The 72089-nt window shown below is 37.1% G+C and overlaps 3 protein-coding genes across 4 annotated transcripts; 1 reads left to right on the forward strand and 2 right to left on the reverse strand.

Moving 5' to 3' along the window:
* Window positions 1-25343: 25343 nt before the first annotated feature.
* Window positions 25344-48027, reverse strand: LOC105389810 (gloverin). 2 transcript variants are annotated; one of them, XM_048631438.1, is made up of 5 exons: window positions 47910-48027; window positions 47420-47531; window positions 46874-47059; window positions 45504-45643; window positions 25344-25360 (listed from the first exon to the last, which is right to left on the reverse strand). In XM_048631438.1, exons 1-4 carry the CDS (start codon window positions 47990-47992, stop codon window positions 45506-45508), a joined length of 519 nt encoding a protein of 172 aa, XP_048487395.1. In that variant the 5' UTR covers window positions 47993-48027; the 3' UTR covers window positions 25344-25360; window positions 45504-45505. The 2 variants fall into 2 exon arrangements, with proteins under 2 accessions (XP_048487395.1, XP_048487396.1); XM_048631439.1 differs by lacking the exon at window positions 25344-25360 and adding an exon at window positions 44399-44869 and having other exon boundaries at window positions 45625-45643.
* On the reverse strand, window positions 28981-37477 carry LOC105389827 (glycine-rich cell wall structural protein 1.8). Its single transcript, XM_038111311.2, has 2 exons — window positions 37428-37477; window positions 28981-30378 (listed from the first exon to the last, which is right to left on the reverse strand). The coding sequence occupies exons 1-2, from the start codon at window positions 37437-37439 to the stop codon at window positions 29158-29160; spliced, it is 1233 nt and encodes a 410-aa protein (XP_037967239.2). The 5' UTR covers window positions 37440-37477; the 3' UTR covers window positions 28981-29157.
* A 10138-nt stretch (window positions 48028-58165) lies between the features above and the next one.
* Window positions 58166-64132, forward strand: LOC105389803 (gloverin). The gene is made up of 6 exons (XM_048631436.1): window positions 58166-58296; window positions 58502-58596; window positions 59654-59774; window positions 60367-60449; window positions 61015-61117; window positions 63929-64132. Exons 2-6 carry the CDS (start codon window positions 58514-58516, stop codon window positions 64064-64066), a joined length of 528 nt encoding a protein of 175 aa, XP_048487393.1. The 5' UTR covers window positions 58166-58296; window positions 58502-58513; the 3' UTR covers window positions 64067-64132.
* The last annotated feature ends 7957 nt before the right edge of the window (window positions 64133-72089 follow it).

The following is a 72089-nucleotide window of genomic DNA, read 5'->3' on the forward strand; positions in this document are numbered from 1 at the left end:
CCCTTCTATGTCAATGAGCGCCTAACGAAACACAATCGCAGCTTATTTCGACAAGCCCGAGAAGCCGGGAGACTCCAGTCCTGGAGATTTACGTGGACTAAAAAAGGGCGTATATACACGAGAAAGGCCCAGGACACACCACGTCACTGGATTCGTACAGTCGATGATATTACTCGTGTATTTGGTGTCCCTTCAATGCCATAAAAATCTCATCAGGCTTAATTTATTTATTATTTTATGTGTCTATAATGTCATTTCAGTTTATCAGAATACTTTCTACTGTTCTTATAAATTTTGTAATCAAGTCGATCTTTTGTTTGGGCGCGCCCGGCAAGTTATATCCATTTCATTTAATTTGCTTTTTACGCATAGATACAGTAATTGGATTATAACTATAATACACGTTACAACCACTACACAGATGTCCCATTATGTAATACAATTGATATATGTACAATCACACATACTTCTATTTACAATACATGCATACACAAACCTAAACCTACTATGTACTATCCAAAATAAATATAAAGGCTTAATACTAGTTATTATTTATTACCTAATCGTACACTTAATGCTTACCGTTATCTATACAACATATACACCTACACAACTATACATACCTACCTACTCGTATCAGATGAATTTGTCACAAATTCACACAGTAAAATACTCGGATATTGATTTGACCGTTACCGTGAGTAAGTGCTTGGTATGCCTAACACATGAATGCTTAATGTTTTTCCATAAAAATGACAAATAAAGCTAAATTCCTTACTGTTGGACTGTTCAATGCGGGATCTTTAGGTACCGGTCATGACGAGCTCATAGCCACTGTGCTCCGCTATGACGTGGACATCATGGCCATTAATGAAACCTGGCTCCGTGAGGGGCAGGACGACCGTGCTCCCGTCATACCGGGCTACCGGTTGCGTCACACACCACGACCCCGAGGCCAGCGGGAACGAGGGGGGGGAGTAGGTTTTTATGTGAAAACTGGTGTGAAGGCACGATTCCGTACGCATCCCGCCGCGATAGGTATTGAACAAATGTGGCTAAGCTGTACAATCAATTCAATTAAAATACTTATCGGGACCGCCTATCGACCCCAGTGGCAGGACTGCAATGATTTTTTCGATGCGATGACTGATTCCATTACCTCGTTCGTAGGCTTTGACCGGACTATTTTACTAGGAGACTTTAATATAAATATTTTAAAAACTTCTATTAATGAGAATAAGGCGCGTCAATTTTATGATTTTTGTAATAGTGTAAGTCTTACCCAATTAGTTACTGAACCAACGCATTTTACCGACAGTAGCGAGACATTGATAGATGTTGTGTGCGCTGACACTGGACTCGGACAAGTGACTGTAGAACACATACCGGCTCTAGGAAAACATGCGTTTTTAACTGCTGTGCTCAATGTAAAAAAACCAAAACCAATACCTCAGTGGATTACGTACAGGCCTTTAAAAAATATTAATTTAAATCAATTTATTAGTGACTTAAACTCGATTCATTGGGAAAATATCAGGCATTTTAATGATGTCAACCGAATGGTATCTGAGTTCACTGAGTACGTCATCACTCTATTCGATCTACATGCTCCAGAGCGAACTGTTTGTGTGAAGACGTTCAGTTACCCCTGGATTACAGACAATGTTAAGTATATGATGAGCTTGAGAGATGCAGCATATAAAAGGTGTCGTGTCACAAGTTCTGAATCAAATAAAAAGCAATATAAGGACTTGAAAAGTTTAGTAACAGCCGCTATTCACAATGAAAAGCGGGCTTACTATCAGTCCAACATTAATAATAATATAAAAAACTCGGCTGCACTGTGGAAGAATTTAAAAAATACTGTTTTACGTAGTCACAAAAACACTGATCTCCCTGATTTTTTTAATGACCCCGATGAAATTAATAAACATTTTCTTAATCTTCCTGGTAACAATAATTTAAATTTAATTGATATAATTTACTTTGAGACAAATAAGCATGGACCATATACTTTCAAGATTGAACCAACAAATGAAGAAAGTGTTAGTAAAATTATAAAAAAATTAAGATCAAATGCACTTGGACATGACAGAATATCCCTTGATATGCTGATTCTTACACTGCCCCGTACTCTAGAAATTATTACGTACATAATAAACTACTCCATACATACGTCTACTTTTCCTGAACTTTGGAAAATAGCTTTATTAAATCCAATTCCGAAAAAAACAGACCCTACGGAATATAAAGATCTCAGACCTATCAGCCTCCTATCCACTCTGTCTAAGATTCTGGAGAAGATAGTACATTCACAAATGTCCAATTACCTGGAACTTAACAAAATTTTACCATCTGTCCAATCCGGGTTTCGTAAACGAAGAAGTACAACTACAGCCCTACTCGATGTGGTTGACAATATTCTGGACTCTCAAGACAAGGGTAAAGTTACTATCCTGACGCTGCTTGACTTTTCCCGCGCATTTGATACCATTAATGTCCCGCTACTGTTGGCTAAACTATCGTACTACGGTTTCGAGCCGAACACGGTGAAATGGTTCTATAGCTACCTAGACCAGCGATCGCAGATAGTGAAACTTAAAAAAATCGACGGTACTACTAGCTTTTCTGCGAGGTATCCTGTGACCAGGGGTGTTCCACAAGGATCCATATTGGGACCACTTCTGTTTATACTCTACGCTTGTGACATCACTGAGGTAGTGCAAAACTGTAGATTCCATATTTACGCTGACGACCTACAAATTTATCTGTCCGGGCCACCATCGGATACTGAGCACACATGTAGACTAATAAACGATGATTTGGAGCGGATCGCAGCCTGGTCAAGTAAAAATGCTCTGCACTTGAACCCAAATAAGAGCAAGTACATGGTTATTGGCACCAAAAAGCAGGTAAAGGATACTCTAGCTAAAGACCCTTGTATAACGTTGGACGGAACTATGGTTGAAAGAGTATTAGAAGCGCGTAACCTCGGTCTCAACTTTGACAGTAGCCTACGATTCGAAAAACACGTGATGGAAATGGTAAAAAATTGCTTTTACAGACTGAAAATTCTTTATAGGATTAGACAGTACATTGATGTAAGACTCCGTATACAGTTGTGCGAATCACTTATACTTTCTAAACTGAATTATGCTGACACTGTATACGGACCTTGCTTACTACGTAAAACAGAAAAGATCTTACAGAGGGTTCAGAACGCATGCGCAAGATACTGCTTCACGATTCCTCCTCGTTCACACGTCACACCGTTCTTGAACAAGGGAGGTCTTTTGAAAATTGCAGCGCGATGGAAGCTGCACCTAGCAACACTTCTCTTCGGTGTAGTGAAGCAGCAATCACCTGATTACCTCTATGACAAGCTGGACTGGGCTCGCAATCACCACTCCATTAGCACGAGAGCATCAGCATATCTCATGCTTACGCCCAAACACAAAACTGCTATGTATCGTCATTGCTTCCAATATCTTGCGAGTCATATCTTTAATAACATCCCACGGCCTATACGTGATCTGAAAACCATAAGCTCTTTTAAGATACGGTACAAACAATACCTACTACATCTACAAAAAACCAGTAATTAAACGGCAATTACCTCGAAGTTATTCACGACGCGCAGGGTGGGTCTTCCGTTAAGTAGGTATAACCGCTAACTCCCGGATTTGCTCATCCATGAACAAGTTGAAGCATCTTATTTACGTAGGCATATGTATTTATTATAAGTAATAAACCTGTAAACAAATAAAATATTATTATGTATTAACTAGGTATAGCACTATTTATTTTTATTTATTTAATCCCTCATAGCCCCGTAGTTTACACCATTTTACACTATACATACCGTACACAAGTCAGTTAAAGTGGCCGGTGTACCAATTAACTACCTACGCCATAACAGTTTGGTTATTATTACCTTATTAATCCGTGGTTTAATACACCTACAATAATGTATTGTGTAACTGAATGGTAATTTGTAATTATGTACTTTCTTACCTTTTATTTTTGCTTTTTTTCCATAAGTATGATGTTTATGTTGACTTTCCTTGGATATTTTTCCGTGTTCTGAATATTCTTTAGTCTGTTTCGGTGCGCGCGCGACGCGTGTGGTCGGCTGGGTGTCCCGTTCTTGCCTGAAAACGGGTTTCAGGGCGAACGCGCTCCGCCTCAATGTCGTCGCTCGCGCACTTATCACTTTGTTTCACTTGTGTTTGTAATTCTTTCGTTTTTTGGTTGTTTATTTAATGTTATTGTGCGTCACTATTAAAGAGGCCTCCACTGAAACACCAGCGCAGTGTCCTTGGCTGTGGCCAAGGGCGCTGCAATAGCTGAGTGGACGCCTTTTTGGCGGACAGCAAATTTATACGTAAGTTCTGTATTATTGTGTATATAATTAGGTATGATTGCTGTCATTGTCAAATAAAGTTTTATCTTTCTTTCTTTCATAATTAATTAATTAGCTTCAAGACACACAAGTTACATGATATTAATTGTTTAAATTCATTATATCTGATAAATGGTATAGTTTATTAGTTATTAATTAGTCTGATCAACGTCAAGGATCTGACTTTAGATAAAGCTGAGTCTGATCAACGTCAAGGGTCTGACTTTAGATTAAGTTAGTCTGATCAACGTCAAGGATCTGACTATAGATTAAGCTGAGTCTGATCAACGTCAAGGATCTGACTTTATATTACGTTAGTCTGATCTACTTCAAGGATCTGACTTTATGATAAGTAAATCTGATCAACGTCAAAGATCTGATTTTAGATTAAGTTAGTCTGATCAATGTCTAGGATCTATAAAATTATATATTGTGCTGGAACTATGATGTAACAAATATGTATGAGCCTCTAAATATAAAAAAAAATTTTACACATTATTGTAATATTTAAGAAATATTATAGATTTCATTTGCAATTAGTTGATGATAACGAGAGACTCGTTACGGTCTGATGGCCGAGCTGTTACAGTTCTTATAAAGATTCAAGGTTTTGGTCACAGTACAACTGTATAATTTATGATTAGACTTTATAGATTATATAATATTGTAAAATTAGTACCTCTAATACGATACTAGTATGTTATACTTATTTTAATTTATCGGTATATTCATCATTTTTATAAAAATGTATTATTTGATTAATGTTGTGACATTTTAAAATTATCAATGTGGCAATACTAGCCAGTCCCTCACAGAACGACTAACGGTTGAGAAAGTATAAAAGGGAGGACTGGCTGGTATCGCCCTCTTTCCTGCTTCGAATATTGTGAAAATAGGACGTCACTATGCCCGTTTGTGTACCGAAATACCTATAAGATTAAAGTGATTTAATTGTTTAAAAAGTGAAACGTATTTTCATTTATCAAACTCCTGAGTCGTTAAATACGTAACTGCAATATATTATTATAATGCAGGTAGCCTGTCCTCACAAGTCAACAAATATTAGGCTTACAGTTTAGTGTCCTACTAAATCTAGATTATCCTGAAATAGTTTGATAAAGTTTGCAGTAATAACCTACATAATAGCAATGTATTATTAATAGTTCATTTGAATATTTTCGTGAGCTGGACCGATAGGAATAATTAGGCAAGGTTTTCAACGTTAATTTACGTAGATATAGGAATAATTAAATAAATATAAATATGTGGGGATACTTCACACACGGCCATCCGACCCCAAGCTAGGCAGAACCTGTGTTATGGGTATCGGACAGCTGATATATCTACACAAATACATAGATAGATAGATACTAACTATAAATATCAACAACCAAGACCCGAGTACAAATACCTGTGTTTAAACAAATATCTGCCCCAGCCGGGAATCGAACCCGGGACCTTCGGCATAGCAGTCAGGGTCACTAACCACTACGCCATTCAGCCGTCCATTAAAACTTACTTATGTACTGCAGAAAAAATAACACTATTTATTTATTAACTACTTATATTATCTTACAGGTTAAACCTAACACAATAATAAAGAAAAATAACAAACACAACAAAAAACTTTCTTAAAAAGACACAAACAACTAAAAATAAAAAAACAATAAACTAATCAACACATAACATATGAAACATAACTTTTGCGAACTATATTTCAGAGAATATGGTCTTACAATGTAAGTTGCCCTGCTGTATATCGGGTAGATTGCACTCCCTTCGGTTAGTTCCCAGACAAATTTCCACCCTGGTATTATTAGTGATTCTGAAGGCACCAAATTTTAATTTAATAACAATTTTTTTTTTTAAATTCAGCCCCAAATTTTATTTATGCCATTCTAATTGATATTTTGAAAGTTTTACATCTCGAAATATTAATTTTGTGCCTTCAGAAGCGACATCATTGAATGTTTGTGTGCATGTGCTAGCTTACTTACAAAGCACCCGTTGCCTCCCATTCCTATTCATAGTATTCATACTATGTACATTGTATCCTCAGTCCCGTATAGACGTTGGTTTCTGCTACACCGACGAAACAATACGTTTTGTATGCAACAACGACCATTGAATGCATTCGCACGTTCGTTAATATTATTACACTCGCGAGCTAAGAAAAAGCTCCAGTGGTAAAAGCACCAAATTACTCCTAAACGGAAAAGACTAGCTTAATTACGCCGTCTGCAATATTGAAGTTCATTTAAAAGTGAATCAGAATATTAACAACTTAAAACGTAAATACCTTGTAAATACTCAATTTTTGTCGTTATTGAGAGTGGGTGTGATGCTATGTAGAGTGTATTATTGTATGGAAGACAAGCTAAACCAACCAAAACCAATTTATTTCGACGCTTCAGAGAGTTTGTCGTTAAATCGAGTGACGTTACATGGAGTTTACACTGTACTATTTATAAATTTTTTATTTCATCTACGAACGACAAAGATAAATTACGTTTGAAACGTAACGATTAGGTACTTCCGGTTAATTTAATTGAAATCTGGTTTAAACATTGTTTTGTAGCTTTGACTGAGTAAAGCTTTGACCGTATTGTACTATTCCATTGTGCTACGAGTATTCACAATACCTAGTGCTCGCAATGTAGTCTAGATTTCGAGACCATCAGTGTTTCACTGGGCGTACTAGGTAGCAGGCAGGTAGGACTATTACTGTGGTAACGATACTGACAAAGGTGTTTACATAATACACACACACATGCACTCACGCCTTGTACTAATGTACTCCCTTGCGGGGTAGGCAGATGTGCATTGCTGCACCCACTTTTCGCCAGAGTGTTATGTAAGTCCCAATGTAATAGGGGGCGGGCCTATTGCCATTTTACGGGCACATCCAAGACCCGAGAACAAATATCTGTGTTTAAACAAATATCTGCCCCAGTCGGGAATCGAACCCGGGACCATCGGCTCAGTAGTCAGGGTCACTAACCACTACGCCATTCGGTCGTCAGTAGTAAAGGCAAAAGGCTCCAGTGGTAAAAGTACCAAATTACTCCTAAACGGAAAAGACTAGCTTAATTACGCCGTCTGCAATATTGAAGTACATTTAACAGTAACTGTAACAGTAACTATTAATTGGCTTTTTGTTGTTTTTTAATTGTGTCTAATTGTACTGATTTAGCTGTAAGTTTTACTAATAAGGTAAAATAAAATAACAGCGCATCAGAATATTACCAACTTAAAACGTAAATATTTATAAAAATGTTTCATTTCACCTACGAACGACAAACAGAAATTATGTTTGAAACATAACGATTAGGTATACTTCCGGTTAATTTAATTGAAATCTGGTTTAAACATTGTTTTGTAGCTTTGACTGTGTAAAGCTTTGACCGTATTGTACTATTCCATTGTGCTACGAGTATTCACAATACCTAGTGCTCGCAATGTAGTCTAGATTTCGAGACCATCAGTGTTTCACTGGGTGTATCTACTAGGTAGTAGGCAGGTAGGCCTATTACTTTGGTTACGATACTGACAAAGGTGTTTACATACACAATTAAAATATAATGTGTCGGCTACAAGAGTTGAGTCTTCCGCTAGATGTAGGTTAGGTAGGTACTGTTCGGTTAGGTATGTACATTTTTATATTTTATTAGGAAAAGAAAGGCTATATCTTAATGAAATTATCTTAGTTACCAATGTCGTATTTCATGGATATTTTTTTTTTTTTTTATGTAGCCTGGTTAGTGTCCCACTGCTGGGCAAAGGCCTCCTTATAAATTGACCACCGGTCCCGATCCTGTGCCTCCTTCGGCCATTGAGGTAAAAACTTGTCGAGGTCGTCCCGCCATCTCCGTCTGGGTCTTCCACGACGCCGACGTCCATCATTGGGCACCCACTCGGTGACAATTCTTGCCCACCGGTCCGGGTGCATGCGACAGACGTGGCCTGCCCAGGCCCACTTCAGCTTCGCAGTCTGTGCGCCCACATCAGTTATACGAGTCGAGGAGCGTAGCGTGGTGTTCCGGATTCGGTCTATCCTTCGTACACCAAGTATAGTACGCTCCATCGCTCTTTGGCAAACCTTGAGTTTGGACTTCTGATGTTCGGTCAGAGACCAAGTCTGTGCACCGTAGGTTAGGACAGGCAGTATACACATGTCGATGAGTTGGCGTTTGAGTGTTAGAGGGAGAGTGCCCTTCATAAGATCTTTCATGGACCAGAAGCTCTTCCAGGCGTTGGTAATGCGTCTTTCGACTTCCTTGTCCTGCCTGTTTTCGAAGGTTGCTATCTGGCCCAAGTAGATATACTCATCGACATATCCTATTTCCTGCCCGTCTACCTCGATCCTACTTTTGGCGCTATTGGTCATGACTTGTGTCTTAGACCTATTCATCTTCAGCCCCACCTCAAGGCTCGCCGTGCTAAGGTCTTGTAGCATTTGTGTCAATTCTGATGCGGACGGAGCGAACAAGACTATATCGTCGGCGAAGCGTAGATTTGTTAGCATTCTGCCACCAACGTCTATACCCTTCCGCTCCCACGAGGCCGCTAGCTTTCTGAAGATTTCTTCCAGTGTGGCAGTAAACAGTTTCGGAGACAGCGGGTCGCCCTGCTTCACACCCTTCTGTATATTGAATATTGGACCTGGACTCTGTAGTTTGATATCTGCAGTGCTATCATGGATATAATATAAGTTTATATTAAGTAACCTACATATCAAAAAGTGTAAGTTACCCATTAAGTATATTTCACAATTTTCACAAGTTTCGCCGATTTATTTTTCGCAAGTTATTTGTTGCTTTAGTTTATTTACACCAATAAGACTTATTTTGTTAGCAGTAACGAAGCGAAACACCAACCGAATTGCTCACGCACGGCAAAGCAATTAGCGAGTGCCTGGAGATTACGACATAGCAATGATTAAACGCGTCAACATTTTGCTCAGTACATAACTACAGGCGCTAAGAAATTACCGTATAATATTTTTAAAAATTAAGTTTTTTTAAAATCTTATTTATTTATAGAGGACATTGTACATAAAATGACGATGTAGCCCTCGTAGGACCAAAATATATTAATTAAGTTATGATTAAGATGCCTAGCAATGTTAAGCCTTACTATCAAAACATAGGTATAGGTATACCTATCGCTAGGTATACCTACTCACGAGTAATGAAATAGTTCCAGTGACAATAGTACCAAATTGAAGTATGTATATTTATTAAAAGCGTATCCGAATACCTATTAGGTAGGTACCAACAAGAAACGTAAATATTTTGATCAAACTCTAAATTAAATTTCTTTAATAATGTTTCAAAAAACTTGTGCCATTTGGTGTCGACATTTTGTAAATGGAACTTTTTCATTGCTCACGAGAGTTCGTAATAATATGCATTACCTCATACTTCCACCCTTAGAGCCGTGTTTAATACGTGACCCGATGTAATACGCCTCTCTCCGTGATACTGAATAATAATAACACGCGTGCTTTTACCATATTTAGAGCACGCTGTGTAATATATAATGTAATATAGTATATAATGTACGTGCAAACAGCGGAACTTTGTTAGCGGGATGCATGATATGAAAAATGTATGTATAACTCTTGCAACGGAGATAAGTAAAAAATATTTTATAAAATGCTGGGTCTCTCTTCCATATTCAATACATTAAAATGCTCTTTATTTGCTCCAAAAAGATAATACAAATAATAACTTAAAAACTAAAAAAAAAATACTTTTTATCCCTTAAAGCAATCTCTACCAGACAACCTTAGTAAGAGCGTTGAAACGGGCACCAGCCTGTGCTGTAGAAAATTTTTCGGGTTTGCTTTGATGCGGCAGACAATAAGTAAGCCAATCTCACAACACCCCCTTTTGCCAGCGTAGGTTTAAACATGTATGAACAATTTGAACTTCACTCAGATAAGATGAAACTAGTTTAGCCACTACATGTTGCGGTCGCCACGGCAAATTGAGTAAATGCCGAATTAGCTAGTGGATTAGTCTTGCATTTCTACTTTACCCGTAACATATACGAGTAGGAAGCGTTTCACCATCACATTACCTATCGGGTTTTGAACCACGATTGAAAAAGATACACGTGTTATAAGTTCGACATGGGTATTTTACCGATATTTTCACAGTGAACTCATTATTTCACGAAAGATAAAACAAGAATAGGTACTCTTTATAACCTTGGGACCTTAAACATACTTAATATTTTACATAGGTACCTATATTTGAAACACTATATTTGAAATATTTCCTATTAGTAAAATGTTATGCATCCTATCATTGGTATTAGGAATTTAGTTTTTTACAGTTTTAAAGTGCTTCCAGATGCTAATAAGAGTTACTTAATATCGAATTCGTTGCACGGTGCACAGTGAAAGAAATGGAATATACTTCCTTGTCTGGTTCAATATTAGCTGACGTGACTCACTCACGTGACAGGATAAATCGAAAGCACATAGGCATTGCAAATATACGAGAAGGCAAGATTTCCTTCAGTTCAAAGATACGAAGCGCGTATATCACTTTAAACTTTGAACCGTGGGAGAATATATTTATCTAATGCGAAATTGAGAACCGCTGGCTTTATGTTTGATTTGTACCCACGAGCATTGAAAAAAAATACGGACTCTCACTCACAAAATACTTGAAATAACCCCAATTTATATAAATGTTACAGTCAAATACAATTACAAGTCTAGTCCACGATCCACAACACATTTTGTCGTCATAAATCCTAACTAATATTATAAATGCGAAAGTAACTGTGTCTGTCTGTCTGTCTGTCTGTCTGTTACTCTTTCACGCCAAAACTACTGAACGGATTTGAATGAAATTTGGTATACATACGGTCTAGACCCTGGGAAAGAACATAGGCTACTTTTTATCCCGGAATTCCCACGGGAAAACTTTTTAAGGCGAAGCAAAGCGCGCGGGCACAGCTATATATTATAAAAATACATAATGTATATTAATAATATAATCTATAATCAGCAACATGAAACCTCAAAAAGATATGGTATTTTTATTAAAAAAAGCAGTAAGTAGAACCACAAAAAAATTGATAGCTGCCAACATTATACTCACTGAAAACATTTTAATCCCCGCACTATGTAGCTTTTTGCTGTATCTTAAAAGGCGTCGTGCATTACTTAAAAACAAACAGGAGGCTTTAACTTTAAGTAAGATAAACTTGTTTCTAAGTAAAGTTGGAGTGCAAGTGCATTGCTGTAGAAAGTCGGTTTAATCTGCCGGCTAATTCCACGTTTACCCAATTTGCAGCTTTAACCGCAACATGGGCATTGTTTCATCTTCAACCGGATGTTAGTGGTTTCTATTCTAATGCTGGTTGCTTCTATATGGCAAAGGTCCCTGGTTCGAATCCTATCTTGTAAGTTACAATGTACACTCAGGAGAATGAAAAAATCCAGTGAAAAATTGTTCAATATTTCTCTTAAACGGAAAAGACTAGCTTAATGACGCCGTCTCCAATATTCAAGTAGATTTACATTATCAGCGCATCAGAGTATTACCAACTAAAAACGTAAATTTATGTTTTAACTAAATTTTAACTTAAATGTTTATCTATCAAAGCCTATCGCACTACCGATTACTTTTTCCACATGACCAAAGGTTAACTGGTAAAGAATGCTACTAGCATTAAGTTCGCCTTTTTACCAATTTACTTTGTGCAATAAATACCTAATTAAATAATAATAATACTTACCCAAATGTTTTATAGAATTGGGGTCATTTACTGTCTATATTTTGTAAGTGAAACTTTTTCATTGCTAGTGAATGTAAGTACTTTTAGGTCTTGACTCCACCGTTACATTTCAATTTTCAAAAACATACCCCGAAATACGGCCCAGATTCATAAGCATTTTATACCGATCCTTCTTCCACACATGAAAAACCCGTAAAAAAGCATAAAAGAATATGAAAAGGGTGCTTTATTAACCCCGCAGTGCAGTAAAGTTAATAAATCAAAAACTTTAACAGCCATCTGAAACCCAAATAATTTAAAATGCAATTTTCACCCGTAAGTCGTTGGAGCTAGATTAGTAATTGTGCATTTCACAGCTTATATTACGGGTTTAACTTTGTACTTACTTACTTTAATATTTTAATGACCGAGGGATTTAATAGATCTTAATCCATCATCATCATCATCATCACGACCCATTACGTCCCCACTGCTGGGGCACGGGTCTCCTTCCAATGAAGGAAGGGTTTAGGCCTAGTCCACCACGCTGGCCAGCTTGTGCTGAGAGAGTTGTCGGGTAAGTGGGCAACCCGACTGTCAGATGTTTTCAAGCCGCCCGAAGGCCTCTGACTAGGCTTAACGACTGCTGCCGAAGCAGCAACCGGGACCCACGGCTTAACGTGCCGTCCGAAGCACGGAAGCGTCCAGAAAAGCACCACTTGAAATTGGTCACCCATCCAATGGCTGACCGTGTCAGTTGTTGCTTAACCTCAGCGATCAGTTACGATCACTGAGGCCCGCTCGACTACGGACGCTTCTTAATCCAAAGTAAAACAAAGTAAATCAGAAGGGAAATACCTACTTTTAACTCATAAGTATCACTTATACTATCAAGAAGGGCAAAGTTGGTGTCGTAAAACGCGTATTGTAAGTTTTACGACATTTTATTTTTCAATTTAGTCACTACTTTTTTTTTTGTTGCACCTTTCTACTAGTTTTTCTGTACCTCCTGTAGGTTGGCTGGTAGAAAATGCTTTAAGCATTAGTCCACCTTTTGTACACTTATATTTCATATTTGTGCAAAAAAGTATCAAATAAATAAATAAATAAAGGTAAGCGTCCACCTTTCGGCATTGTACGCAACGGACGCATCGCATTCAGTATTCTTTGTGTAGAAATTCACACAAGTGCGTCCACATCATCTGCATTGCCGAAGCCTGTACTATAGCTATAGCGTATAGTAGAAGCCAGAGCGTAGTCCAGTAAATTCAGCTAAACTTCAGTTTGAGTTATAATCTCGGCAACAGCCGGGCTCTGACCGATTCGTTCATAACTCTAGATGTCGTCAGACACAGTTCAACTAAAACTTGGTTTATGTAGAAGTGGTACTCCGAACGACCGACGACCTTAGACGGGTAGCGGTAGGTAGGTGGCTGGATGAGGACGGCCGAGGACCGAGTGTTGTGGCACTCCTTGGGAGAGGCCTATGCCAGCTGTGGATAACTATTGGCTGATAATGATGACGATCCGAAAAGACATTGAATTTCAGAGTGACGTGTCGTTATTATAGTCGTATTCTGTATACGTAAGTTCTGTATTATTGTGTATATATTTAAGTATGATTGCTGTCATTGTCAAATAAAGTTTTATCTTTCTTTCTTTCTTTCTATTCAGTCCATAGAGCCGTGATAAGCGCAGCACCCTTATTAAGAGTGACTCTCCTTATTGGCTAATTCTACATAGTATCTTACACCCATAAAATTCTCGTATTTGAAACGCTAAGAAGATGTAAGTGAAACATTATTACGATCACGACAATCAATAACATTACTGACTGGATGTCACTGTAGTAAAGACGTTGAAATAGGCATAGTGCCACAAACTTATGTATAGTGCCACAAACTTATCTGTTCCGGTGAGAACGAATTAAATTGGTCCATATCTCGTTACTCAATAATAAATTATATATTGATATAGATTAGATGGATTTATTTAAACCGCAAGGGTAAATTGCCATTACGGGAGAACTTAACATCCTCGAGAATGAAGAATTATTAGAAATTTACATGAACTCTTACCGGAACAAATAAGTTTGTAGCACTGTATCTGTTATGTGTTCCGGTGAGAGCTAAATTGTCTATTAGCTAAGCTGTCACGTAATTGTCTAATATTTCTTCATTCTATAAAATTTTAAGATTGCCCTATAGTAGTAATTCGCCCTTACGGTATTATCAAACCGATGTAATCCTTAACAATATACATAATTTATTAGTAAGTAGGTAATGAGATATTAATCAATTTAGTTCGCTCTCACCGGAACAGATAAGTTTGTCGCACTATACATTGTGCAATATACAATATACTCTCTAAATCGACGAACGAATGAACGAGAATTATCCCTCAATAGTGGTTAGGCTTATTTTCAATTGCCATACGTAAGTATGACACATTCACTCGTAAAATGACAACACTCCTCTTTTTGACCGAGTGTCAATCAATCTTTGAATCCCGTCACTACGTCCTACCTCTCCGGACCACTATTCATAGTCATGACGTGACCTAAGCGCCTATTATGCGCAGACGAAGTTTGAATACGCGTCCAAGCATCCATTTTGACCACAATCTAATGAAAATCTTGCCCGGAGTTTGGTTTGCTCTAGGTGCAACGCTTCGTCTATGGTCCGTTCTGTTTTGAATAAGGAACAATAATAGCAGAGAGTCTATTCTCCACCTAAAAGACAGTCACAACCAAATTGAAAAACTGCCATATTCCATATTGACCACAAACCGTTAAAAAACGTTTATATAAAATTATGAAAACGCTTTTATAAATACAACTAGCTGTTGCCCGCGAGCTTCGCTTCGCCTTAAAATTATTTTGCCGTGGACGACTCCCGAACTACCTACCCAATAACATGCCATGGTGGTATTAAATTAGATGAAAGTTGACAAATAAGTACAAAGATACTTGACTAAAAATTATTTTCATGACTTCATTGCGCAAAGACTTGTATAGCAATGGCAGAATAGTAATTTATAAATGTTTAATTTCAAGCATCTAACTTATGCAGTTTTGGTTTTTTTCATACTACTTATTTTTTTTCACTTTAACTCCCATTTTTCAAAACAAAACCATAACTTTACTAAGGTGTGCAGACATGTTAGATTGATAACATCTAGGTATCTTGCAATATCCTATTGTAACTAAGCTTTACGGCTGTTTTAACAGCATGCAGATTTCATCACGCACGTGGGATAGCACGCCATTTTCCCGCATCTCGTGTGCATATTCCACGCGTTACAATGAATACTTGTATGAACGCGTGCGGGGAAATCCCGCGTGCGTGATCAAATCCGCATGCTGTTAAAAACAGCCTAAGTTAATGCCGAATTTCAACCGCTAACTCCGGTTTTTGTGGGAAAATACGGTACCTAAGCTACGTCCCTTCCAAATTTCAAGTGCCTACGCTACGTTTAGCCTGTGCGTGTCAGTCATGGGAATTCCGTATAGAAAATCTCTGTACATTTTTCCTAAAACACCTACGTAATAAGTTTCATGGTTTTATCTTCAAAAACGACGCACAAGAACCAAATGACAATGAATGAAACCTCGTATTGAAAAGTACAGTCGTTTATTGTGTTGTTTTCGAGGACCTTAGAAACTTACTGCAAATACATACAAACTATAAGTACATTAGCTAAAATCAAACCATACCGCGATCTATATCCGATCCGACAACGCCATCTAGGAGCGGACATAGCTACTATATAAATTAAACTTCTAAAACTCAACACCCATAAAACCTTCAACCCCTATATTACACCCCCACACTGGGTTTTTTTTAAAATGCTAATTATTATTTTTTTGTGATTATGTAGTGCCTAAATACAAAATATAATGTTATTATCTTCAAAAATGACGAACTTCATACAAAATATGAAACCCTATTTCATCCACTCACACATCGAAGTTTCAAAAACGCTAGAACAAAATGTTTAATTATTGCTCATCAAGTGCTTAAATAAAAAGTTTATTTAAAAAAAGATCTACCCCGGCCGGGAATCGAACCCGGGACCTTCGGCATAGCAGTCAGGGTCACTAACCACTACGCTAGATTTTTATCTTTTAAAATCAAGTATTCGCATACAACTTTTAACCCCCCCTTTTAACCCCTTACAACCTCCGTTTCGCAATAAAAAGTAGCCTATGTTCTTTCTCAGGGTCTAGACCATATGTATACCAAATTTCATTCAAATCCGTTCAGTAGTTTTGGCGTGAAAGAGTAACAGACAGACAGACAGTTCCGGATATAACCAACAGATGGCACTAAAAGCGCAATACAGAGAGCTTGTATGGAACCGAGGCCATTTAATATGAAGATTCTACATCGCGGTATTAAAGTTTTTCAGTTGTCTGAAATAAATACAAAACCTAATATGTTAAGTCTATTCTATAGTAGGAGAGTCAGACAGTGACTTTCGCATTTATAATATTAGTTAGGATACGCCTTGTTAATATTTTATGAATATTTTTTTCAAGTTTCTATGCTGAGAACTGGACAATATGGAGGTAGATTTGACTCTGATTACTATGCTGTATACTTTATACATACCTACCTATTTTCTGACGGAAAATAATAATATTTTTTACTACCTACCTTGTCGAACTTATACAAAGTGCTTATATAGTTTACTTATCAAAATCATACTAAGTAGGTAGTAGCTTGGTAGTAGATAATTTAGGTTGTAGGTGTTCTGAAAACAAAAATGGGATTGAAATTTTTCCCTCAAATTTTAAAATATCGTCCGGAAATGTATTTCGTACAAGTATCGGCGCCACTGGAGGCCATTGATCGCTCAAATAATATTAGCTCTCTCGCACTAAATCCCTGCTTCTCTAGTTAAGGTCGGTTTACACAAACGTACAACCATAGACTAGTATTGGTATATTAGTACCTAAACTAGCTGTTCCCGCGAGCTTCGCTTCGCCTTAAAAAGTTTTCCCGTGGGAATTCCGCGTTAAACTGAAAGACTTTCATACAATCTTTCATCCCCTATTTTACCCCTTTAGGGTTTCTGAAAATCCTTTCTTAGTGCTCACATACAATACCTAAGGAACCTACGTGCCAAGTTTCATGATTGTAGCCGTTTGGGATACCGTGCGTTGATGCCCAATCAATCACTTTCTATATCTTTATCTTTTACAATAATAAAAAATATAGACGGGTATGCAAATAATTAGGTACTTGTCAATAAGTTGAGTCTTTTTAGTTCGCTACAATCTAATCCGTTAGATAAATCGAAAGAAAGCCACTGGCATCTTCCTGATGAAGTTAAAGACCTAATGGTAATACCTATTCTCAGACGTAAGCCTAGATCTCTAAAACAAAGTAGATGAGGAATAAAGTTTATCTCTATTTGCAGTATGTAAGTCCACCCTAACGTATGTCCTCTTTGATAAATCTTTAACCGGCTTAACCTAGTCGCTGTATTTCTTAGTGAATCTATAAAAGTTACATACTCGGACGTATATATTGAACATCTTGCATGTATATTATAACTAGAGATTTGACATAGATATTTAATACAGTGCAGCAATCTTATCTGATTCCGTGAGAGCTCACGTAAATGTCTATTATTTCTTCATTATTTTAGAGTCTAAGTTTACCCATAGAAGTAATTAGAATAAACCCATCTCATATAAAACACTACATACATACCTAATTCATTAGTAGGAAATGAGAAATGCACCAATATAATCCGCTTTTTCCGGAACAGATAACTTTGTTATTTCAGTATTGGCCTATAAATTAATTTGATGGCGACCGAATGGCGTAGTGGTTAGTGACCCTGACTACTGAGCCGATGGTACGCTTCCCGGCTGGGGCAGATATTTGTTTAAACACAGATATTTGTTCTCGGGTCTTGGATGTGCCCGTAAAATGGCAATAGGCCCGCCCCCTATTACATTGGGATTGAGACTAACATAACACTCTGGCGAAAAGTGGGTGCAGCAATGCACCTCTGCCTACCCCGCAAGGGAGTACATTAGTACAAGGCGCGAGTGCGTGTTTTTTTTTTTTTTTTTTTTTTTTTAAATTTGAGTTTGGTGATTAGGTAGTTGTGTAATTATTTGTGCCTGCATGTGTGTTATAAAGACATATACAGGGCTTATACAGGGCCACCCAGTATACTCCTAATCGACCAATCCTTCTTCACGGTGACAAACCCTAGATCGAGATTTTGACACCGACACGCTCTAGTCTGTAGTTTTTCAATTGAGATTTTTTCGCGGTAAACACTAAAGAATTTCATTTTTCTAACCATCGATCTGCCCGCCCCAACCCAACTAAACCAATATACGCCTTATCTACCATGCACATTCTTTTCCTGAATTCTTCTTTGCCCTATATTATGCGGTATTGTTGATTTGCATACCTAGCCGACCGCATTTTTATTCAAACTACTTTCATCAATATGTTATGAATAATGTTGAGTGTGAATCAAGACTTAAATTTACAGGGAAAATAACTTTCTAGGTTTAAAAGGAGTATTGGGCTAATAATTCAAGACCTGAATTCAACTATCTGTGTTTAATCAATGGTCGCCCGGGCCAGGAAACGATCATGGGTTCTAGAAGAGTCATTAAAATTAAAAGAGCAAAAAGAGCCCTCTTTTTGCGTCGGGGGTTAAAAATCTAGTTTGTCTCGTTAATCGACGTCGACACCCTAAGTGTCAATTTCTCCATAGTCGGTTAGAGCATAACCAGGTAATGGTGGTTGACTTTAGACACATCTGTCAATAGTTTTATATGGAGATGATTAGATAACCGACTATGAAGAAATTGGCACTAAAGCACACCACTCGTCATTCTAATCTAAATACCTTTTTTCCATGGCAATATAGAATATTAAAAATCTGCTGATACTTAAAAGTACACAAGTTTTAGTATCCTTGACATTATTGCAGCGTTTAAAGCAGCATACAAGTACGTAGAAAATAAAGCATTTCTGTTCCCAATTAAAAAAAAAAAAAAAAAAAAACACGCACTCACGCCTTGTACTATTGTACTCCCTTGCGGGGTAGGCAGAGGTGCATTGTTGCACCCACTTTTCGCCAGAGTGTATGTTAGTCCCAATGTAATAGGGGGCGGGCCTATTGCCATTTTACGGGCACATCCAAGACCCGAGAACAAATATCTGTGTTTAAACAAATATCTGCCCCAGCCGGGAATCGAACCCGGGACCATCGGCTCAGTAGTCAGGGTCACTAACCACTACGCCATTCGGTCGTCGTTGTTCCCAATTGCTACACAGTATTTTCATCAACAAAGGAAGAATTTTCAATTTCCAATATTCTGAATGTTTCTGAGGAATCCTCATTTCATTATGTCACCGAATTGTAGCCGTCTGATTTTGAATTTTGTGAATTCACGCTTAGATTGAGGATGCTACAGTGGTAGGTAGGATTGTTGAGTAAAAATTAAGTGATGCTGATTTGAAAATCATTTTCAGATGTTGTCTTCCTTGTTAGTGTTTTAAATAAATTTAGAGATAGGAAACTTTTAGAAGATTATACAGCATGTTCGGCACATAGACTGACAGTAACTTTTGGGTTTTGGACATACCTACATAGGTGTCACAAATTTGTCCTTCAAGGTACGTTTTGTTCTCAACTAGGTGGCGCACTGGTGTATAATTAATAGAAATACACTCCCGAGCACTAGAAAAAGTTGCATTGGAAATAACACCAAATTACTTCTAAACTGAAAAGACTGAGTTTATAACGCCGCGCCGTCTGCAATGCTGAAGTTTATTTAAAAGCGCATCATCATTACCAATTCTAAATTATACTAAAATATGTATGGACATTGTTTAAAAAAGCCACTTGGTGTCGAGTTGTCGACATTTTGTAATTGAAACTTATTTATTTCTCGTGAGTGTATTAAGGATTTATAGGTTTTAAATTTTAATCTTTACACAAACAACGGAAACAAAACCACACAAATAAAGTTCAACTTTCCCACACCGAATTAAAAAAGTCGTGCTAGTTTTCTGTGAGCCTTCAAAATTATGTGGTCCCATTTATAGTTCATTTGTTTTTGGTTCTACGCCAAAAGTACTTAGATTTGCGATATACGAACCAGATGGCATGTCACATAAATAAACAAACTAAAAAACTACCCGCATTTGGTGTAGTGCCAAACCGTTGTAAGTCCAACTTAATGACAACCATTCTACCAATGAATAAAATTACAAATCTTCTTTCCGAACTAATGCAAAATAAGAGCTTGGTGGTTGAAGTGGGGTGTTCTTTATCGGCAGGTTTGTTTCGCACTGCCACTCCATCTTGTCCGTATATTGTCAATCTAATCAGAAGACTGTAGGCAACTTATGCGTTCATTGGCTTCTTGTATATCGGATGTTCAGCATTTTGTTCGGGTTTGTATTTGGCTTATCGAGAATTTTATAGAGTCTGGCCAACCATGTAAATGTGGCTTTGGACGTTGTTGCATGGTACTGTACTTGTTTCTATAGATTGACCACCTTATTCATAAAAAAGTTACTTTACGCTTTAGTTATTGAACTGTTTTGTCACTCTCTGTCAAAGAACAAATTGTTCTCTGTCAGAGAGTGACAAAACAGTTCATTAGCTAAGGCGTCCAGTAACTTTTTTATGAATAAGGGGGTGAGCCTGTTGGTTTAAAATTTTGACAAATTAATAATGCGGTCATCACATTTTATTGTCAAATCACCAACATTAATAAAATGGTAAAATATTATAATAGTAATAATATTTATTTATTTATTTCACCAATAACAAAATCGTAAGGCAAATCGCGTTATAGTGACGTTTATCTACGTCGTTAATAAACCCATGTAGCGGCAGCAGGGGTTCTTCCGGTCCAAAGGATCCCAGAATATGATCATCATTATCATCATCAGCCAATAATCATCCACTGCTGGACATAGTGCTCTCTCAAGGAGCGTCACACTACTCGGTCCTCGGCCTTCCTCATCCAACCACTACCGGCTACCCGCCTAAGGTCGTCAGTCCAGCGGGCAGGAGGGCGTCCCATGCTATGATGAATATGATGTCTGCATATAATTTAATTTGATCAATAGCACAAAATCTCACATACTAAAATTATCATGTACGCAAAAATGTATGCGTTTTGACCTAATTTTGTAAGTTTGTACGAAACTGACACCAAAGACTTTGGCTGTTTTCGATCCCAGAATTCCCACGGGAATCTTTTAAAGGTAAAATGGAGCTGGCGGTACCTAATACTTACTTACTTACTTACTCCGCTGGCTCAGCGACCCGAAGTGGATCTTGGCCTCAGACACAAGAAGTCGCCACTGGTCTCTATCCTGCGCAGTCGCTCTCCAGTCGCCTGCCTGTAGTTGGCGCAGGTCCTTGCCGACTTCATCGCTCCAGCGATATTTGGGACGGCCGACTGGTCAACGACCGCTTGGTACTCCAAGGTAGGCCCTCTTGGCAGCGCGATCCTCCCCCATCCTTTGCAGATGACCAAGCCAACGGAGTCGCTGGGATTTAATTTGACTAATGATGTTTGGCTCGGAAATCAGGTCTTCGATTTCCTGGTTCTTCCGTACTCTCCAGCTACCATCTTCCCTCCTAGTTGGTCCGAGCATTTTCCTCATCACCTTTCTTTCCGCAACCAGAAGTTTATTCTCTTCCTTGAGAGTGAGTGTCCAAGCCTCAGAGCCATACATTAAGATCGGCCGGATTACGATTTTATAAATTCGGATCTTGGTTTTCCTGCTGAGAAGCTTTGACACTAGCACTTTATGAAGAGCAGCGCTGCATCGGAGGGCGTTTTGTACTCGGATGTCGATCTCCTGCTCCCTTGTGTTTGTGTCAGTGATCGTACAACCTAAGTATTTGAATTTGGCCACTCCCATATAGGCTGTCTCTCCCACTTGCAGGTTTTTTCGTACCTCATGGTTGCCTCGGTGTCGTGTCATGTGGAGGTATTCGGTCTTTTCCGTGCTGATTCTGAGCCCGACCCTGTGAGCTTCCTCTTCCAGTACCTTGACAGCTTCTTGGACCTCGCGTTCACTCTCCCCGAACAGAGCTAAGTCGTCGGCGTACCCGATCACGTTGTGCTGTCCATTCAGTTGTACTCCGCCATCATGTGTCAACACTTTTTGGATGACATACTCCAACACCAGATTGAACAGCGCGGGTGACAGGGCGTCTCCTTGCTTGAGCCCGGTTACCACGGAAAAGGCGTCAGTCAGGTCACCGTCCACCTTTACGCGCATCCCTCTTATGCCCGTAGCCACTTTTATCATGGACACTAGTTTTCTCGGCATTTTAAATACTAGCAGTATTTTGAACAGTATTTCCCTGTCTTGGCATTTTAAATACTAGCAGTATTTTGAACAGTATTTCCCTGTCTCGGCATTTTAAATACTAGCAGTATTTTGAACAGTATTTCCCTGTCTGGCGGTACCTAATGAGCTAGGAAATAATAAAAACAACAGGTACTAATTACCTATTTGCTTTCAAACTCCGAAAACATTTTAGGGGCTTTATCCGCGGAAAACAGCGTGGAAATAATGAATTCGAGAAGTTGGAAAAAGTTTAGGGAAATTAATTTTTGTCGAACAAATTCGTACGCAGCGTAAATTAAGCAACCAACGGTCTAAATGGTACGCATTTAGGATTAACATTTAAAGAAGTAAGTAAATATTATGTTTTTATTTTATTTTAGTTAGGTATATATATACCCTACGTCTCAGTTGTATTGTACTGAAACTACTGACCCCTTAGCATGAATTTTCATCGTGAACGTGAAATAAAATTCATCGAGTAATTTTGTATGAAAATATGAACAGCGCCTCTGGCGGTCGGTAGCAGAACTAAAATTTTCCTTCAAAAGTCATCGAGTAATTTTACTTCACGTTCAAGAGGAAAATTCATGCTAAGGGGTCTGAACCTGTATTAGATTTCATACAATCAGCTTTACTTTCTATACGATGACTACATAAATGTGTGATAATCATGAGGCATCTAGGATTTGTCATGCACCATAGTGAGGAGATTATATCCAGTTGCTGTTGCTCGCGAGATTTGCTTTGCCTCAAATCATTTCCCGTGGTACCTAATTTCTGAATATAAAGTAACGTAACGTTACAGACCTACAAACCGAATTTAATGAAAATTTCCCTAGCTTTTTTCAAACATGCATTACAAACGTTCGGGGCGGTCGCTGTGTTTTTTTTTTTACCTTGATCCGGCCCTTATTATTTCCTTGGTGTTCTGGATGTGATTTGTGATTGTTTTGAAATTACTTTATAAGTTCACGGTTCTTTTTTCACACATTTATAAATGTCTTTGAAAGGAAATGTTTTACAAAATGAATGTTTTCAACTCAGTCTACTGGACTTATTTCTGTTCAGTGCAGTGATCACAGGATTCGATACTATTTTCGAATCTACACAAACATATGGAAAAACAAATGTTACTTTTGGAACTGACAAATTTGCCTTACATTTTGACAGTGACAGTTGACGACACTGTTATGTTTCCATATGTTTGTGTAGTTTCGAATATAGAATCGAATCCTGTGATAGGCCCTCAGTTGACTCAATTTACTCTCTTATGTTTATTATTCTATTATCTTAAAGTCATAAATCTTCGTTCTTTAATCAGAGTAAAAGGGCATGCGGCACCCGGCCAATCAATCACAGATTCGCTGCCATTCAGCCGGAAGGAGATTTGCAAAATAATCAGTCATTTGTTTTATTTACACTTCATAAACAACTAGCTGTTACCGCGAGCTTCGCTTCGCCTTATAAAGTTTTCCCGTGGGAATTCCGAGATAAAAAGTAGCCTATGTTCTTTCTGAGGGTCTATACCATGTGTGTACCAAATTTCATTCAAATCCGTTCAGTAGTTTTGGCGTGAAAGAGTAACAGACAGGCAGACAGACAGACAGAACCAGTTACTTTCGCATTTATAATATTAGTTAGGATTAGGATTACACTCGCGAGCAATAAAAAAGTTTCACTTACAATAAAATTTTATACATTCATAATAAGAATTGGAACACAATATTAAGTTGTGGGAAGTATGGGCTGTTAAATGAACTTCAATATAGCAGGCGGCCTCATTAAACGTAATCTAGCATTTTCCATTCAGTGAGTGTGATAGTATGTACTACACAGCCTGTCAATAGGAATTCAGACCACATCGTTTCCACTTCATAAAGTGTAATTTCTCTCTCTCCGTTACTGTCTTAGGGTCAGTGCCTCACTTATGAGTATATAAGGGTCGCTTTCGGTACTTTCTTTACTGAGCCTCTAAAACGGGTTTTGCAATTTACGTTAACGAAAAAAGTTTGCGTTTTCTTCTGTCATTATCTGTCAAAAGGTTTATGATAGTTTTCGCTAGAGGCGTATGCGTGAAAACGTTAACTTTTATAGTCTTTGACAAAATACCTAACCACTATTTACTAGTGAAATATTTTAAATACGATCAGTTAATAATTTCATCTTAAAAACATACATTGTAATTACCCCAAACCGTTACTTACTGTTTCGGGGGGAAGATACATATTTAATCTGGTCTGTTTTATGTTTAATTGAATAATGATATAGAGGCAAAAACTCACAGTGATTCGTTTATATTATTGCACCCAAATACCTCCGAACAGTTTTTTTTTTAAAGTAAGCCACTACTTGGTATCGGACGCAAAGGACGCATCGCAGTATTTTTTGTGTAGAAATTCACACAAGTGTGTCCAATTCATCGACATTGCCGACGCCGTTTCGATCTGTTTGGTGCAATACGTACGATAGCGACAGGTGGACGCTTACCTTTAAATGAATACAGCTCGTGACATAGTATACTAATTTAGTATCGTTATTATGTTGCTAGCTTCATAGGAAATAAAATGTTCCATTATAAAGGGCCTTTTCCACACACTAAGGCAGTTATCTAACGAATGTTTACCAGAATCTTAATTAAATCATCAACACACTTATTTCCTCATTCACCTGATACTAAAGGAATGAAAGTAAAATTTTAAAAGAAAACCTGAATGCAGTTCAAAATTACTTAATTCCAATGCAGAACTGGTTTACATACAGTGGAAATTTTAAAGACGCAGTTCCAAACTTAACTCTTAAAGCTATAGGTGATAAGAACGTTAAAAACTGTTATTATTAAGTAATAATAATAATAATAATAAATTTATTTGCCAAAAAGAACACAGTTACAATTAATGTACAAACAGTAGGTATATAGGTACAATGGCAGAGAGTCTACAGTAGAAATATATGGGGTAGTAACCCCTAAACTAGGCAGAGCCTGTAACTTAGGGGATACTTAAATATCCTTAATTGCTACCGGTATGCAACACACATTACTACATGAATTTACGTAGGACATTAATTGGATTAAGTAAGCATGTCCCGTACTGTACTTTTGGACTAATTTACGGCGGAAAAAAACAAAAGAGAGTGCATTATGGTTACCTCTCGATTCTCTCATTCGTGACATAATATTGGCAGTGTCGAAAGTGGGGCAAAATCGACCAATATGATACGTCTTCTCGCCTTTTAAATAATGTTAACCGAATTACACTACGACCAGTTAGTTTGACCCGTTAAAGTATCAACCGCTGACGGAAATGTATGGTAGAGTCATAGATGTAATGATTTATCTTTGGTGGTCCAGTTAAATTGGTTTCGCTATAAAACGAGAAGCTTTTTTTTGTAATCGCACGCTGAACTCACTGTGCGAATTACGCAAAAAATTATGTGTGAAATAAAAAAATGAATGTTGTCGGAATGATTATTCTGTTGCATCGCAAATCGTTTACTTATAATCTTTATGATTCGGTCAAATTTATCAATGAAAATGAAATGAAAAAATATGTATTCACTTAAATTAAAGATTATGAAGTTACAAAAAAAATATAGGTTGCAGTGTTTGGTAACAATGGACAACATTTCATTTTCTTTACCCTATATTTTTATTAGCTATTCGGAAAGGTTATAAAAAATTAGAGGACTCGTATTTTTTATTTTGTATATACATTAATTTTTGCATGTTATTTTTAACTTTAAAGTTAATTATTTTAAAACCGGAAGTGACATCACATATTAGGCTCAATTTTTATTTTTGTCTATTGCCTTAGTCTCGAAAAAAAACATAAATGACACTGACAAGTGACATTTAAACTTTGTTTACATGCCAACCAACAAATGGGTCATTTTCAAATGACATTGATATTTCTGATGATACAAAGTAGCATTTTTTCAGCTGTGTAGGCGGTGGCATGCTCTGGGACATATTAAATAGAGGTCATCTCTTAATAAGTACTAACCATTTTAAATGATAAATTAAAAAAATAGTCAGAAAGTGTCCGAACAGAATTTATGAAAATGACCCAAATAAACAACAACGACTCGATAAAACGTCAACGTCAATCAAAAATGAAAGTGACAGTTACTTTGTTTTTAAATCTATAGGCTTTGATCATCAAAATGCATCGCACCTGATGCATGACGTCATCAGCACTTTTTTACTATTTTATGATTTTCTCGAAAATGATACATCCAAAAAATACAAAAACATTTTTTTTATGGCCTTTAGAGCTAAATCTCGAAATGGTTTTCGATTTATAGCAGCTTTAGTTTTTTGAAATGTTGTCCATTTAAAGGTGGTGATATAGCAAGGGCACACTAGGCTAGCCCTGTGTCGTGTCGTGGACAATCAAATTAAATTTGATTGATTCTAATATTACCTTGTGTTTTCGTCGTTATATGAGTGACGGGATATGGAAGGCCGATGACCGAGTATTGTGGCGCTCCTAGGGAGAGGCCTATGTCGAACAGTGGTTGTTTATAGTCATGATGAAGAAGATGAACAACTTACAAATTTATAATTACTAGTATCTATATGAGGTGGGCTAGAGACGGATGAGGAGCTGTTGGCTGACCACTTGCTAGGTGGTCCGATGACATCTGCAGGATTGCGGGGAAGCAGTGGACCAGAGCGGCACAGGACCGGATATATAGCCGTACAAAAAAGGAGGTAAACACCCAACTGTGAGGTCAACGCTCTGTGATGATGAAGATGATGACTTACTAGCATTATCTCAGTGACAATCCGAATTTTCGAATATACTTACCTATTTACCAAATATGAGGTAACCTGTCAATAAAAAAAATATTTTTTTACAAAAAAAATATTAGTATAAAGGCTCAAAAGGGAAAACCCCTAAGTACTTCCACCGATGTGTGAGAACCTTCGTTTACGACGCCGCCAGATGGCGGCACAGACAACCTCGACTTAGCAATGTGCGCGACACTTGTCTTTATTAATACTGCTCTTTGCGTCTTCATTTGTCGAAGTGCTGTTTTGTCTCTGTCGTAGGCTTAATGCAGGTTTTGATAGTTTATGTCAACTGTAGATATTGCATAGAAGTAGCCTGCTTGAGTGACGTAGCGTCTGTTATTTACATACATACATATACTCTCAATTGTAATCCTCGAAGGGGTAGACGTTTTTTGCTCCAGCTGTAGGGATTCACGTTATAAGTCTCAAACCGTATCGGCCTTTTTTTAATGTGTTATTATATATTTAGAGGTATATTGGTCATTTTCACACCTCGTTCCATACACTGCAGGCAATCAGCAGCAGTCACTGACAAATAAGAAAAAGAAGAGCTAAACTCAAGACGTAGACTTAGGTTTGTCAACAATATGTTATGTTACCACTTACTTAATTACCCTTTTCTCGATTACAAGGTGACGAATCTGCCGACGACTACCTATACTGCATTCATTCTTAATTGGCATAAAAGGTAAACAATCTTTGTGTGTAAGCTAGGAACCATGAAAATTTTGGTAGAAATATTTTTTTACTTAATCTACAGTTAAATATCTCACTATGAAACAAGTAACTAAGTGGGACTTTAATGAATATAAAGCGACAACTTTCGTTAACAAGCCTGTCTCACCGCTGGAGCGTTGCAAGTCTTCAGACATATGCCATCATAAATTTTACACTTCTCATTTGATGCTATGAAAGCTTAAGAAAGGCGATTTAACTGCTGATGGGCTCAATTCAGCGATAATTTAACATAATAAATTAATGTTATTCTGATAACATCCTTTATTTTAAATTTATTTCCATAAAAATGGAGGACTACCATGATAAAGGACTATAATTATATAGATAAGGAGCATATATTTATGTACACAGGAGTAATAAATGAAACCTAACAATGCAACAATGGAACGACAATTAATTTGGACTCAACTAAACGGATAAGTTTCTGTCTAATCGTTACTAAGTCGTTAATCAGGATCAGTAAATGCTTGTAGTGGAATAACAGAACTACTATGTAGCAGCGTTGCAATTGCAACTATTTTGCTAATTAAGATATCTAGTTCTCCTTCGTAACTCTTTAAAATGCTCTTACAATACAGAAGTTTTAGCTACATACCTAATCGTCATTATATCAATCAACTTTCATAAATTTCTTCCAAAGATCGGCAAGATAGGTACTATATTATGAACGTTGTCCTCGTGGGTTCTTAAAGTGTAGTGAAGGCTAACAATACTTGCTTTTAACTACTTTCCATGGCATCCGAAGCATCAGATTTCAAGCACAATTAATTTCCTTTCTCGTTGTCCTACAATTTGAACAATGTTATTTATGAGTTCCGAGATAGAACTCTGCTCAAAAAGTTATTTGACCTACATTAACTCAATTCTCTAAGTAATTTGTCTTTTGAGTGTAACGATCCGTTTGATTTGATTCAATTTGCATGGACAATAAAACTTCAGAGGAATAAATCGTAACAATTGTATATTAATCAACAATAACAAAAACAACAGTCGTAATAATAAATAAATCAACTACAACGTGAAGACAGTTGAAAATGACTTAACGGGCTTAGTATTTACAACACACACAATTTCACACACATTTAGGTATAATTATTTTCTAGGCACTCCTCCCACTGAAATCACCATTTGTGATGGCTCTTGTGGTAATGGTGGATGGTCTTGTAAACCGGAATCTTGACGGGGTATGGCTGTGGGACATGGACAGTCACAGTTTTCTCTACCTTAATCGGTACATGTTTTTCTACCGGGTAAGGAACATGCTTGACCACTGGGTACGGCACAACCTTTTCAAAGGGAATACTGACTTCAGTCTCAACTGGCACAGCCACTGGCTTGTTCACTGGAACCTTGACAGGGTACGGTTGGGGTACACCGATGAGAATAGGTTTCGGCACATGGATGTGAAGAGGCTTATGGATGGGGACGGTAACGTGTTTGTAGTGGGGTATGCCGACTGGGTGTTCTACGTCAGTGTGTTCACCAACTGCGAAAGAGTCTTGGTGTCCTTGGCCGTGTCCTCCATCTTCGACTACTACGTTTTGGTCACCACCGTGCCCTCCAAACTCATGGCCGCCATCTTGTAGTGGGAAAGATTGATGTCCCTGACCATCATTGCTGCCGCCACTGTGTCCAAAATCATGAGCAGCTTGCAGATAAGAGTCACTGCCAATGTCACCTCCGAAGGCTGTTGCGTCATCATGTCCGCTTAAGTCGTATCCTCTCGCCTGTCCTGCCTCTCCACCGTGGCTTTGTAAGACAAAGCTTTGTCCTCCATGTCCTTGACCGCCGTGGTTTGACAGGTCAAGTCCGTGACCGCCACTCTGACCTTGAGAAGCGCCGTGGCCAGACAGATCGAACGATTGAACTCCATGGCTGGATCCACCGTGACCAGACAAGTCAAAACCTTGACCGTGGCTCGAGCCTCCGTGTCCAGAAAGGTCAAACGCCTGTCCACCATGACCCAAGCTGTGTCCGCTGAAAGATTGCGCTTCATGTCCTTGGCTACCTCCATGCCCAGATAGGTCATAACCTTGACTTCCATGGCTTAGACCACCATGACCGGAAAGATCAAAAGCCTGGACGCCATGGCCTTGCTGCTCACCATGGTCAAAAGCTTGTAAATTTCCAGCAGATCCGGAGAATCCATGGCCGAAATCGTGTGTGTTTCCTTGTCCTGTTATGGCAGAAGTATACGTCTGGTGCCCTTGCGTTAAGTCGTGGCCTTGTGCTGGTGGTGTGTAGTCGTATCCAGAGGATGCTTCTTGACCGCCGTGGCCAGCGTCATAGCTGCTGGAGTAGCCGGCCTTGCTCGTGGCAACTGCCAGAGCTAGTATACATATCTGGAACAAATGAAAATCAAGTTAGTAAAACAATCATTCTAGTAGCCTTATTTGAAAAGGAAAAAATGATAACGATAAAAAATGCAAAATAAGACGGGACCTGTACCAATAATAGTTGGTATGATTAACGTCGATTACATCTTCAATAACATCGAAATATCTATTTCCACTAGTGAGAAACAAAAGAATGTAATGGTCTCACAATAAGTTAAAACCAAGTTTAATAAGCCGTTTAATAGGAGTTACATTAAGTATCTACTTATATGACGTATTCACAAGATACTTAGTACCGCTAAACATCTGCAGAACGTGTGTCTAAGTTTACACAGTTAATCCGATTACGTCTGAAACAACTTAGTATCCAATTGAATGAACTGCTTCTCTAAGATACACTAAACTCCCTAATTGGATTGGCCACAATCAATTAGATACATCGACCAACGTAACCTGAAATAATAAAAAAAAAAACTATCCAATCAGCTGCGTCCATTCCATTTTATCCAGAATTCACCTTTCTCTCGGACACATTCACTTTCTAGACTTTGACACTAACTAGAATGTATAGCCACCTTAATTGGATTTTGGATTTAGCAGTTGGTGCATCATTTCCTATTTTTTTTCTTTTTTACCACATTGACCATGGTTACCGTATTATTTGATTTAAATTATAATAAAAAAGAATTGTCTTAGTTTTAAAATTATACTCTCTTACTTTTAACTATGTTGGTTTATGTATTTCTAAGATGTTATAATATAATGTACCTATTTCACCTTATTTATCTTTTTTTATATTATTACATATTTTTTTACTTCTGGTAAGACCGATAACTTCGTACGTAAGGGCGTCTAAAGCGAATATACAGAGTGAATAAATATACAGTTTTAAGTAATTAAAAAGTTGAAATGGAACACGAATACTTAAATCAAGTGAGTTTCTTTTGATTTAGACCTCTTCATCATACTGTATCCTGAATGTTTCCCAACAAAGTTTTTAATGGCACAAGAGGGTTATTCTTGCTTAATAAAAACGAACGAACGGGAGCTGTCATGCAATCTACCTGTACATTTAATACAGCGAGATGGAGTCGCGCATTTGAACTCCGAAACATAATTTTTCGTAAGGTAGAGTAACCTCACTTTGAAACAATAAACAAAGCAGCCTTATATCATGAAGTTTTCATTTGTAACATTTAAGAAGCATTTTACACTTTTTCAGAAAGTATTGTGTATAGGTACTTATTAATAAAGTTATTATGATGTCTCTGTAAAAAGTCTGCGCTAATTTTGAATTTATGAACCAGCTTACTTATAAAATAAATATGAATTGATTGAGTTTTTAAGATGAGTTTGCGAATACATGACCTCGAAATGGTCAATAATTAAGTAGAAATTAGTTAGTTCATGATTACTGTATTGACTGATTGATATAATGTGAAATAGGTATGAACCTGCCCCCCCCCCCCTCCATCTTGAACTTATTTTTCCAACGATTTATGAATACAAATTGTATTGAATTTGACACTGTTACTTCGTCTTGAGTTCGCGATCGGGCCCCTAGTATTTTGACATAATATTATTCCAGACCCTCTAGTACGGGTTTTGCTATTTCGTTTTCTCCTGTCATCTGCATACATTATCTGTCAAAAGTTTGATGATAGTTTCCATTAGAGGCGCCACTTAGTATGCGAGAAAACGTAAACTTTTATAGTTTACGCCAAACTATCAAACCTGTACTAGACCTGGCCCTGTAACACGGGGCGCTATTAAGACGTGACAAAAGTTCTTCGTCACGCTCGCTCTTCAGGCTGCGCAATGTGAGTGAGCGCGATGCAAAACTCTTGTCACGTCTTAAATGCGCCCCGTACTAGCCCTTCTGCAGCTACATAGTTTTATAGAGGTTTTTCACTTCCTACTACATTACACTACCTTTTCTTTAATCAGAACTGAATTGGTTTGTAATTTAAATTGATCATACAGGTGACCACAGAAGTACATCTGTGGTCTGTGGTTCCCTTGCTAATCACTGATTAATAATCTAGTTTGCGGTAACCATTGGAGAGGAAACTGGGTGTGTAATCGTTATCTAAGGATAACTTATTTTCTAAGACCGTTATTCTTTATAACTTTAGTGCCGTGACTGCCAATTAACAAACAAATTGTTACGTTAATTCGACTCTATGGTGAGCTTCGTTAGTTTTGTGCTGTTTTATTATAGTAAGCAATTTTTACGAATTTCCTAAAGTAGAGCAAAAAAGGTTCAGGGTGACCTGCTAAATCAAGTGACCTTTTGGCTTTTGGCCATCTGTACTTCCATTCCATATGATGTGTGAAAAAAAGATTACTTTAAAAAAATCTACTTATTATGATTCCCTACTTTGCCCAGATTTTACTATGCATTGAAGTATGCATTAAGTATATAACCGTGGATAGCATTTACATAACAGCTAAGGCCATCCATAAGGCGTGGCTTTTCCATCGTTTATCTAACATTAGGTTAAGAGGTTATAATGTTTCCACACGGTGCTTAGAAGCAAGTATTGATTCCTGGTTCATAATGTTGTTTAATACTTCTTCAACTGGTTAGGTTTTAGTACAGTCGACTTCATAAATGTATGTATTTTTTATAATGTAATCGGATAACTTAAATCGGATTGTTACTTAATTTATATGTATATAGACTAGATACAGTACAGTAGAATAAAAGAATGTATACATATACTTTTTTGCCCTAACATAATAGAAAGTAAGAAACTCCCAATTTAAATTTAGAAACTCTCATTGACTAAACTTATTAGTCTGATTTATATGAATTGTATGAAAAATTGCCTGAAATAAATGAATTTACTATATTATTAATTAGCAGTATTTTTTTCTAAAAGTAACAAAACTGTGTAAAGTAAGTACAAGACTGCACACATATTTATGCATCCGACTGTACTTCCTACGTGTTACGGTTAGTTGTGTAAAATGTAAATGAGACAATAATGTCCGCTCGGTAGTTTTATCTTGTCTTTTTCGTTATTATTGCGAAGCTGGCATCACGATTTACATTTACAAATGCTAAAAATAAAATGAAGTGCATTAAGGTAACAATTGGCTGCTGGCGACATGAAATTACAGCAGTCACTACAGTATGTTTACTTTAGGTTTGATAGATTGTCTGTAAAAGTTTACGTTTTCTCGGATACAAAGTAACGCTCCTAGCGAAAATTATCATGAACATTTTGACAGGAAATGTGCGCAAATGACAGAAGAAAACCTAAACTTTTTCGTTTTCGTAAATTGCGAAACCGGTGCTAGATGCTCTGATTACCGACTATGTATTCCTATAGGATTCAATTGGCGGCAAGAGGCATAACACTTTACGATACGGACATTTTGTCGATGGAAATTAGAAACCAGTACTAGCCGTCGTCTGCAATTCATGTCTTCCACCGCCTACTGACACCTTTAGTCGGTCGAAACGTGAAGTTAAACCAAAAAAACAACTAAAGATCGCCGCCGGTTATTAGACCAGAAAATGCAGTGTCATTGAACTAGTAGCAGACAAGACGGTTAGGTCATTACATTAGGTGTAGAGTGAAGACTACACTGACATAATAATATATAATGTTGGCTGGAAGAAATTACTTCTTGGCAATAAGCCCGCATTTGTGTACTTCTTACTTTTTCTGTCTTCATGTTTTTGTCTGTGTATGTTTTGTGTATACAATAAAGTGTCTATAAATAAATGTCATTTCCGATGTACTTTTGTTTAATTATGTAGTTAAAAATGTTTAGGTTAAGGTAACTTATGTAAGTTTGTCATATTTTTTTTATTATGACCAGATTTTTTATGGTTAGGTATACTTAACTTTGATATTTAAAAGAATCACTCAGATTACTTAAATTATGTCATAAAATATTACTATGAATCTTAATCTATGATAATAGACAATTGACCACCCTACTAAAAATAAATCACGCCCATTCACATACATTGTCACAAGACGACCGTATAGTTGACCCGCATACCTAGCATGGGGCTCAAGACAACACGAAATGGTGCGGCCTCAATAGCGAGCGCGACGGAAAACTTTTGTCACGTCCTAACGTGTGAGTCTTGCGCCCCATGCTAGGCATGCAAGTTAAGTTTGCATCCGCAGTGCGTCGATGACATAATCTCAAGGTGCACATTTATCTCAGGCGGGTTATCTTAATCTTAACTTCTTAACTAATATTATAAATGCGAAAGTAACTGTGTCTGTCTGTCTGCCTGTCTGTCTGTTACTCTTTCACGCCAAAACTACTGAACGGATTTGAATGAAATTTGGTATACATAATGGTCTAGACCCTGGGAAAGAACATAGGCTACTTTTTATCCCACGGGAAAACTTTTTAAGGCGAAGCGGAGCGCGCGGGAACAGCTAGTAAGTTATAACTTATAACAGCCGCTTCTATTGTATAATTGTGTATGGACGGGTATCGAAAGGGAAGTAAAAGGGATAGTAGTTAGTACATTCACTTCTACGCCTCTGCACGCGGCCACAGAAGGTGTAGGGTACAGTGGAGATGATTCATGTACTTTTGTTGACGTTATGGACACATTTTTGAGTTTTACGATATAGAGATATACCTATAGAGTATCAGCTATCGATTTTGTATGTCAACTTATTGTATGAGTCATATCCAATGAAATGTAATGAATGAACACAGATTTCGGAATAGTATTTGTGCATAATTCGGAAAATTGTGAACTGTAACAGGAATCATCCTTGTTGAAACGAATAAGTATAGTAGGTATAAGTAAGTATTTTTTTCTTAAAAGTACCATGTGAATTCACTTGTAATTATAAAGTTATTTAAATTATTAATTAACAACAAGTATGTTTTAATCGTAACATAACTAAAGTTTTAATTTTTACGATAAAAATGCGATACTGAAACTGCATAACTGGTTAGAGAATGGGTACTTACGAAATAAAGTAATCATGAGAATTTCAAAATTGCTACACTGATCATGATTTAACTGTATACCGACCTTATGTAAGGAGGATCAAGTTTATTGGTCATTTAATATCTGGTGGCGGGTTGTCCAGTTTGTCCACTTATGTAATTTGATGACTTTATTCCAAATACGGTTTATGGTAAAAAGGATTGCTTTGGTTGTTTCCGATTGATAGATGACTGAAAGATTTAGTGGTTAGTGACCATGACTACTATACCGAAGGTCCCGGGTTCAATTCCAGGCCAGGGAAGACATTTTGTTTAAAGACACATCTACACTCGGATCTTGGTTGTTAATATGTACATGGCATATATATCGTACATCTACCCGCGATTCCCAATTTCAGAGTTAGTGCCTTAATGAATGCACCTTACTCAGTTTTTCTGTTACATTGACCTACAGAGGGAATAACACTGATAAAGTTCCATCCTGTATAAAGATGAAAGAAAGAATATTGTGCTACTTAGCTCCTATTAGCTACATAACTTGCAGGTCAATAGCTTTTTACGAGCTTTATTTATTGGATTATATACTTGTTGTTAAGTATCAATAAATAAAGTTTATTGAGCCATTATAGTGTATGTCAACAGAGGTATTATTACACTGTAGTCTAGCCGAAGTGGTAGTAAGTGGATAGTTAAATATGGTTGACATTGCGGCTGTGTCAGATGGTATTTAATTTTTGGATTTAATCAAATTTTAATGTGCACTATAATTTCAAATTTAGTTATTTTTAATGATCCAAATATGTCTGAGTTATGATTGATGAGCTAGTGGCAAAAAAATATATCATTCCGTATTTTTTTTTACTTTTCCCATATTAATAAGTTACGTAGTAAACTAAACTAAGGAATAAAAAATCATTGGTACCTATGGATAATGAGACGGCTGTATGGCGTAGTGGTTAGTGGCCCTGACTGCTATGCCGAAGGTCCCGGGTTCGATTGCCGGCTGGGACAGATATTTGTTTAATGACAGATATTTGTACTCGGGTCTTGGGTGTTGATATTTATATTTAGTATGTATTTGTGTAGATATATCAGCTGTCCGACACCCATAACACAGGTTCTGCCTAGCTTGGGGTCGGATGGCCGTCCCCACATATTTATTTATTATTTATTATTATAATATCTACACGAAACTATATTATACCCTCCTAGGATGGTTCTTTATGTAGTATAAAATCTACATTTTTGCTTCACCCGGCGTTATGAAAGTGTTATAAATAAATAGGGCCTACTCCAGCCCATAAACACGACTATTTATTTCAATTTCCTTATGTGCCTATGTTACATTTATGGGCGAGACCCGTTCATAAATAAAATAATCTTGCAGAACGACTGAAGCTATAACTTGATACCTTTTTTTGTATGTTTGGTTTGTAGCTGTCCTAATTTTATCGTAAATTCAAATATAATTAAATAATGCAAAATATTTTTATAAATAATAAACAAATAATTATGGTTAATTGAATAGGACATATTCAATGTTTTAGAGTACAATTTATTATCAACATCATATGTGGACAATGTACTAATCCACTACTGGACATAGGCCTCTCTCAAAGAGCGCCTCACAACTCTAACCTCGGCCTTCCTCATCCAAGCACTGCCGGCTACCTGTCTAAGGTCCACAAGGTCAGAGGGTGTCCCACGATACGCTTGCAGACCAGACAGAAGTAACCTGTTCACTCGAGACTTTAAAATTAACATTGTTATCAATTAAAATTAAATTTAACTCTGAAAGCTTTCACGTAAAAGCTCCATCTTATACTTTCACTGGTTCACGAAAAACATTCACTTCATCTTCTTTCACTTATTATTGCAAATCACATTCACTGACTTATAAATTCACTTTTTTACATTAAAAAATTCTACTGGAGCTTTTGAAACTATTCAACCGTTTAAAATATTCATGATTATGTTCAAAAGTATATAAAGTCACCGAAAATTTTTGATAAACTTTTTTTAAGCTGTCCAAAAAAAATTAAAAAATGTTTCAGAATTATTCCTCGTATACAATTTTTGTACTTAAAATTTAATAAAACTATGAAATGACTTACAAAAGTCTTCATGTCGTCGCGTTTGGTTGGCGGGTGTGTCCCGCAAGGTACCGATTCACAATGGTACTTTCAACCATCACCCCTAATATTTATACCGACAGGAAGTGACTGTATCAGACGAGAAAGGCCCTACCCAACATTCAGTATGGAGCATTTTTTCAGACTATTTTGACCGATCGAGTGTAATAACTGTGAGAATGAATTTCGGATTTTTTAGGTAATTGGGTTAGTTAATTTTTTTGTGCGTTGGTTATTATTTTTGTGGTAATTAAGCCTTACAAGTGCAAGTGCCCGGATGTTTTTTTTACATCTACAAATATGGTCCATTTATAATGGCTTTTAACTTATGAAAAAGTTTGTCATATAAATTAAAACTCTATCTACAATTTACCATCCACCATAATTAAGTACTTAGATACTCGTAATGTTATTATCATAAGTCAAGAATCTTAACCTATTGGACATAGGCCTTTCTCAAAGGGTGGTACTAAACTGTATATATAATACAAAGCTGTTCTAGCGAGCTTCGCTTCGCCTTAAAAAAAACCCATGGGAATTCCGGGATAAAAAATAGCCTATGTTCTTTCTCAGGGTTCAGATCATATGTATACCAAATTTCATTTAAATCCGTTCACTAGTTTTGGCGTGGAAGAGTAACAGACAGACAGACAGACAAACACAGTTACTTTCGCATTTATAATATTAGTTAGGATTTGGTGGTCCACTGGGCTGGAGGGAGTCCCACGTTTCAACGTGACGTTGTTGCATGCTCATTGTTCATAATCACCTATTTGACTCCCATTGCTTATATCTTAACACAGAAGTTGCTTATTTATTTCTAATAGCAATTCCTGCGAGCTTCGCTTCGCCTTAAAAAGTTTTCCCGCGGGAATTCTGGGATAAAAAGTAGCCTATGTTCTTTCTCAGGGTCTAGACCATAATCTGTATACCAAATTTCATTCTAATCCGTTCAGTAGTTATGGCGTGAAAGAGTAACAGACAGACCGACAGACAGACACAGTTACTTTCGCATTTATAATAAGTATTAGTTAGAATAGTTAGGATACTATATAGTATATAATATTTTCATTACTTTAAGTACGAGGTATTAAATTATTACTTAGAGTAAGATTTTCAATTTTACTTTTATCTTGCGTATCGGTACAATTTTTTGTCTCTGAATACTTTATTAGTGAAGATCCGATGAGACGATAACTATATTCTAAATCTAGATTACCATTACTTTTGACCATTTTTAGAGTAAGTATAATGACTTTATTGTTCGTTGGTGAAATGCTCACTACAAATTATTCACTTATCTTTGAGATCGTGCTTTGACTGCAACTATTACGTGTTACGAGATTGCAGCAGATCCCGGGTTCGATTCCAAAAAGTGAGAAAAGAAAAAAAATACAACATTGCCACAGAAACAAACGCTGCCACCATAATAAACTAACCAACGTTAAAATCCCCCGAGATTCAACACTAAAATGAGCATAAATATTTTGAATGGCTGAACCGATTTTTATGAAACACACGGCGTAACATTACTCATGACCGTAAAAAAACAAAACGAAAATCGGTTCTGCCGTTTGGGAGCTACGCTAAAGATACCTACATACTCATACACGTTAAACTTATACTACAAAAAACTTTAAACACTTAATGACAGATTTGGTAGGCGTTTGACAGCGCTAAACACCTGTTAAACACTGTCTAAGTATTTGTGGTAAGGCACATAACATCACATTTTTCCGTCGAGGGTTAAAATTCACCCTGTATTTTTGCCGCAAAATTCTATGCGACACATTTGACATTCAAATACCCCCGAGGAGGTAACGTATTCGAATCTGTGACAGTTTGGCAGTTTTCTAAAACACTATTGTTCGGGGCAAAGTCCAGCTATTGTACGCAAAATGTGGCAAAATGGAACAGCTAAAATCCTAATAAAAAACAAGACATACAGGCCAATGGGCAATGTCCGAAAAAATTCGACAACGCTCATAATTTTTCTGATGATAGGAATGACCCTCCGTATCATCCTAAAAAAATCTCAGATTTTTTCTATGCGTTAGTAATTTAAAAAAATAAAAACATTTCAATTTTCACAAAACGGGGATTCTACGGACTTTAGGACTTTTTCCATCGTCTCAATGAGCAATAAAAAAAAACATGACAGGCGTCACATTAGCGTTAGCTTTTAACATACTCTTTGGTCACACGTCTATCCATAGACCCATAGACCTACTACGTCTATTGGTGCCAAGGACTTTATACAAAGTCCTTGATTGGTGCTCACGTCAATATGACAGTTTACCTGTCATATTTTTTTTTTTATTGCTTATAGAGACGATGGAAAAAGTCCTGACCTCCGTAGAATCCCCGTTTAGTGAAACTTTAAATATTTTTATTTTTGAGATTTTTTTAGGATGATATGGAGGGTTATTCCTATCATCAGAAAAATTATGAGCGTTGTCGATTTTTTTCAGACATTGCCCATTCATTGCTCTACCTCTACCTCTGAGAGTCTATTCTCTTCCTCAAAAGGCAGTCAAAAACAAATCGCAAACTGTCATTTTCCATTTAGACTACAAACATATACGCGACGTTTTCTGGGGGGCCGTTAAAATAACGTTTAAATACTTATAGAATTTTAATGCATTCAGTAGTTGATGTTCTTTTTATTAATCTTTGTTCCATTTTTGATGTGGAAAACTGGACAATATATTATGAATTTATTTGCCTAAAAAATTGCGCTTTAAAAAAAACATTTCTGATACCTTCAAGGGAATGAATCCAGTTGTACGGTTGCATAATGGTCGCACAACTGTGTTTGTGACATGAGAATCTAAGCTCTGGTATGTTCGGCTAGTGGTATTATAATAACTTTGGTTTACTTATTACTTATGTTTCTTTTTATGATCGTATAATCTAAAAGTAATGAATATGTCTGTGACTAGTTCAAACAATTATTTTGTAAGCCCACTTGGTTAAATTTAATACCTACCAGGCAGACTTTTATCACTGCTCAGAACGACGAAATGCCCTCCTTAGGTTGAGGCCCCATTGTTGCGTTACAATGCCCGCGCAGGAGCGCTTCGAAACTTAGTTTTTCGTCATATAGAGTGGCCCCCCCGTACAGTTATGTATTTAAGTACAATGAAGTCAGTACTTACAGTCAACTGTAAAGTGTACATTTATTACGTTCACCAGTTTCATACAATCAACACTTACATAAGTTTGGTTAAATATATAATAAGTACATAATTCCAGCTGCAAACGCGAAACGTAAATGAATAATCCTAACTAATATTATAAATGCGAAAGTAACTGTGTCTGTCTGTCTGTCTGTCTGTCTGTTACTCTTTCACGCCAAAACTACAGAATGGATTTGAATGAAATTTGGTATACATATGGTCTAGCTAGACCCTGAGAAAGAACATAGGCTACTTTTTACCCCGGAATTCTTACAGGAAATGTTTTTAAGGCGAAGCGAAGCTCGCAAGCAACAGCTAGTTATAAATAAATAATTAATAGGCACAGGTAAACTTCGCGGTTCATTTGATACGTTAAAACATATTAATTTATTATTAATTTTACGCTACTGCATCTAACATAATCCATATTAAACGTCCGACAACGATATCTTCGCACTAGAATTCGCACTTTAATTGAATTTTACTACTTATAATGCATGCTGTATTCGCCTGTTATTGAAAATGCATTGATCAAACTATTGTATTTTTATTAAGCATTAATTTAATGTAATCTTTGTTGGCGAATCATATATAAATAAATAGAAGCAAAATAGCCGTATTAAAAAGTTAAGTATAGAATCAACTGTTCTTTTCAGATGCATCGTATTTATTAGTATTCTTCGTATAGAAATTTACACAAGAGCGTCCACTTAATTCGCATTGCCGACGCCGTTTCTCCATACATTTATGAAAATCCGTTTGCTCCGAGACGTCCGATAATAGGTAGACATTTACCTTTACTCATTGCAAAGCTAACATCGTCAGAGTCTACGTTGAAACATTTTAATTTTACGTTTACAGCTTCTGACATAATTCATGTTAGATTACGTTATTCTAAACCGTGGATTTCATAATTAATCTTTTATTTATTGCTATAAATTATGAATATATTATGTATTAACTAATATACTACATTTGTAGCAAGTTGAAACTATACGATCATTGCACTACATTTTGTTACGTGATATTATTGATTTTATAGACAAATTATTGTTGTAAATACTGAATGACTGTAATTAACTTCGTTATAATTAGTGTTTTATATAATACTAGCTGTTCCCGCGCGCTTCGCTTCGCCTTAAAAAGTTTTCCCGTGGGAATTCCGGGATAAAAAGTAGCCTATGTTCTTTCCCAGGGTCTTGACCGTATGTATACCAAATTTCATTAAAATCCGTTCAGTAGTTTTGGCGTGAAAGAGTAACAGACAGACAGACAGACAGACAGACACAGTTACTTTCGCATTTATAATATTAGTTAGGATTAGGATTAGGATTAGTATATTTATAGTCTACTGCCGAAGCAGCAAGCCACGGCTTAACGTGCCGACCGTCCGAAGCACGGAAGCACCCAGAAAACAACCACTTGAAATTGGTCACTGCCATGTGTTGCCTAACTTAATGATCAGTTACGATCACTGAAGCACACGCTTTGGTGTTTAAGTATAATAATAATATAATATATGTAATAATAATATGTGGGGACATCTCACACACAGCCATCCGACCCCAAGCTACCCAGAGCCTGTGTTATGGGTTGATATATCTACACAAATGCATAGATAGATACATATTAAATATAAATATCAATAATTCAATACCCAATTACCCAAGAATTAATATTTGTCTTTAAACAAATATCTGCCCCAGACGCGAACCCGGGACCTTCGGCTTAGTAGTCAGGGTCACTATCCACTACACCAGTCGAGTCGGCCGTCAATATTTTTTTTTAATACTCATCTAAATCTCACCATTATCATTCGTTCACATCACATACCAATACCACAAAAATTAAAGGGATCCTGAGTTTGGAATTCTCAGAAATTGACAATTTGTCCGAGTAAAGAGAACGGAAGGTAATTAGTACTCCCTCTGCCTACCTTAGTACTGGAGTATTATATTAACAATATGCGAACTAGATGGAGTGTCAACGCAAGATAAATGTCTCGACAAAAATAACACACGAGTGCTACTTCTGAGCTCTTGTTTTGAATTAGTTTGGTTAGAAAACTTTTGACTTTATTCATTGGTTTTCATTAAGTTGATAATAAAACGGTTTCACAGTTAACAAAATTCGAATGGTTTTTTGCTTTGTTTCGGTATTTGACACGCCATCTTGTTCGTATATTATTAATCTAAGTTGATACTGGAAAGTAAATTTTAATGCCTGAGCTTATGCGAAAGTATAATATTAAGTAGCATTGAGTGGTTTAATTTTAAGAGCTTCATTAAGAAGTGAAGTAAATATGTGTTTATCGGCAAAGAGTAGGTACGAGTAAAAATTGTAAATACGAAAGGAAGGGTGTATCAAAGTCTCATGGAATGTGAAGTGAATGTGACTATTTTAGCCACTACGAAAAATATGACGGGTGTTTTAAGTTTGTAATTGATGTGTCTGTCTGTATTTGGGGTGATTCCTCCCCTCTTCAGCTTACTATACTTACAATACAGACGACTGAATGGCGTAGTGGTTAGTGACCCTAACTGCTGAGCCGAAGGTCCCGGGTTCGATTACCTGCTGGGGCAGATATTTGTTTAAAGACAGATATTTGTACTCGGGTCTTGGGTGTTGATATTTATAATTAATATATATCTATCTATGTATTTGTGTAGATATATCAGCTGTCCGATGCCCATAATAGAGGCTCTGCCTAGCTTGGGGTCGGATGGCCCGTGTGTGAGATGTCCCCACATATTTATTTATTTATATTTAAATTTCATACTTCGTATACAGAAGGTGTTGCAAAAGTGGTATACTTATTATTTAATCTAAAGTACCTACCTATGTATATTAATTATATCATAATTATAGGTACTACCTACCTATCTCGAGACTGCGTTGTACTAATGCATAATGTAGGTACCGCAGACTACACCTTAAAAATACTGAATTAGCGCCATCTATGTTAGACACCATGAACTTACGGTACAGCTTGCAGTGTACTTTCTAGCGGAATTATCACAACCAGATTTGAACTCTGAAATACTGCAGAGGTAAATAAATAAGTTCCTCTTCATCTCCATAGATGGCGTTTTATTAGGATAATTAGGATATTAGGATTATTAGGATTAGGATAATAATTACAGATTTCTCATGATGCTTTCTACTTATATGTACATAAAGTTATTTTACCTAGTAGGTAAATAGGTTAAAACTAAACACAGCCAATAAAAAGTCACCGCTCTGTAACAACATGGATAGTGGTTGAACTTTAGCAATTACAAGTTTAGTTCAGAGTTTGTTACCGTTGCGTTGCTGTTGTTGTTGCATATTGTATTTTTTATTTACTTATAGTTTTATTTCACAAACACACTTACAGCGTGTAATAATCCACTGCAGTACGTCTACAGGTTTGATAGTGTATCGAAAACTATAAAACTCCCATATAAAGTAGCACCTGTAGCGGATGAAATTTTTGACAAATAATGTAACAGGAGAAAACGTAAACTTGTTCCTATTGCCTATTGGACAGGACGGCATTTCAACTCGGCTTCAGCAGGGCGATCACGAAAAATATAGAATATCGTTATCGCACTCGCATTCGATTCTATACGTTAGCTCAGTTTTTCGTGATCGCCCTGCTGACCGCTGCACCTTCCAGTCGTCGTTGTAAAACTATTAATAAAATATGTAGTTTAATACTCTTAAGTAAGTATATTATTTATTTTACTAAAGGTATTTACAATATTATTTATATAACAGTTTAAATTTACTTACATAGGTACTGAAGTAGTTCAGATTAAGGCAAGGAACATTATAATAAAAGTACTTTAGTTTGCCATCGCAGCTAGTAATACAAAATACACTTCATGTGTGTACAGTCTACTAAATTGACCGATTCTGAACGGTTTGATTCGTTCGTTCGGACAATCGAACCGTTCAGAATCTGTCATTTTCGTATCTGAGATTAAAAAACAGACCTTACAAACATACCCCCAAATCCATAGAGCTTTCTGACACTTTAAAATGGGTTTAAAATTGACGTTGTGATAAAGGAATTTCAACTTTTTGATTGATATAAAGAGTCGAAACTCGTATTTTTTTACAATACGATCCATGAATTTGAGGGTTAGAATTTAGATTTTACTTTCGCCACGACCCCGTAGTCCGGTCTCCCGCGGCCGAGGCTCTCCTGTCTGATCATTCCACCGGCAGAGACTTCTGAGTTCTTGCCGAGAGGCCACACGCCTGCGCCGCGCGGTAACTGGTCATCATCATCATCATCATCATCATCAGCCTATAGCAGTCCACTGATGGACGTAGGCCTCTCCCAAAGCATGACACTGGATGCAATCTTTAGCTTTCCTGGTAATTTTACTTATCTCCAATAATATTTTATATTTTATTATTATATTTTATAATATTTGGAGAACTTACAGCTACAACACAATATGAACATATCAGGTAAACAGCTACTAGCCAATTACAAGTTCCCACATATGGTTCCAATGGTAAGGATGAATTCTAGAACCCATCCCTTCGCTATTCAGCGCTGAGACCGGTTTCAGAACTCAATCCTAATAGATATAGAGGGTGTCGCAAAAGTGGTAAGTATATTAAGCCGAAAACGGGTGACTCATTGGCATTAAAAGGTGTACATCCGAGACCCAAGGATATGGCTATAAGTAAAGATTTGCCACGACCGGGATTCGAACCGCAAACTATCAATAAAATACGCAATTTAATTTTATTATAGAATTTATTTTACAAATGTAGGTATTTACAACATTATTTTATACATAAGTAGTTCAGTTCAAGGAACATATTATGACATTAGTTTGCCATCCAGCTAGTAACCCAAAATAGACAGACACATCTTGAATCTTAGAATTTAGATTTAACTTCTGCCACGACCCCGTAGTCCGGTCTCCCATGGCCGAGGCTCTCCTGTCTGATCATTCCTCCCGCGGACACCTCTGAATTCTTTCCGAGAGGCCACACGCCCTTGCCCTCCGCTTGTAACTGGAAGATAGAGATAGAAAATTATTAAATCAGAAGAAGTAACAAACATACACAGACACACACATACTCATAAACTTTCCCCTTTATAATAATAAGAAGGACTATCAATAAAATTCAAAAGTTTACATGTTCTACGGGTGCATAGCATATCGACATCAGCAATAGTATATATTAGCTACTACCATCCCTAACATTCACCATCATCATCATCATCTTCAGCCTATAGCAGTCCACTGCTGGACGTAAGCCTCTCCCAAAGCACGCCACTGGATGCGATTTAACATTTGCAATCCACAATCCTTAAACAGTGCTTCCATAATCCGACATAACTTCTATCGAGGGATCTGTAAGACAGCTTTGTTAAACATCGTATCGTTTATATCTTCTGAAATTATAACAACTCTAGGACCTCAAACTCAAAATTTGTCTCAACTCACACTAGTCACCCCTCCAATCTGTCACCAGTGGCTCCAAGGACGCGGCTGCCGTACGCCTCGGCTTGGAGACGGCCGCAGTTGTTTCATCATACTCGGTTAGATCATAACAAGGGATTAGTTAATAAATTATACGTCATCTTCATATTAAATTCTTGACAGATGTGTCAAAAGTCAGCAACTAATCCCTGGTTATGATCTGATTGAGTATGATGAAACTGGAATAGTCCTTCCATCTGACATCTTACAAGGTTGATCGATAAATACTGTACTTATATACCTATAGAACCGACCGATTCCGCGTTGTCCTATGCGTATAGATGATAATTATTATCGTAGTAGTGTCTAATGAAATTGTAGTTATCACACAAACTCACACTAGTAACCCCTCCTATCTGCCTGCTCACGTCCACACTACCACTCGCATGCTTGCTGCTATAGTCCAACACCCCGCCCATGTGGCTACTGTCACCGGTGGCTCCTAGGACGCGGCTGCCGTAGGCTTCGGCTTGGAGACGGGCGCAGTTGTTTCATCATACTCGGTTAGATAGTCATAACAAGGCATTAATTTATCAATTATACGTCATCTTCATATTAAATTCTTGACAGATGTGTCAAAAGTCAACAACTAATCCCTGGTTACTATCTAACCGAGTATGATGAAACTGGGGCTAAAGGGTGCTTCCATCTGACATCTTACATGATTGATCGATAAATAATGTATATTGGTACCGTACCTTTAGATGATATTATCGTAGTAGTGTCTAATGAAATTGTAGTTATCACACAAACTCACACTAGTCACCCCTCCAATCTGCCTGCTCACGTCCACACTACCACTCGCATGCTTGCTACTATAGTCTAACGCCCCGCCCACATGGCTACTGTCACCGGTGGCTCCAAGGACGCGGCTGCCGTACGCCTCGCGTTGGAGACGGCCGCGGGCGTCGTTGAAGATGTCTTGACGGTAGCCGGCTTTGCCCTGGAAGGAATTAAAGGTTGTAAAGTATGTATGTAGCATCTGGAAATACACTCACGGGCAATAAAAAGTTTCAATTACAAAATGTGCTCCTGTATGCTTTACTTGAAGATTGCAGGTTGTTGATAATAAATTCAAAACTTAAAAACCCTTGCTGTAACGGTGTCCATAGGCTCTATTTTTTTCTTATATTTAGAAAAAAGAACTAAACTGCCTTACAGATGTACCTACTTATGAGGTAAATTATTTAAAAACCAATGAATAGTTTGAATACATACGAGTATCTTTACTATAAAATGGTGGTGTGTACTACAGGGGCATTCGCATTAGCCATAACACATTTTATTCTACTTTAAAACTCACGAATAGCCCGGCATCAGTGCTCCCGAGGGTGCCGAACACGCGGCCCGGCCCGGCGCGGGTGCCCCACGTGCGTTGCTGCTTCATCGCCAACTGTCTGTAGAATTCTGGGTCCCTGGTAGGAGTAAATATAATTAATTTTGAATTGGTATAACTGTATTAAGAATTCTGGATCCCTGGTAGAATTAAGGGACTCAGCTGAAGGAAAATGTTGGCAGTACAAATGGTAGTAGATGGTAGTAGAGTTTTCTGTATTGCGTTTAATCCGGAGCCCGCCTTGTTCTATGGTCAATCTGAATAACTTTTAGTGTCTAATAAAACTTCTGGAATAAAAATTTTTTAAAAATCTTTACTATACTATTTGCGCTTTAGCATGGTACGGGTGATACCTGACATGTAGCGACATTATATCATGATTGGATAGTAAAAAAAATCCTATCTGACAGACGTCACCCACACGAAAAGTGTAAACAGATGTTTGAATTAAACTTACTTTTCAGTGTATCCCGGCAGTATGTAAGCTTGTGCCGACACATAGGCGACTAACAGGGCCAGAGTGAGTGCAGAGCTATGCATTATTTGTTATTCTGTAAGTAATGAAAAAGCACATAATTATATTATTATTATTTAGTAAAGTACTGAAATAGGTACGCCTTTACTTTAGTAAGTATGTGTTGTAAACTAGTAGTAATAGAGCTTTTAATGACTAAATTTTACTAAACAGAAACACATAATATACCTACCTAGATACAAAACTTAAGTTTACACTAACTTATTAGTTAAATTTAATTACTGAAATGCGAAAATGTACGCTTTTCTTCTAATATTATACCTCAGCATTATACCTATACATACATAGAATAAGTGTCAGTCTCAAAAAGTATCCACTCCATAACGCTGAAAAACGCAGATCTTCAAAAGATTCATTTCTGTCATTTCAAAAAACACCAGCATTTTTGATATTGAAAAAAAATGCTTTTATTATTAAGGAGAAGAACTAGAAAGCAAACTAGACTTTAGTTCATGCCAATTACGTATGTTTTGCTCAACAGTTTTTTGCGCTATGACGTCACAGTTCACTGACATTCGCTATCTCAATGTCTGGCTTGTTACGATGTTGCTACGTCATATAATAAAAATTATCACGTCATTTGTTATTATTATAAATTTTATAGGTGTTACCTACTAGAATTGGCTAAAATATTTTTCGACATTTCTGTTGAGTAAGTAGGTAGGTAGGTACCTACCTATATTTTCTGAATGGAAAAAGGACCTATCTAACCAGTAGGATAAGGATACGTAGGTAACTAGGTAGTACCAGAAACATACTGTTAAAAAACTGAATACAGCGCTGCATAACTTTTAACTTCTTCTAAATTGTATAAGATTGTACTAAAAACTTACCTTGCCAACAAACAGTCTATCTAACTAAAAACAATTGATGAGCCAATTACTACAATTTAATAGTGTAATAGATAGGTACTGATCTCCTCAAGCAATTTTATAGTCTGTGCTCAAATGAACAGCATTCAAGAGCTTATATCAAGTCTGTAACATGCGGTGATGCCCCTAAAAGGGGAATAACCCATTCCTTTCCGACTTGGCGATATCATTTGCAGCTTGGAAAGCGTACAGGGCACTAGGTTTTTCCCCTATATGAATATTGGATATTATAATTTTATAATTGTTTTAATAAAGTATTCGTATGATTGTATTGATTAAACGTAAATGAAGGTACCTACACCTACGTTGACCTTAGAGTTGTAGCATTTAGCACTTAGGAATGAGGTGTGTTTACCTACGAAAGAAGCCTTTTTGAGTGACGTATCAACTGTATACCTAGGTACATACAGAACACCCTGGGCAGTCCGCAGACGTCACTATTCTGACTGACTAATCCTTTCATCACGGTGACAAATCTTAGACGCTATGGTCAATATAAACATACCCTTATAAAATGACTCGAATTAAACTAAAAATACAAAGATTCCGGATTGTATAAACGTACCTAATTCAGCAAAATCGGTTAAGATTCATCTTCATTGTCAGGGGGTTTCTAAGTTTATAAAAAAATAAAATAAAAATAAAATCATTGAGATACCTACATATATTATCAATAACATAAATTTATCACCTACTATTAACCGACTCGTGCTCGTTGTTACCAAACAATAATAAACATCTGTTATCTTTTTCACGGTAGTTAATAAAGTAAGCCATATATGACGCACATTCTTCTCAGTTTATGTACACAGACGACTGAATATCATATTTTATACTTATGTACGGTCAGCTGCATAAGTCGTTATACACTTCTGTACCGTGTCAAAGTGACGAACCGTCAATATTTCAATGAATGGATAGGCGGTTTCAAAGTGACAAGGTACAAAAGTGTATAGCTACTTATGCAGCTGACTGTACCTATTTACAATTGGCTTTTATGCGACAGGGAAGCCCCTTAGAAATTTCAATATGAAAGAAGAAAGGTAGCATTTCAAATGGGGTTTTTCCTTCATAGTTCGGAATAGCATGAATGTGCCGTCACTAAAATTGCTTTCAGTAGTTTCAGTACCTTCAGTAAGTACTCTATAATAGCATTATTATAAAGTAGGGTAACGTAACGTACCTAGGGACACTTTCGACTACCCCAACTTTGAATGAAGATATTGCTGCGTACAACTAAGATATTAATGTGAAATTTACTTTATTCGGTAGGATATATAATCTATTATCATTAGTATTTGTGGTGGAGCTTTGGAGTGGCCAGATTTTTTGAAATTAAGATAAAAGTAAAAATGCTTGTTTTGACCCAAGGTACGTTACACGTTTGTACCTTGGGACACTCTTAAGTGTACTTTGGGACAAATTGATTTATAATATTTTTAGCAAAAAGTCCTGTAATCATCGAAATTTTATAACTACATTGACATCATATTATCATTAGTTTATAACGAAATTATATTTTGCGATTATGTATGAATCTTACGTTACAAAAAGGAACATTCACTTTATATAAAATAAATAGGAATATTTTCTCCTGTTTTTACTTTATCTACTGCTTGTTTCAAACGTTCCAGACTGACTGCAACTCTCTTCATTCCAGTTTCACTCTGCCACTTATAAGAACAGAGATATAAGACGTAATTTAGAAGTTAGCAGTCTCCACAGTACAAAACCATAGGAAATAGTGTCCCAAGGTACAAATTCAAACGTGTCCCAAGGTACAGAAAAGCAATTTTTACAAAAAAAATCAGTATCTTTATTTTTAAGTTAGGAATCTTTCAGATAATTGCCGTATCATAAAAATGAAATAACTGAAAATATATACGTGATATCCATGTCTCAATTTTGAGCATGCCTCAATGAGATAAAGCAACTCAAAAAACTATACAAAAGTAAATTTTGTCTCCAAAAAACTTAATGTTGTCTTCACCTCACACTCGATCCCGGTATGATCACGAGACTCACTAGTTTGGCCAAGCGAGTAAAACACTACGCGTAGGGTAGAATGATATTTTGTTAAATTTGCCAGTTTTAAAAATAAAATCATTGTCCCGAGGTACAAGCGTCCCAACAAGGTACGTTGCGTTACCCTACTGAAGACTCAAATGTTTCTTTGCATGTTGGCGGATTAGCCAGACAAAAAATGCTTGTAGCATTATTTATCGTTGTTATTTTCATAAGAATTTGAATATACTTATTTATATTGAAACTAATCTTATTTTAAATATTAATTTAGGTATACTCTATTCCATCTTAAGGTTATCTGGTAGCTTGCTATAAGCACTGCAGTAAGTAGGCCTGCCTTTAGGGACCATTTTATTTCTAGCTTTATAATTATTTATATTTTAATTGAAACTTAACCATGACATTGCGGAAGCAGCTATATACAGGATGTTGCAAAAATTGTAAGTATACCTGTATGATTGGCTGAATTTGCATTGATTATCAAAGTCGAAGTGCATGCTTTAAATTTTGCTTATTCAGAGAGAATCTGGGCCGTTAGATGTTCACCGCACCCTATAACCAACCTTTAGCTTCACATGCTTAGATTAACAATATACGAACAAGATTAAGTATGCTTAGATTTGTGATTTTTTTCATCGGTACAATGGTTATCATTGGGTTGGACTTAAATTGATTTGACAGTAAACAAAATGCGGACAGTTTTTGTATGTGACTAACTATCTTGCTCATATTATTATATCGTCAATCTAAGCTTCACATGGCTCTAATTTGTACCTCTACATCTATCTCTCTCTAGGTATACAGTTCCGCGTGTGTGTGAGTGCGCCGGACATGTAACATAGTTTTTAGCCTTTGTATGAAAGAGCCCCTTATCCGAACGGCTACTCTCCGTTTGTAAAAATTTACGTTTATCAGAAAATTTTATATTAATACGATGAATAAAAACATTTCACTTTGACTTTGTATGTGATACACCATCTTGTCCGTACATCGTCAATCTAAGCTTCACATGGCTCTAATTTGTACCTATACATCTATCTCTCTCTAGGTATACAGTGTCCCGTGTGTGTGAGTGCGCCGGACATGTAACATGCTTCAATCACAGGGCGCACTCGGGGCCCGTATTTACACTCCGTATGTATGGAGAGTGGGTTTCCATTGTGTTTAGGCGTTTCTATGCATGGAATTTATGAAGTTATGCCAATTTAATGAAAAAGTTAAAAGTTAAATAAAATTAAATAGTTTGTCTCTTGCTCTGACAGTATAATAATAATAATAATATGCGGCAGGGCAGCTTGTGGCGAGCTGTTGGGCATTAGCGACCCCACCCACCCGATGCCGGGGAGAACCCCTGTTCCTCATCTCTGGCTTGCCTTTATTGGTTGTCCAGAGTGAACACTGACGAGGAACAGGATCTCCCACCTCTTGCTTGCCTTCATTGGCTGGCTTGAGTGGTGTACCGCTAGAGCAGAAATACTCGGAGGAAGGACGTATATCCAGTAAGTGCTTGTAGGGGTCTTGACCGGCATCCGCGATTGCTCTGAGAGCCTTGGTATACCTTTCCATCCTCAGCGACTCATGCCATGTTGCCCCTTTGTTGCTACGTCACTGTAATGTGCTAGCGACTGTTTTGGGGGGCCCATTTAATGTGTGTGCGAGTCACCCCCTGCCTTTTTATCCGTGTGTGAAACATAGGTCAGGCAGGGGCCATAGTCCTTCCATAGTCCCAGTTACCCAGTCCATTTAGCACCCCATTCCATAGCCCTGAATTAGTTTCTTCTATATCCTACAATAGTCCTGCACTAACCGGGGATTTTCCTTGGGTTTACTTCTATAGTCTACACAGGGAAAATCGTCGGTTAGTGCCACAATTCATATAGATTAATGTTGTCAAACGGGCCTCTACATGTTGGCTTCGGCCCCATGCACGCCTTCCAAATGCCCGGGACCCCATGGTCCCGAGACGGTAACGACATAACATAATAATAATAATAAATATTTATTTTCAGACCACATAGTCCATAGTAAGTGTAGTAACAATGAATCTTAATACTAGGTTAGGCTAAATACAAACACAAACACATTAATATATTTATTTACACACCCTATTTTGAAACACTGAGTACTGATCCTACCCTGTTCCAGTTAAGTACTTGGACCCAGTGTCTCAAGATAGGGCCATCCACCCTCTCGGCGATCACCCTCAGTCAGATCAATCATCATCATAATGTCAGAGCAAGAGGTCATAGATTTCATTTTATTTAACTTTGTTGTGCAAGACGCCCTAAGACTTGTCTCATTCCCCAAGACTTGAGCGTGGGATTTATGCGTTATTGCCATAACTTTCACACCCAGGACTCCCGGCACATCAGTCAGAGTTACTTAACCACTGCGCGGTTCGGTGACGATTACGGAGAACATTAATGAATGGTTTTTTTTATTACTTAATTTCTTGTTTATGCTTGCTATTAATTTATAACATAAGGTCAAATAAATATACACCATTTCCATCGCGTTATGCATACATAATATACAATACATAATAATGCTCACGACTGTAATCCCCGAAGGGGTAGTCAGCGGTCCTTTTGCTGTACATTTATACTCACGTGATAGGTCGCGAGCCGTGTCGCCGTTTTTGAATGAGTATAATGCACTTAAGCTATCGCATTATGGTTTAGTTATTTAGGTTATGTAACAGATAACTACAATAGGATTTCTTAATTTCTTGATAGGTTTATATTTACCTATACACTTTGACCTAATCTAAATCATCCACGTCTCGCCGTGCCGTATTGTACAATGGACCCGTGCCTTCCTGTACACTGCTGAGTCAACATAATGGATGAGCATTGCATTTGGCGAGCACCCAAATTTACTGGGAGACACATTTCCTATGTTGCGGATACTAACATCGCACATAGCCAGCCTGGTTCGCCCTAGTTTAGCTCTGTTTAGATCACCCAGCTTATTTTGATTGGTAATTTATTGTGGCAATGCTGCTTTGCTACACATTTGTGCAATTAAGTTTTAAATAAATAAATTAGTGAAAATAAGATGAGGGAGTAACTTTAGGATGACTTTTGATAAAATACATACATACCGGTCAAAATCATAACCCTCCTTTTCGCTTTGCCGTTGTCGGGTAAAAAGCTCTAGACCTTTTATGGCTTACTTCTGCTACGCTTTAAAATCATACTTATATTTGAAGCTTGAGGAAAGGATTGTGTATATATTTTATGTAGGTATGTGACCTTTTTAGCACCGGGGTACCAAAGAGCAATATAACAACACACAGCAGCAAAAACAATCACTAATATTTATTGAAATACAATACGAACCAAACACAATGCTCCAACAATACAAAAAACATGTAGGTACAAAGGGTCAAACAGCCTAGTAATTGCTTACAATTTTATTTCAACAAAAATACCGAATAAAATCTAAATCTAATAATTACACGTTGTTGAAGTTTATTTAGTAATCTAAGGATCGTGTTTCACCGTACCATAACCACAAATAAGTAATAAAAATATCGCAGCATTTATTAGGCAAAACTTACCTAACATATTTGACAGATAAGCAATGCTGCTTGACGATTGTTAATTGCTAAAACTTCACAAAAAACTTACAAAGCCACACACAGGTGTGGCTTTGTAAGTTTTTTGCCAACGATTTTCAATATGAACTAGATGGAGTGGCACATACAAAATCAAAGCTAAATTATTAAACAGTGTCCGCATTTTGTTTTCTGTCCAACCGGGATAAACATTTAAGTTTAACCTAATGATAACAATTGTACCAATGTATAAAGTCACAAATCTTCTAACTAACCGAACTAATTCAAAATAAGAGCTCACGGAAAGTGAGATTTAATTAAATTTCTCGAGACGTTTCTTTCGCACTGACACTCTATTTATATATCCCATTCCACGGGGAAAGATATCAGATACAAACAAAAACTACCCTTATTAGAATGTAATAAGGGTTCTGTCAGATGTCTTTCCCCATGGAATGGGATATAGTTCGTAATGAAGTATCGTTGGTTTAGCTCCAATTTCACCATTATCGTTTAGATGGTAACCAGGCATTGGTTCATCAATTATACGTCATCTCCATATTAAATTCATGACAGATATCAACTTATAATTCCTGGTTAAGCTCTATAACCCACTATGGCGAAATTGGCACTTATGCTCTTAATCTTAATTCAAAAAACGAATATCAAAAGTTATGTGCAATGGTCCTATACCTATAGTTACTACTGCCTGGCTAAGGGTAAAATAATATGAACATACATGCAGCGTATTCCGTGGAGCTGCATACGGCGCGCTACAGTTCGGTAAACATTGAGATTTCGTCGCAAATCCCCGCTTTGCCTTAAAAAGGTTTCCCGTGGAATTCCGGGATAAAAAGTAGCCTATGTTATTTCTCAGGGTCTAGACCATCTGTATACCAAATTTCATTTAAATCCGTTCAGTAGTTTCGGCGTGAAAGAGTAACATACAGACAGACAGACACAGTTACTTTCGCATTTATAATATTAGTAAGGATTATTTTTGGAGTAAGTACAAATAAATAGTATTCTATCTTTCTATAAAACTAAAACTGCATGGGTAAGGGTTAAATAATATGAACACACATGCAGCGTATTCCGTGGAGCTGCATACGGCGCGCTACAGTTCGGTAAACATTGAGATTTCGTCGCAAATCCCGCCCGTTTGCTCTCAACTCTGCAAACAGTGCTTGTATGAAGCACATCTGTGCCTAGCTGGCTGGTGTTTAAGAGCCGAAAATGAACGACTGCGGGATTTGGTCGGATAATAGTTTATTTATTTTAGATCTGAAAATAAATGACTATAAGGTCGACCGGGGCCATTGCGCCACAATACTTTGACTTTCATATTCATTTGATCATAACAAACAGACTATACGCCCTATTAAGCTATAACTTGTGATACATATTAGGAAATTTTATCTAGTTTCATATTTTGATGCAATTTTGTAGAATTTTAAATATCTTCTACGTGTAAACGACGTTTCTACAAAAAATGGCATTTTTAGGCGCAATAACCCCTAGTGGGGCTAATGCCTCTTTCACTAGTTTTGTGTGCTTGGAAGAGGTTTTTACAAGTTTAAGTAGATTTAATTTATAGAATTACTATTAACGTAGCTAATTATTAGCTTGTAAACTAAATACTGCGCTTAGTTAAGGAGAATCAGTTGATCAAAAATTTTTGGGGCTATGGCGCCTACGTAGCCAAATTTCTTGTAGTGGCATTTACCCCATACAAGATTCCAGGGGTGCTCAACATTTTATTTATGAAAACTTTATTGGACTTAAAAAAGTATAAATACTTACGTGATAAATTAAAATACAGTATAAAAGCATACAAGGGCATATTTTGTAGAATTTGCAATCAAACCACAACTTTAAATTAGTAAGTATACCATTTTTAGAGTCTGCCGGAATTTTAATCATTACAAAACTATTTAGAGTTTTAAAAACAAGTGGGATCATTCTGTTAATATGACTATTTTTTATTTATTATGTGATTATTTTCTATATACCGTGTTAACAACATTATAATGTCGTCACCAAATGACGCCAATTTTTTAAAATATTTAGTTTATTATATATTAAAATTATTTACGTTTTAGTTGGATTACCAATCTAAGAATGTTAATTCTCATACGCCGTTAAATGTTCTTCAATATTGAAGAAGGCGTCATTAACCTAGTATTTTTCGTTTAGGAGTAATTTGGTGCTAATGTCACTGGAACTTTTTCATTGCTCATGAGTGTATTAAATACATTTTATCATAACATAAAATGTTTAGAACCTCTGAAAATGGGGCTATTGCGCCGCAATAGAGGCAATAACCCCATCAGCCCAGGGGCATTTACCCCAAAATAAAAGCTAAACCTACAATTTTGTAATTACATATTGTGTCCGAATCTTACGTTATTTCAATAAAATAATCAAAACAATATGTAAAGCAACAAAACAATAACAGTATTTACAGTAAGGAAACATAGATTCTTTTAAACAAACACACATTTGGAACGATTCAAAATAAACGTGTCAGGAAACCTGAGGAGGCCGAAAGAGGCGAAAAAATTAAAATGGCAGATTTGTTAAGAATATTTACCCGGATACGACATCTATAAAAGAGGTAAAAGTTTCAGTTACAAAGATAGATAGCAGATGACTCCAGTAGTTCTAAAGTATGTTTTTCGGAAGATAAATGGATTCGAGGCATTAGCCCCGTAGGCGACTTGGCCCCGGTTGACCTTACCTACATAATTTGTAAGCGGTATACCTAGATAGGTAGTTTAAAAAAAAAAAAACACGCACTCACGCCTTGTACTAATGTACTCCCTTGCGGGGTTTATTAACTTAAAAACCGGAAATGAACGACTAGAGAATTTGGTCGTGCAGGATTTGTAGTTTTATTTAAATGAAACCCGAAAATTAGTGACAATTTATATAGTCAGTCAGAATAATTACATTCACGGGCAATGAAAAAGTTCCACTCACAAAATGCATACTCCAAACGAACAAAATTTTTTCAAACATTTCGTTCAAAATTTAAACAACATATTACCGTGTTTACTTGGTAACATCCTGATGCCCTGATAAATGACCTCCAATGTTACAGAAGGCGTCATTAAGCTAGCCTTTACGCCTTTACCGTTTAGGAGTAATTTGGTGCTTTTCTCAGTGGCACCTTTTCATTGCCCGTGAGTGTATTTTTATTAATTTAGCGATTGGTAAAAGTCACCTCATGTAGGTACATTTTTATACAGGGTGTTGCAAAATTGGTATACTAAGCCGAAACCTACATGTGCAGCATGGTATATCTAAGCCCGAAACTGAAATCAGAATTCGGAAATTCGCGAAAAAAATATTTAATTTTCCATAGTAAAAAGTCACGTGACAACAAAGTTTCTATGGAAAAGGTTTTTTTTTTCGCGAATTTTCAAATTCTTATTTCAGTTTCAGGCTTAGATATACCATGCTGCACATGTAGGTTTCGGCTTAGTTTACCCTTTTTGCAACACCCTGTACTTATAGTTTTTTTTAGCTTCCGTAACCCAACCTTGCCAGTCTAATCTGAATAAATGAAAATTATCTGTAAAGTTACAATACTTTAATCAACCGTGCATCACAAAAACGATAACTTTTACACAGACAGCTGCTGGGAAAACCCTAGGTCATAAACTAATCTTCAGAGCGGGCACAAGATTTCTCTGGCGGGAATCAAATATTCCCCAGTTAGGGACTTCACCGCCAGAGTGTTATGGATATAAATACTGGGCTCTGCAGTGATAACAGCACAGTCATCTTTCAGTTGCATTTGTGAACTAATGTTCTTCGGATAAAAATATACTTAAGAATTGTGATAAACGTGAGTTTAAATTTAATACATACAAAATTAAATTAAGTACTTTTAAAATACACTCACGAGCAATGAAAAAGTTCCATACGTCACTGGAACTTTTTCACTTGTAAAAATAACAACAAAAGCACGTTATACATAAGTAAGCAGGTAAGTACTTATTAGAACCATATCTAAGAAAGTAACCATTTCAATATTATTTGTTTTGTTACAGATATATACAAAGATGTACCGAATTGCAGTTATTTTATCTCTAGTCGCCGCGTGCGCCGTGGCTCAAGTTTCTCTACCTCCTGGATATAATGATAAGTAAGATGATGTTTTAAAACTGATTATTAGGTTTGATTATTAGTGCCCAAGAGACGGTTTTTCATCTATTTCCAGAAGGCCTAGCCCGTACGTCAAGACGTAAGTATTACAGATTCCGTCGCACTCGCTCTCGAGGCCTTGTAAACTATTGTCACATCTTGGCATGCGCATCTTGCGCCCTGTGCTAGGCCTTCAGTTTGTTGACAGTCTTTTATTCAATGAGACGATGTTGTTTTAGTGTACTTATAAGTATTTTTTGGTATTATTTTGTGTTTTGATGAAAATACATACATACATACACATACATATACTCACGCCTGTCTCCCAGAGGGGTAGGCAGAGACTATGGATCTCCACGTGCCACGATCCTGACATACTTCTTTCGCTTCCTCAACATTCATTAGTCTCTTCATACACGCACGTCGGTTTCGGAAACTCCTAATTTGGCTCTTCTTGAGTATGTCGCCTATCTGGTCGACATACTTTCGCCTAGGACGTCCTCTACCGACACAACCATTCATCTCTGCACAGTAAATTTCTTTCGTCAGTCTTCTTTCATTCATCCTTTCAATGTGACCAAACCATCTCAACATTCCTTTTTCAATTTTGGTCACTACGTCTTCTTTTACTCCAACTCGCTCTCTTATAATACTATTCCTTATCCTATCATTCAGTTTCAGTCCACACATACTTCTTAGAGAGCGCATCTCAACAGCATTTACCCTACTTTCATTCTTCTTCTGCCAGACCCAGCTTTCACTTCCATACATTAGCGTAGGGACCAACACTCCCCCGTGAACAGCCAAACGAGCCTTTTGAGACACGCTTTGACTCCTCATGAAAGAGTGCAAGGCCCCATTCACTTTATTTCCCGCTTTCACTCTTCTTTCAATATCCCCCTCACATTTCCCATCCCTCGTAAACAGACTACCCAAATATACAAACTCATTCACTTGCTCCACTATTTCGTTCTCGATCGTGATCTCACATTCAGTTACCTCTTCATCTCTTTCAAACTTTCTTGATGAAAATAAAGAGTACTTATTTTATCTTCCAGATACCCAGACTTCTACAAATACTCCAAGCTGGCGCGCCACCCGCGACAAGTGACGTGGGACAAGAACGTGGGCCGCGGGAAGGTGTTCGGTACACTTGGTGGCACGGACGACAGTCTTTATGTGAGTAGATGGCGGCCTTATCGCTTAACGCGATTTCTTCCAGGCAAAATTTGGGTGGAAGAATATTTCGATGCAAAGGGTTGAGTATTTTTATTGTGTGTACAGTGGGGTAGAGAAACTTGGCCCTCCCAATAGCAAATTCACTCAGATCCCCACGGATGGCTCGGCTCTGCACGCGCGAGCACGTATCATTTAACCTATGGGTATCACATCCTGAGGGGCTGACTCACCTATACAACATAGGTAATTATAATGATGTATTAATTGATTGCTTTTAATTGATTGAAGCATAGACTTAGTATATACTTACGCCAGTATATGTATACTAAGTCTATGGATTAAAGCGTCGTCGGGTTGGCTGGAAGAAATTGCTTTTTAGCAATAAGTCCGCCTTTGTACATTGTTAGTTTTCTTTTAATGATCTTCTCCTTTTTTATTGTAACTTTATAATGCACAATAAAGTGTTTATAAATTGATGATTGGTCATCTAAAATTACAAATGTCTAGGTTGAGTTTTCTACAGAGTTTCTACATTTATTAGTTTTTGCTCCTATCTCATGCCTTCTTCTATATCATCCCTTCATATCCTCAGGGTAAGGCGGGGTACCGGCAGGACATCTTCAACGACCACCGCGGCCGGCTGCAGGGGGAGGCTTCAGGCACCAGAGTACTGAGGTGTGTTCCCAGATCTTATCAACATGTTCATCAGCGATTAATCCTGGACTACACCACATAAGCATCTCTCAGGCATATGACATGTCCAGCGATTTTAGGGCTATGCTACCACACACAACACTCTGTATTTGGCTTTCCTAATACTGCTACTACCGGCTACCAGTGTATCGGTCAGTCTAACGGCGCATGAGGGGCTAGAGCTACGGTTTCTTAGATTAGAGCTAGACACTACTCCACCGACCATCGGTTCCTCGGCAAAAACCTACTAACAGTGGGGTTACCACCACCGAACATTAGTAATTAACAATCTCTAAGCAGCGTCGCTCGCTTGTCAAATCTGACGTTATTTGTATATAATATAATATAATATGTGGGGGACATCTCACACACGGCCATCCAACCCCAAGCTAGGTAGAACCTGTGTTATGGGTGTCGGACAGCTGATATATCTACACAAATACATAGATAGATAGATACTAAATATAAATATCAACACCCAAGACCCAAGTATGGTTCTGGCTGACATTTTTGTTTATGTAAAGTTTGTGTTTATGTTTATTTCCAGTCCCTACGGAGACAGCAGTCACCTGGGCGGTAGACTCGACTACAGCAACAAGCACGCCAACGCCAACCTGGATGTCAGCAAGCGGATCGGAGGCGTCACTAGTGTGAGTTTCTATCATTATCTCTACTGAGCCCCTATCATAGGCTAACGTGGCAATACGTACGCAAGCGTTGTACGATACTACGCAAACATTGAGTATGAATGGTCTGGACACGAAATAGGCAGACGTTCCCCTCTGCCGGGGTAGTGGGCCAGAAAGGCCTACCGATTTATAAAAACTAGTTGCAATCTCAATTTTCACTAGACGCAATCTAGTTGGCAAAGCGTTCGTCTCTATATTTCAAAAAAACTTAAAAGATAAGTTATAGAAATAAATGCTTCATATGTAAATCATTCATAATTTAATTTATTTTAAATTATTATTTCAAACACATGATCTCGAATTCATCGATAACGCTTATCGATAATTGTTACATCCATGGCAAGAAAGAATGACGACACTGTGTTTATAATTAAATGTCTCTTGACATAACCCTTATTGCTAGGAATTAAAACTCATAATGACATGTCCTATAAGACATAATCAAGGTAAACGGTAAAAATTCCCCCCGCAAAAATTGGCAGACTTTTTTGTATCAAGAAAGATCGCCATGACGCTTCCCGAGGGTACACCCGAGTCCGCGTTGTTCTATGTACGCAAACATTATGACACTTTTGTAACTAACGAATTTGCCTTATATTTTGACAGTGACAGTTGACGATAATCAAATATCTTGTACAGTGCCACAAACTTATCTGTTCCGGTGAGAGCTCACGTAAATGTCTAATATTTTTTCATTCTTTAAGATATTAAGTTTTCCCGTAATAGTAATTTAGTCTTGCGGTTTTAATAAACCCATTTAATCTATATCAATATATAATTTATTAGTAAATAATTAGATATTGACCAATTTCATTAACTGTCACCGGAACAGATAAGTTTGTCGCACTATAATCGCTGTACTGATGCGGTAGTACACTCACAAGCAATGAAAGAGTTCCGTCAAAATGTCGACACCAATTGACCGCAATTTTTAAACACATTTAATTTAAAATTTGAACACAATATTTACGGTTCCTGTTGGTAGTTCGATGCGTTGTTAAAAATGTACTTCAATATTGCAGACGGCGTCATTAAGCTAGTCTTTTCAGTTTTGGAATGATTTGGTGTTATTCAAAAATCAAAATAATTTATTTGTGACACATAGGTACTTAATTATAGACACGCTTATACAGGCTTATAGTGCCACAATCTTATCTGTGCCGGTGGCGACGTCGTTGTGATCGAATCCAGTGTTGCTTTCGATTAAATTTTGCCTATTTCTGGTTTAAACGACAATGCATTTCTGCTATTACATATTGTTATAATAAGGTACATTCTTAAGTATAGATAAATCAAAATATAGGGTCGATAGTAAATGAAAGAGGATATCATATATCAAACGACATTTGTTGTATGGAAAATTTGTCCACGGCGAACAGAAATAAAATTAGTTCTGATTATGTTCTGATATAGGAGATTAAATCTAGATTACAATGGTATAGGTAATATATGTGGGTCGTGGGAATAACGAGATACGACTTAAAAATACTATTAATTATTATTTTTGAACACTTTATTATATACATTTTCTAAAGTAACAAGAAACAAGAGAATACAATTAAAAGAAATTCAGACAGTGTGCAAAGGCTAATTCATCATCATCATCATCATGATCCATCACGTCCCCACTGCTGGGGCACGGATCTCCTTCCAAAGGCTAATTGCCAAAAAGCAATTTCTTTCAGCCAACTCCTGATAGGTTGGGAAAACAAAGACATGTCATAAATCATCATTATTTTGTCTAAAATCGCTGCAGGTCCTCACACCTGTAATCAAAGAAAAATAAAGATTATATACTTTTCATCACGAGTATCACGGCCCATCCCGTCCCCACTGCTGGGACACGGGCCTCCCGGGAAAATATTTAATAAAATTACATGGAGTATATGGGTAAAATTATTCGTCATATTTGGCAACACTAACCCTGTAGCCGCTGCAGCTCTTTCTTCCAATTTTTCAAACGGAATTAAAGGTGCCTGAATATTTTATTCTTCCTGCATAAAAGCCAATATATATAGTACTACATTTCTTTCATCACATTACAGCGCTATTGGCATTATTTCACCCAGAAAATCACAAAACAAATTAAATAACTCTTCACAGAAATTGACAACTCAAATAATGCACAGAGTATGAAATGACGTTTGACAATGACGTCTCGTTAGTTGCACATTTTGACCACCGGAACAGATAAGATTGTGGCACTATACAAGGGTATTGTCACTGGAATTTTTTTATTGCTCGTGAGTGTAGTTACTACATGTGGTCTGCTAGTTATTTCTGCAACCGAGCCTCGGTTTCGGGGAAGTGTCTTCACCAATTTATTAGAGCCCGCATCGCATAAAGTGAGTTCTGCGAAAGCTCGAACTCTATATCAAACGAATTTTCACTATCGTGCAGTATTGGTCCGCTTGTGGGAATCTCTCTATCTCTGCTGTTGGTTATTGTAATTATAAACAAATTCAGAATCGAAATTGCCAGCTACCTCAAAGGATACAGAGTAGGTATAGTCAATATTGTTTTAGCGAAGCCCTGTCCTTGATGCACGGGCCTGTTATTGATGTAGATAAAACTGAAACTTAAACATCACTATATTGCGATTCCACTGCGCTGCGCGATTCCTTATAAATACGGCGCTGTGATTGGGGGAACGCGCATTATTATCGACGTCGATAACGAACACATGTAGCGGCAACTGTTCTATTTATGTGAATCTCTTTCATAGTTTGTGTGCAATAAAGAGTATTTTATAATTATCTTTTATAATTTCAGTGGCAAGCAGAAGGCAAGGCTAGATGGCCGATTGGCAAGAACAGTGAGCTGTCGGCCGGCGGCATGATTCGACAAGACCACTTCGGCCACGGGAGGCCTGACTATGGAGTCGTCGGCGGGTTTAAATCTAGGTTTTAATCTTGTGGAATTAGTGATAAGTTAAATTTGAAAAAATGATTCAATTTGATTTATTTTAATGATAGGTATCAGAAAGTTGTCGAAAATTTGCATTTATATTTGTTTGGTTTGTTTGGTTGTATGTCGCTAGTTACTTATCAATTTGTGTAAGTATAATACTACTATACCTACCTAATACTACTTTAGAGAAACAGGTATTTTCTATCAAAATATGATTTTTATGTTAACTTGTGGTTGTTGACTTTCCTATTTTACAAAATCAATAAAAAACTAACTCAGTTTACATAAGACCTGTCTACTTCTTATTGCATTAAATTCCTCACATTATCTAGCACTGAATACCAAGATTATTAATCCTCAATAATGTGTATAAAATACTTACTTATAACGCCGTCTTTGAAAGCTTTTTATCATAAACGTTCACCATTAGTGCTTATTTTGCAAGCAAAATTATTAAAACTGAATAACTTTCACGGAGAAGACTTTGTAAGGGGGAGTTCCATTGGTGCGATTTTTATATTTAACCTGCAAATTACCACTCGCCTTACGAGTACGAGTAACGAGTTGTATTTATTTTATTATAATTCAATAGCTGTTCTCGCGAGCTTCGCTTCACCTTTAAAAGTTTTCCCGTGGGAATTTCGGGAAAAAAGTAGCTTTTCTTTCTCAGGGTCTAGCTAGAGTCTAGACCAAATGTATACCAAATTTCATTCAAGTCCGTTGAGTAGTTTTGGCGTAAAAGAGTAATAGACAGACAGACACAGTTACTTTCGCATTTATAATATTATTTTGGAATAGGATTATGATGTAAAATAGTCACTATTATTATTGCATTATGACACGCGATTGACATGCGACTGAAGGTCCACTTACGGAAGTGGACTTTAGAGACAGGTGGTTGAGTTGAATCCAATGAATTCTATTCTATTATATTCTCCGTGGGGGTGTATGTACCTGCACCTGGCTCTGTCGAATGTAACCTTTGTCCCCAAGGTCTAAACTGCCTTCCTAAGCTTGGACCATTTCCCACCACGCTGGTCTTCTGCGGGTTGGTGGGTTCACATATCTAGATGTGCTAAATCTAGAGATACGCAGGTTTCCTTACGATGTTTTCCTTCACCGTAAGAGCGATGGTATACATTGTAATTAAATTCAAAGAACTCATTGGTACATGTCAGCGCCGGGATTCAAACCCGCATCTCTTGCGTGAGAAGCGGGCGCTTACCCGACTGAGCTACCACCTAACCGATCCAATGAATGATTTTTGTTATTTTTTTTGCACTTCCCTTCTTTCTGCTCCTGAACCTCCTGCAGGTTGACTGGTAGAGAATGCTCTTAGCATTAAGTCCACCTAATTGTACATCTACTTTTGTAAATTGTGCAATAAAAGCATAAATAAATAAAATAAATAAATAAATGAATGAAAACTGAAAATGAAAGTGACCATGCGATGTGTTGATTAACTTCAATGTAAAGATACGAGCACTGAAGCTAGCTCAACAACGGACGCTTCTTCACTGGTTGGTGCACTATTACTGGTTGGCTATCAGACACCACCTATGATTGTAAACTTGTAAGTACCTAAAGGTTGGACCACATCTGGCAGCACGGAATCGCATTTGTTCCGCCTGTCCAAAACAAAATTCATCAAGTAATTTTACGGGTTAAAATGTATGCTACTGGTTCTGAAGTATGTTACAATTGATAGGCGCACTTCAGCGTTCCGGAGTCTCCCTGACGACCATTGCAATTTGTCCGTTATGCCGTTCGCCTTGAAGATTCCGCCGCGTGCGCGTGCCCATTATGCTTTCTGTCTCTGTCTAGCAAATGGCAGAAGAAAGAGAAAGGGTGACGGAAAAAGGCGATTCCGTGCTGCTAGATGTGGTCCAACTCTAAATATACTCATGAATATCGCAAGTCAGTCGCAAGTCGCAAAGTCGCTCGCCGCGCGCCCCGGCTAAACAATTTCAATTTACCGGCTTCCTCGCAGCCCGGATACATTAAGCACTTAACTATCACTGTCTGCTGCTCCAGCCGAGTTTATAATAAAATCCGGGCCGACTATTGCAGTTTTTTCCCGGTTTATGATTGCTTTTTTAGCGTCTTGTTTTATAGTCTTCTAGAATGGTTAGACGGTTTTGTTGATGTTTTTCACTTCCGGTTTTATTTTGTGTACGGCAATTATTGCACAAAAATATGAAACAAAAATACTTTTGGTGCTATACTTACCTACCTGTTCATGTAAAATAATAATTATTTCCTGAAAACAATCCTTTTTGTGAAACTACTAGGTAGGTACCTCTCGCATCTCAGTATTCGGGCTATGTAGCGTAAAAGTCAATAACATTTTTACAACGACTGTAATAAAGGGGGAGGGGGGGTAGGCAACAAAACTCGACGTCTCGATGCGAAGTGCGACGTAAAATCGACTTCAGAGCGTTTTTACGACGAATTTACGACAAGCGCCTTACAATGCGAAGTAATGAGTATGTAGGTTATGTTTCTTTTTTTAATATTGCCCCGGCATTTTGTGAAGCTTCTGTTTGTTTTGCGTTTACTGCCACTACGTTTAATGGTTGTCACACGTGCGCTTGGGTATTTATTTTATGTTTGAAATGTTTTAAGTTTATCTGGATAAGTATAATTGCTATTTTCTCCTTTGGCAGCTACAGATAAATTTAGATCTTCGACTTTTGAAAATTCGCGAAAATCCTATTCTATTCTATTCTATTCTATTCTCTGTGGGGGTGTAAGTACCTGCACCTGGCTCTCTCGAGTGGAACCTTTGTGCATATCCCCTAGGTCTAAACTGCCTTCCTAAGCTTGGACCATTTCCCACCACGCTGGTCCACTGCGGGTTGGTGGGTTCACATATCTAGATGTGCTAAATCTATAGATATGCAGGTTTCCTCACGATGTTTTCCTTCACCGTAAGAGCGATGGTATACATTGTACTTAAGTTAAAAGAACTCATTGGTACATGTCAGCGTCGGGATTCGAACCCGCATCTCTTGCGTGAGAAGCGGGCGCTTACCCGACTGAGCTACCACCGGCCGTGCGAAAATCCTAACTAGTAGGTATTATAAATGCGAAAGTAACTGTGTCTGTCTGTTACTCTTTCACGCCAAAACTACTGAACGGATTTGAATGAAATTTTGTATACATACGGTTTAGACCCTGAGAAAGCACATAGGCTACTACTACTTTTTATCCCGGAATTTTCACGGGAAAACTTTTTAAGGCGAAGCGAAGCTCGCGGGAACTGCTAGTAATATACATATATTTGATTCACCATAGAGACTTAGTTGATCACGTGACTTTTCACTATATTCTACTAAATACTTCGTATTTTATTATTTAAGTAAATTTTTATATTTTCAATTAGCACAGCCAGTTCGTTCCGCATTTTAAATTGCGAGCTGTCATAACGCCAAAAGGATGACTTGGGAATCTCCGCAAATTACCTAGCGGACCCGTAATCACATTATCTTACTTCGCCGTGCTCAAGATTAGTTTAAACGAGTTAACAGTAAGCTTTCTCGGTTTTGCCGTGGCTTATTTCTTTGCTTTACGTATTTATGGACTTTCTATTTTAGGCATGAACAGGATCATAGGCCTTTTTATGCTTTAATTTGTGGATGTGTGTGTCTTATGTCGATAAGGCTTTCACAGAGTGCCTGACACTTTGACAAACCGATTGCTTCTGGCGCGTCACAATGTTTCCGCTTTTAAGTAGGTGAGTAGTAAGTAGGTATGCTGCTTATTTTTTTGATTACAAAAAAAATATAATTTTAGCGACTAAATAAGAGAAAGATAGACAGACAGATGGAAGGAAGAACAGACGAAGCGATCGTTTGAATTATAATAGTTTTTTTTTCTGTTTATGAGTTCCTGACGAAATGTAAGTACCTATATTTTTTACGTTTTGTAATTCAGTTGAACTACTTTTCGTCGCAATGAATAATAAAACAATTTAATCCAATATCAGAATCAAACTTACGATGTCATCGCGAACGAATCGCGAATCGCCAAACAAAATTGTTAACACATCGTCCATCGCAACTCGGAACCAATTTTCAATAAACTTTCCGTTTATCTGTATAAAAATTCGTGCCGCCATTACAGAACAACGTCCATTACGTCGTAAACAAGGAGCGTGCACTAGTAAATTGTGTTATAGCGGGCAATAGACACAAATCAACGGATTTGCGAGAGTCGGTCGCCATTCGCGGCGGCGTATTTTACAGTTTAAAGCTTTATAATATTTTGTTTTCGCGGAAATACTGATATTGAAATCTGGTAATAGTGATTCTGTATTGCCTTCTGAACCAGTAGTGGAAGCTTATTCTAAAACCCTAATTCTAAGGATTAAAAAAAGTTTTCGCACGACGAGTTGCGCCGGTGTTTTTAAATCTCCTCTATGACTCTTTCACTTGAGTGTCAACTGTAATCTCGATTATGAAATAGCTGTTTCATATTAGTTTAACGCCTAGGTCTACTGGTACGTGAAACTGCAATTTCTATCTATTTAAGAGCTGGTCCATATATTTTCTGTGAATCGGGTACATTGAACTGCCTTCGCTAGGTTCACTGTCATAATTCTCTTCATATAAATTTTGGAGAACTAGTAAGGATGCTTGCATACGACCGTCTATTTGTATGATAGATAATCCGACCGAATTTTCCTTCTTCTGATTTGAATACCATTTCTGACCGATGTTTTGGAGGTTTTATTTATTTATTTCACATCATACAGAACATTATTATCATTTCCCCCTACAATAAGTCGGTCACCGATTGTCGGTCGTGTGAGAACCCTAAAAATAGTTTCTATTTTGCACGTATTATTTTTTTTTCTCTCACCCGCTTCCATAGTAAATAAGCTAATCAAACTGAAAGGCGATGTACACTTTGAAAAGCTAATTACCATAATATTTTTCCATTTTTTAGCTAGTATTTTTACTGCAACAACGTAATAAAGTTACTTCCATCTCACAATGCGATGGTTCATTTAGAAAAAGATAAAAGTTACTCGGAGGAATAAAACTCGCTGTAGGTAGAAAAGCGATGCAGTTATTAGACTACAATGTAATTTTACATTTTCTATCCATCTAGGAAAGCCCAAGAAAATATCGAGTTATGTTTAGCACAATTTTTTTTAATAATAATTAATACCACCAGTATGCCTAGCATGGGGTGTAACTTGTAAGACGCACGCGTCAAGACGCTAAAAAAGTTTTTTTCAGACAGAGCCTTTGTGAAATGGTGGTAGAGTAATGTTATGATTATCGACAAATAATTGTAAAATTTTATGTCGAAGAAAAATTTTATGAGCAAAGAAACCTGACCCCTCTCAGAGTGGCAAAGCTACCTGATTTCTTTGATCCAAACTGTACTCTATTGAAAGCTGTTCAGCAGGCTTCATTTACATTAACATACATTTATAAAGTGCACAAAAAATACTCACGCCGCCGTATTCATAGATACGAATCGATAAAATCCCCCTATAAAATACGTAAGTACACCACAAAACTTAACAGTGAATCAACCACCCTAAAATCCTTTAAAAATCTGCAGATTAGAAAACTCTTTGAGAGGACTTAAGTCCCAAGTTGCCACTTCAAAAGCAAGTATACTGAAAGGGTTCAGTTTAACTTTGTCCCCTGAAGTAAAAACTGACAAACAATTTCAGTCTCTAACTGCAGGGAAAAACGAGTGAACTTTTAAACGATAGGAGGGTTTGTGAGGACAAAGTTAAAATGGTCGTCTCAAAGTAGGTACAGTTCCGATGACACTTATGGTCGGTGATAGCTCAATATCTCGATACTTGGGGTTGATGTTTTTGGATTTTATACGAAAATTGATCATTTTTATTTTTCTCTGGGATAAAAAGAGTAGTGTTAGAAGAGCCATTATCGTACACGGGGTTACCACCACATATGGATTGTTAATTGCTGATGTGTCGGTGGTGGTACGCTAGTTGTTTTAACGGACTAACAAAAGGTGTTTATTTCAGAAATGGAAAATATCAATTCAGCAACTGTATGAATGGGATGTCTTCAAAGGATAAGAATGAGCCCTCGGTAACGTTCGTTTTTCTTCTCGAGTGCTGAATCGACTAGTCAGTCAAAATAAGCATCCGAATCGGTGATGCTATTTTTAAATATTTTTGTTACAAACCTTACAGGGTAGTTGAGAATTTTTGAATTGGGTTTGCATTTGCCGAAAATAAAACTAAATTGAAATAGAAAACCCGCTAGCACTACGCGAATTTTAATCCAATCCTTAACTTAAGCTGACTGAAGCAACATCGACTGGAACAAATTTTACATAGTCCAGTATCGATAGTTGAACAGAAAATGCGCACATTATCGATAGTACATAAATATACAAGATATCGATAATATTAAGGTGTATAGAAGTAAGCTCTAAAGATTATCGTCCTGGATTTATATATTAAACTTTTGCAGTTTTTACTGATTATACAGGTTGTTGCAAAAGTACCTAAGCCGAAAAAAATCTGACTCAGGGGTAATGAATTCATGACCCATTTTTACAATTTATGAAAATATCTAGTCCTCAAATTAAAAAGTATACATAACTTATTTAAAAAAAAACGCGAATTTACAAAAGTCATTGTATAAAAGAAGTTTAGATTGACCTTTCGAGTCACCCTCTTTCAGCTTACTATACTTACTTACCTTTTTGCAACATCCTGTAGTTTACATCGACACCAAAACTATCGATACTTACCCAACCCTATTTTTCACCCCTTTGATATCGGAACAGGACATCGACCGTGGCGGCAAAAACAAAGATCTTTCTTCACACAGCTTAGCTTCTATCCCGTTGGAATACGGTCGATAATGCCGGAATTGGATGAAAGTCTATTCAGCCCACTTTGAAGTGATAGTGCAACGAAAAGGATTAGATAAAACGTAGTTATTCCAGAGTATCGCCTCGACCGGATATTACCTTGTTTTAGTTAGCTTTCTATACTTGTGTATTGAAGTAAAATGAGGTAGGTACCTAAATTGAAAGTAAATGTGGCTTTGTTTTAAATTTTTGCATTATTTACTTAAGGTAACCGTCCACCTATCGGTATAATAGGTATCTAGCAATAATTGCGTATTGGTCATAGCTGCTAAGCATTATTGTTTTTATTATTCTAACTCATATTATAAATGCGAATGTAACTGTGTATGTCTGTCTGTCTGTCTGTCTGTTACTCTTTAGTCTTGGTCTAGACCCTGAGAAAGAACATAGGCTACTTTTTATCCCGGAATTCCCACGGGAATACTTTTTAAGGCGAAACGAAGCGCGCGGGAACAGCTAGTAAATAAAATAATATTATACGTATCGCACCAAACGGATTGGCATAAAGGTATGGAAAAACGGCGTTGGAAATGCCTATGAAGTGGACGCACTTGTGTGAATTTCTGTAGAAAGAATACTGAAAGTGATGCTTCCGTTGCGTAATATGTTGAAAGATGGACGCTATTCTTTAAATTTTGTAGATTAACCCACTTATTCATAGAGAAGTCTTGTAACTTTTCTATGAATAAGGGGGTTAATCTATAACGTCGGTATAAAATAATTATGTTCATTTCATTTCAATTGGCCCGTAGGACCGTCTTACCGCTCCTATTCATTTGCTACTGCAGCTGGACATAGGCCTTTATTTACTTTATACGTGTATTATACTTACTTACTAAATTTGGCTGATTCCAGACAAAACAGTTAGCCGAAAATAGTTGAGATTCTAAATTGAAACTGCATGGTATTCTATTTTAATTCCGGAGGTGGTCACCTCATGAATATGCAGTGTGTCCACTCGAAGATATTAATTATGCACGGTTTTAGTCCTCCGAACTTAAGGGGCAGCTATTTGTTTGCGATTAAATAACTTTAAAAAAAAACAGCCACGAAAAGATACTTATTAAGGTCCTGCGAAGTAAAAATCGAAGTAACATTTACGAAGTACTTTAGTGTCAAATCTAGGGTCTCAGTTATTTCATCTCTT

The sequence above is a fragment of the Plutella xylostella genome, chromosome 28 (assembly GCF_932276165.1).
Source record: "Plutella xylostella chromosome 28, ilPluXylo3.1, whole genome shotgun sequence".
Classification (NCBI taxonomy): domain Eukaryota; kingdom Metazoa; phylum Arthropoda; class Insecta; order Lepidoptera; family Plutellidae; genus Plutella; species Plutella xylostella.

Bases quoted from the DNA above. Each gene is read 5' to 3' on its own strand.
- LOC105389803 (XM_048631436.1), top strand. From the start codon at position 58,514: ATGTACCGAATTGCAGTTATTTTATCTCTAGTCGCCGCGTGCGCCGTG. The intron at 58,597-59,653 runs GTAAGATGATGT...TTTATCTTCCAG, and splicing joins CCTCCTGGATATAATGATAA to ATACCCAGACTTCTACAAAT. The intron at 60,450-61,014 runs GTGTGTTCCCAG...GTTTATTTCCAG, and splicing joins TCAGGCACCAGAGTACTGAG to TCCCTACGGAGACAGCAGTC.
- LOC105389810 (XM_048631438.1), bottom strand. From the start codon at position 47,992: ATGCATAGCTCTGCACTCACTCTGGCCCTGTTAGTCGCCTATGTGTCG. The intron at 47,532-47,909 runs GTAAGTTTAATT...TACTCCTACCAG, and splicing joins CTGCCGGGATACACTGAAAA to GGACCCAGAATTCTACAGAC. The intron at 45,644-46,873 runs GTGAGTTTGTGT...TCTATCTTCCAG, and splicing joins AGATTGGAGGGGTGACTAGT to TTACAAGCGGAGGGCAAGGG.